This window comes from Carcharhinus amblyrhynchos, chromosome 12 (assembly GCF_965287045.1).
Source record: "Carcharhinus amblyrhynchos chromosome 12, sCarAmb.v2.hapA, whole genome shotgun sequence".
Classification (NCBI taxonomy): domain Eukaryota; kingdom Metazoa; phylum Chordata; class Chondrichthyes; order Carcharhiniformes; family Carcharhinidae; genus Carcharhinus; species Carcharhinus amblyrhynchos.
Genome location: NC_137335.1, coordinates 48,625,310 through 48,697,398, shown reverse-complemented (window position 1 = coordinate 48,697,398; position 72,089 = coordinate 48,625,310). Strand labels below are relative to the sequence as shown.

Sequence of the window (72,089 nt, the reverse complement as noted above, 5' to 3'; positions counted from 1 at the left end):
TTAATCACAGTTGTGGACCAGAGAAAAGAGTAAGGGCTCGATATGGATAGGCAGAGACTTTTTCCCAGGGTAGAGGAGTCAGTTACCAGGCGGCACAGGTTTAAGGTGTGAGGGACAAGGTTTAAAGGAGATGTACGAGGCAGGTTTTTTGCACAGAGGGTGGTGGGTGCCTGGAGGTCGTTGCCGGGGGAGGTAATGGAAGCGGATACGGTGGTGACTTTTAAGGGACATCTTGACAAATACATGAATAGGATGGGAATAGAGGGATGTGGTTCCCGGAAGGGTAGGGGGGTTTTAATTCAGGCAGGCAGCATGGTCAGCGCACTCCCATCGATGGGCCTGTTCCTGTGCTGTGATTTTCTTTGTTATTCGTTCTTTGTTCTATATTCCAAAGCGCTGAATCCTGGCACCATAACTGTGCCAGGAGCAGTGCCAAGGGGGTGGGGCCTCAGTGGAGGCAGAGCCAGAATGGTATTGGAACTATGACAGGAGATGAAGAGGGAAGGGGAGCTTCCCACAGGGGTGAGGGTCAGGTGGGAGAGAAGGAAATCTGCAGACAGGGGCGATTTGCAGGGGATTGGAGGAACTCTGCAGACAGGGGCGATCAGTGGGGGATGGTTCAATGTCCACGGGCAGCAGGAAATGATGAAAATGGGAAGAGAATCATACTGGTTTTTTGGATGAGCTGCAAGACACAATTTTATGTCTCTTAGTGCAAATGAAGTGCTAGGATGTGATTCTCGCCATGGTGGGGGGTGGGGGGATGGCGAGGTGGGGAGGGGGGCAGTGAGCATATGGGAAAGCCAGCTGCTGAGCTCTGGGAGTGCTGCTGCGCAGGCACCCCGATCTTTCAGTGTACTGGGTGAATGCTGCCCCCTTTCCACTCACCCCATGGACATTGAACCATCCGCTGCTGATCGCCCCTGTCTGCACAGTTCCTCCATCCCCCTGCAGATCGCTCTTATCTGCAGATTTCCCTCCCTCCCACCTTGATCCTCACCCCTGTGGAGCTCCCCTTCCCTCCTCCCTCCCGTCATAGCTCCAACACCACTCTGGCTCTGCCTCCACTGAGGCTCATCCCCTTGGCACTCTGCCTGGCACAGTTATGATGCCAGGATGCCCAGTGGACACTGCCAGAGTGACAGGCAGGACTGCTAGGCTGTCACTGCCCCATGGGCACTGCCCAGCCCTGCCCCAAACCACCCAGGGGCTTCAACGGCCTCTGATCCCGTCAGCGGGGCCATCACATCCAGTTTCCTGCTGGTGGAGACCAACTGTAATTCTCGCCGGCGAGAGACTTGACCAGCGAGTAGGCAAGTTCAAGTGAGCCTGGACGATAGCATCAGAGACTCACTAATGACATGCAAATCATGTTATTAATATTTGTCCAGAAAGGGTGCAAAGCTGACTTTGCTGGCAAAACAAGGCCGGTACGCTCGGGAAAGGTGAGAAATCAGGTGTGTTGCTCCTTTTTTGCTTCTCACCTGATCGTACCACCTTGTCTCACCAAAGCAAGTCCTCTTCTAAATACACAAGGAATAAGAGCAGGAGTGGGCTGTTCACCCTTTCTAATCTGCTCTGCCATTCATGGCTGATTTACTTCAACATCATTTTCTCACAGAATCCCTATATCCCTCATGTTTTTAATAGGTAGCAATCTATCGCTCTGCGCCTGGAACATATTCAATGGCTGAGCCTCCACAGCCCTCTGGAGCTGAGACTGCCAAAGACTCAGCACCTTCTGAATGAAGAAGCACCTCCTCATCTCAGTCCTAAATGGCTTAGTGTTTATTCTGGGGTTTTGTCTCCTGCTTCTAGGCACAGTGGTTAGCATTGCTGCCTCGCAGCACCAGGGACCTGAGTTTGATTCCCGGCTTGGGTCACTATCTGTGTGGAATTTGCACGTTCTCTCCATGTCTGCTTAGGTTTTGTCTGGTTTCCTCCCACAGTCCAAAGATGGGCGGGTTAGGTGGATTGGCCATGATAAATTGTCTCTTAGTGTCAGGGGGACTAGCGAGGGTAAATGCATGGGGTTATGGAGATAGAACCTGGGTGGGATTGTGGTCGGTACAGACTTGATGGGCCAAATGACCTCCTTCTGTGCTGTAGGATTCTATGATTCTATGACCCCCACCAACCAGGGAACCATCGTTTTGGTATTTACTCTGTCGAGCCCTGTACGAAATGTATATGTTCGAATGAGATCACCTTTGATTCCTGTAAACTCTGGAGAATGAAGGTAAGGTACTTTTAAACCTGCCCATTGTCTCACAGCTATTGTTGATGCCAAGAAATACATTTGCAACATTTGGGGATTAAAGAGAGCTGTTTGGCCAAAGTAACCTCCTGCGGTGAACAGCTATTATGGCTCAGCAAGGGTGCCAGATTGTTACTGAGTTGAGTTCACTGCTTTTAGCCATGCTGATTGTCAGGATTACCTCAATAATTGTGATCTACTTAAGGGAGAAGTCAGCAGAATTCTTGCTTCTAATGTTTTTGTTTTGGATTATGTTCTTGCGAAACACTTTTGACATTTTTCTACATGAAAGGCATTATATAACTGATCTCCATCACCTCAATACTGTTTCCCCTGATGTGGAGTGAGGAGGGGAAAATGCTTTACTACAGTACTCCTACAATTAAATAGTGTGGCAATACTCATTGGCTAGGCTGACCCATGAGGAATTGATACTAGAGATCAACAGTTGGCAGTGGGATTAAACCACAGCATGTGCCATTAACTGTAGGAGATGATGGGAAAAAAACTGGAAGAAAAGGCATATGTTCAGACAAACTGTTGCCGGCGTTTTCAGTGACCTGGTAAATGCAGACAGAGAGGCAGTGACCAGAAGATCTCTGCCACTGCCCGCAATGAACTAATGGCATAATAGTTGTAAGCAGTAGTCAGTTCGGTAATTACATCCATAGTTATTCATGTACTTGTACCGGGCTATAGATTTACGTGTAGAGGCTGACATTTTGGGCCTTCTTTGTAAAACAATATGTGTGAAGCATAGTTCCACACTCGTACGTTCAGAATTTTACCTCGAGGTACTGATTTGTATGGAGGGACTGGGGGGCTGCCCTCATCCTTATTTGATTCTACCACATTTTCCTCTATTCCTTTGGTTTCTCTCCTCTGCTTCCTCTGTCAACATTACATCCAGGCGAATTTCCATTGGCATGATGGTCAGTAATATCCTTTACTGTGAGCATTGTGGGTTGGGGGGGAGAGGGCGGTGGTTGATGGATGTTGATGTTGGTAAGTGTTTAGGCAATCAGACATCCTCATACTCCTTGTTTAAAGTCCATCTTAGTAAATGCACAACAAAAATATTGCTGTGAAATGGCACACATCTAGCAGTTGTGCCTTAACATCAAGACACAATTGGTGAAATTTAATGTCACAATGTGGGCCAGTCCACCCTTCTCCAGGAAACCTGATAGGATTCAATCCCAATTGGGCATCTACCTAGTTAGCATTAGGCTTCCTGGCTCCTGTGAGGAGAATTTCCCCACTAAAATCCTAGTGCAAGGTGGATGTCCCACCTCTCCAATATCGGCTGTGCCACCAGAAGCAAGAGCCATTGCTGATACTGCAGTGTGGCCTATACCATGAACCATTGCTGGAGCCTCAGGAGAAAGCCAGTTTTCTGCGACCAGGCATGGAGGTCCTATTAAGGAGGATGTGCCAGCAGGTTGTAAGTCCAACTGCCAGAGTATTCCTGATAGGCCGCTATCTACTTGCTAGTGTATTCTTGATAGGCTGCAGCCTACCTGTCAGAGTATTCCAGGCAGTAGGCCTGTGAGGCATGATCCCTGCCTGCCACTGGTTAATTATCAGTCACGGTGGGATGAGGCCCTTAAGTAGCTCTTAAGTTCCTCAATTGACATCTGGGTGCGAAGGAAATTCCCGAGCCTTTTCATCCTGAATCAGAGGGGGATGTGAAGGCAGTAGGATCTCCACCCACACCTTCCTTCTAATCACATGGGCACCCTTCCTCTAAATCCACCTCTGGTGGGGGGACATTGAGTTAGACCCAATGTTTCATTTATCTGATTGTAAGTCAACTGGAATATAAAGGAGGCACTACACTGGAAGCAAACATTTATAACATGACACATTATTGCCATCCAACTTAAATATCAGCAGAGGTGGGAGGAGGAGTTGGCCCATGTGAAGCAGAAATTTCATTGGCTCAAAAACAGAATGGAAAATTGTCAGAAACAGGTTCAACCCATGACCGTACAGAATCCCCCACTGTCACTAGACCACAGTACAGATATACAATACGAGGAAATTCTGGGTGATAGTTCTGTGAGGAATATATGAAAGATATAATTGGGTTATACAGTGCTGCTGCACTGAGGGAGAAGAACTGAAGGAAAGAATGTTGCTCTGAATTTGGACAGCGTCACTGATCTGGAACTAATGGATGTAATCCCCCAGAAGCAAAGTGGAAAAAAACAGCTTCATTAAGAGGCACACAGAAATGAAGTCCTCTGTATACCTAGCAAAGAAAACTAGTGTTGAATGTATTATACTCGTCTATGTGTTATAATGCTGCATAATAGACAAATTAAACTGCACAGTGGCACACAGACTTCAATTTGCAGGCATGGTTAATGTATAAGAGATTATAGACTGATATTTACTGGCACAGGCACTGATAGAATATTGCTACCAATCATTCGCAGAGAATTCCTGTGAAGAATGATCCATCCAGTTAAAACTATTTGGTTGCTAGGAATTAGACTTTGAACTTCAGCTACTTCACTCCTCCATAAAACAAAAACATAATGACCCTTAATTGTTTAATGCTGTGTTATATAATAAAGTAGTATCATGTAACGCACAATCTACTTTAAAGGCAATAGTTTCCTTAGCAGCGTTTGGTACCTTTGATTTACATGTTTTGTTCTTCCATTCTGATTTACTCCGGTTTTGTTTTGGGTTTTCAAATCTGGGGATCTATTTAAGTCATTTACCTTCAGGTTTACACAATGAGTTAATTTAACAAAGTGTGGCATTTGAAATGTGACTGCTGAAGGAAATAAGTGCAATGCTTACACGCAATGCATGCTGTACACAAGGCTTTTGAAGTACAACTGGCTGATCATCTGTGTTTCTCGTAAACTGGAGGTTTTATAAAAGGCTGAGTGCCATTGTCAAGGACACTGATTTATCAGCTTTCAGGAGGGGAGAACCAGAAGGGGGTACAATGAGTGGATGGGATAGGGGACGGGATTTTACAGCCTCGCTCTTCCGAAACCATAGAATCCCAATCAATAGACCTTTCTGTGGTTCGCCCCTCACCCACTCCAATTCCCATGGCGGACGGGGTAGTAAAATTCCAACCAGGGTCTGGAAAGATTGGGCGAAATCTTCTGCTTCCAGCAGCAGGAATCGTGATGGGATGGGCTTTATTTAGCATAAATCAAAAATATTGTTTCCTGAGTGCAGGAAAAATGTTTAGAATTTTATTCCCCCAACTTTGATGCCAAATTAAAGGCAAGTCGAGCTTCCTGGTGAGCAATGTTGGGAACCTCATTAGCATGTCGTGAAGGCTCATTAAAGGGCCTACCCTTCAGAACCAAGTTTCTGCTCCTCCTCAGTGGGTAATTAGAACACTATTTTTCGCACTTGGAGAGCTTAATTTCATGCATGACTTTGGGGCTAGTAGATGCTGCTTTCATCTTCCCTTTACACCTTCATTGTCTGCTAGTAACACAAGCTATGTCAAGGCTGGAAAGGGAATGTGCATCCAGCAAAAATGGTGAGGTGGAAATAGGCCTGGTGGCCTGGGGAGAAGGACTGAAGGGAAAGGGTGAGACAGAGGCAGGACCAGTGGTAGGATGGGGCAAGACCAGCCAGGTGGGGTGAGACAGCAACAGGATTGCAGGGTTGAGGGAGCCCAGAGGACAAGGGTGGAAGACTCTCCAGTGGTATGTTGAAGAGACTGTCTGGGGAATGAGGCCAGGCTATGAAAGACATTAGAGAGCTCTATATAGCATGGATGTTTGGGTCCAAGTCTTGTCCAGGAGTACGCCTCTCTGGGCAGTGATGGTCATGCAGAGAATTGTGTGGAAGGTGTGCTCAGTCAACTGACACATGGGGATTTAATGCATGGCACTGGGATGCAAAGGGCACAATCACATTCAGAGGAGTCAACTCTGGTAGTTCCAGTGTCATCCAGGATAGCGGATGGTCTCATAGGGGGCTCTAAAAATAAGGGTGCGGCTGATCTGAAGAAATGGGAGGGATCAGATTAATTAGGGGCATGGAGGTGTCAGTGGGGAAGAACAGAATGTTAACATAAATTATAATGGCATCAATGGTCTTGACTGACAAGGCATAATGCTTAAACTCTTCCAATTATGCCAAGACTGTGTTCTCTCTATAGAGTGTCTTGGCTCATGGAGAAAGCTGACGGATGACTGACAGAAGGGTTCATGCAAGTCGCAGCAATCACCTTGATCAAGGTGCAGTGTCTACTTACACCATCTTGTAAGAGGAGGAGCAGCCACCTGTGGTCATCCAGGATGTCATCTAACCTAAAGGAGCAGGCTGGAGATGCCATGTCCAGACAGAGACCAGGGCAAGGGCTTGTGCACTCCCGTCACCCTGCCACTTGTTCAATAAGGGACCAACCAGACAGATCACTCTTTCAGGATCACTCTTGATGGATGGCTCACAGGGAGAGTCACATATCAGCACCATACGTCCCCTTGCAGCACTCCTCAACTTAGATTGATGAGGTGTCACCTTGCTAGTGCCCCTGAGTGCCATTCACACTTCATAGAGCCAGAAGCCTTGACATCTTGATCATGCTGTGATGTTTTGAGATTTCTTTATTGTGTCCTCAATGAGAGTGCCCCATCAGGACTACTGTTTGCTGATGTGCGACCATTCAGTCCCTGCAATTGTCAGAAGCCTTCAAAGTGTCTATCCTGAAGGGCGAGGCACTTCCAGCATCAGAGAGGGAAGAAAATCTAGTTTAAAACTGACTCACCTTGAGGCTGCCATCTGCAGCTTCTGGGCCTCTGCCCTCTTGAAGGGCCCTAGAAAGTGCTCATGCATAGGGTGGGTGTCCAGTAAGCACGATCTGAAGGATCCACTAAGATATGGGGGGGCTGCCTGTGAGTTCATGACTGATTGCGACAACTCCATTGGAGAGGCATGACCACAATGAGCATTCCTTTGCAGATGAGATCATTCAGCCACAAATCTTTAACATTCCTTCAGTCTGACAACTAAGATTATTGTGCTCTTTAACTCAGCCCTGATGCGTGCGAGTGACACTGATTATTGATAAGCAGTTAATCCTTTGCATGCTGAGTCTTCCCATTCTGTGAATGCCATGGTTTCCCATCCGCTAAGAGGCCAAGCACGTACACCCACCTTGACAGAAGGTGAGGGCAAACAGACCAAGCAGAGCACATTCACCCATCAACTGTGTGTGCTGTGGCATCCTTACAAGCCCCCCTTCCCTCTGAGAGGGAGCGCACAGGTCCTCTGAGTGAACCAAGGGACAAATACATGGGCCTTACATGGGAACTCCGGAGACTGGAGGATTGCCAAAGCCATGGCCACTTGATCAAACTGAGTGGGGAAAGAGTGGTAGGCTCTTGTCCATTCTGGTAGATGGTGAGGATCGGTCTGGGATGGAAGGGAGCAGCAACTGGGTCGGTTTGGGGGGGCAGTGGTCTACTGGGGGTGCCTGACCCTGGGGGGGGGTCAGTGGGAGGGGGTTCTGCTGGGGTGAAGGGGGTGGGGATCACCACTGCTGGGGGGGCTGGGGAGGGGACGGAGTGGTGAGCTGTGCACTGGGACTCTCTGGGATGAGGAGGCGGGTCAGGGCTGGCCTGGGAATTGCTGTGGAGGGACAGTACTGCCAGGGTCCTGGGCTGGCTAGTGATTGAGCTGGCCGTTAAATGGAGAGTCTAACAGGTAGGAGTTACTGCGTATGTGCAGAGTTCCGAAACTGTAGACTTCGGCACGAATAGGCCCCACCACCCTGGGTTTTTAATGAGATTCACTACTGGGACCTCTGCAGTGCACAGAGCGCGGAGACTCAAGTGTGAAGCTGAACTAACAAAACAATTGGGATTTAGAATCATTTTCCTGTCAATTCAGCAGTTTTGGGAGAATCGCAGCCATGGTGTGAAAATGTGTTGCTGGCAGGCTAAGTGCCAATTTTCCTATCTGCTACCACACTCTGCCAAAATATGGGAAATTCTGATTTATTATTGTCACATGTATTAGTATACAGTGAAAAGTATTGTTTCTTGCACACTATACAGACAAAGCATACTGTACATAGGAAAGGGAAAGAGACGGTGCAGAATAACGTTACAGTCATAGCCAAGCTGTAGAGAAAGATCAACATAATGTGAGGTAGGTCCACTCAAAAGTCTGATGGAAGCAGGGAAGGAGCTGTTTTTGAGTTGGTTGGTACGTGTCCTCAGAGTCTTGTATCCTATTCCCGATGGAAGAAGGTGGAACAGTGTATGTTCGGGGTATATGGGGTCCTTGATTATGCTGGCTTTTTTCCAAGGCAACAGGAAGTGTAGACAGTGTCAATGGATGGGAAGATGGTTTGAGTGATGGATTGGGCTTCGTTCATGACCCTTTGTTGTTTGTTGTGGTCTTGGACAGAACAAAAGCCATACCAAGCTGTGATACGACCAGAAAAATGCTTTCTATAGCGCATCTGTAGAAGTTAGTGGAAGTTATAGTGGGACATGCCAAATTTCCCTGAAGTCTTAGAGCTGCAGTGATGTTACTCAATGAAAATGAAAAACATGATGGACACATTTCTGGATTTTTATGCAGCACCATTTATTTATACTCATAAATGTAGATGTATTACTATCAATGAATGAAGACATTTGATTATCAACAACATTTCAAAAACTTTGACTCAAAGTTACTGATGGAAAAATGCCATCTCAGGTGCAATATTAATTAAAATTTAAAACAAGAAAACAAGCTTAATGCGGCACGTTGGCACAGTGGATAGCACTGTTACAGCACCAGAGACCTGGGTTCAATTCTGGCCTCGGGTCACTGTCTGGTTGGAGTTTGTACATTCTCCCTGTGTCTGCATGAGTTTCCTCTGGGTGCTCCGGTTTCCTCCCACAGTTCAAAGATGTGCAGGTTAGGTTGATTGGCCATGATAAATTGCCCGTTAGTGTCAGGGGGACTAACAGGGTAAATATGTGGGGTTATGGGAATAGGGCCTGGGTGGGATTGTTGTCAGTGCAGACTCGATGGGCCGAATGGCCTGCTTCTGACTGTAGGGGTTCAATGATTCTATTTTATGATTCTAAGCTATTTAACTCCTTCCTTCAATGAATAAAATCTCTTTAATGCAGCTGGATTTCTCGGGAAAGTTTTTTGATATCTGTCAGTGTGCTTCCATTTCTATTCTCAAGCAGGGCTGTAAACTTGAAGTGTTCATCTAGTTTCTCAATTTGTTTATGAAATTGATTTTGAAAACCCTTGCTCACACCGGAGCTGAGTACAGACTGGGTCTGTACTCGTTGGAGTTTAGAAGGATGAGGGGGGATCTTATGGAGACGTATAAGATAATGAAAGGGATGGATAAGGTAGAGGTAGAGAGATTTTTCCCGCTTAAAAAGGATAGCAGGACTAGAGGGCACAGCCTCAAGATAAGAGGGGGGGCAGTTTAGATCAGAGTTGAGGGGGAACTTCTTCACTCAAAGGGTGGTGAATCTCTGGAATTCTCTGCCTGTTGAAGTGGTGGAGGCTACCTCGCTAAATATATTTAAGACACAGGTAGATGGGTTTTTGGTAGGCAAGGGAATTAAGGGTTATGGGGAGAAAGCAGGAAAGTGGAACTGAGCCACTTCAGATCAGCGATGATCTTATTGAATGGCGGGGCAGGATCGAAGGGCTAGATGGCCCACTCCTGCTCCTATTTCTTATGTTCTTATGAATTTATATCCTCGGGGGTGACTGAAGATATCTGTGGCTATTTCCATTTCTCAGAGCCTTTGCAGAAAAAGCTTACCTTGAATGATTGAATAATTTCATTTTAGTTTTTAAAATCTGCATAGTGTTTTGAGGTGTTGATAAAGCACACTTTTATATATTCACTATCTGTGAATACTTTTCCTCATTTTGCGATGTCTTGAGCTGCCTCATACCTAGCAGCAGCTTAGGTGAGGATTTGACCTACGTAGTCAGTGTATTCCTTGTTCTTGCACATTTAGGGTTTCTGCAGCTGGTTAATTCCCAACTAAAGTGCTGTGCTTCTTAGTGAAATGCGTCCCAGGATTTGATCATTTGTTTGGGTGGATTTTTCATTGCCAATGAGATGCACATGGAGGCCACCCAAATGTGTGGGATGAATGTGAATGAATCTGTCCATTCATCGAGAAATTCTTGATTTTCTCTCCTCAATTCTTCTCCTTTCTGCTGCCATTCCCAAGAGACAGCTTCAAAACAAGGACCAGGGTATGTTTGCCCCTTCAAAGATTGATCTGCCAGCTTGCATGTATATCCTGTGCCCACCCACATCAACACCACAGTCAGAGTGAGCGCTCTCTTTTATTAACAGATGAGGCTGCTTGCACATAGAGGGTTAGAAAAGTCCAGATGCTCTAGTTGCACAGCGTGGACACAAGTATTAGGGACTTGAAGATAATGTCCACCTATGCAAATAAGCACCCATCTCTGTAAATAAACTCGAATTTATTCAATCTCTCTCTGGCTCCTTGTTCTGATGACGTGTCTTCCTGTAGTGTCACTCAGACAACTGCATTCTCATTCCACAGAAAGTTTGGGTACTCAGTCCAGAGCCTCCTCCCTCTGCTCTCTGCAAGGTTGTCAGCACACTGGTGGCGTCCCCTTAGTCACGTCAGTTGTGTATATATCTTGTTGGTGATTAGGACATCCTCCCTAATGCTCAGGGTGAAATTCACTCAACCGAGTCATTGTCAATGTTCTGTCTCTGCACTTGTAGCCCAGCAGCTGGACCCTAATGAAAAGTGAGCCTCAGCCTCTGTGACACTGACCCTCAATGGCACAGATCACTAGGAGGAGCTTTTGTTTCTGAGTTTATAAATGTTTGTTTCCATGCAGGCACATGCTTCCCGCAGCAAGCTCTTTAGCTAAGAATTCCTGCTCTATACTCCTATTTAGGCAAATTTCCGTGCCCAGGATGTGAATTAGTAAAATTATCCCTTTGCTCTTCAGGTTCCTGTCTGAGGAATTGATATTTTAGCGAGCAGCAGCGCAGCCATAGTTGTGAGTCACTCAGGGAGAGATGAGAAAAATAAAGAGCAGAAAGGTTTGCAAGGGGAATAGTTAAATCATTTTTTTCTCTCCTGTCTGATTGGTTTGCAACAATTTAAAGTTTATTTAGTAGTCACAAGTAAGGCTTACATTAACATTGCAGTGAAGTCACTATGAAACTCCCCTAGTCGCTACATTCTGGCGCCTGTTCGGGTCAATGTCTTCCTGTAGTGTCGCTCAGACAACTGCATTCCCATTTCACAGAAAGTCTGGGTGCTGAGTCCACAGCCTCCTCCCTCTGCTCTCTGCAAGGTTACCAGCAAGCCTTTCAGACTGTGGGAAGAAACTGGAGCACTCAGAGGAAAACCATGCAGACACAGGAGAACGTGCAGCCTCCACATAGACAGTGACCCAAGCTGGGATTCGAACCCAGGTCCCTGGTAATGTGAAGCACTGTGCCACCATGCAGCCCCAATTTATATCTTTATATACATTCATTAGACATTACCTCCTAGACCTGCCTTTCAGAAATGGAAAGGTAACTCCTGGGAGACTGTAAAATCAGAAAATAAAGTAATAGCATCTGATCTAAAAATGTAAAAACTAATTAAGCCGATAGCAGTCTTATTAAAACATGTTCAGACAAGTACAAGTGAAACTCCATACCCATCATTATATCCAACACCTTAGTAATTCACTTTCACTTTGATTATGTCTATCTATCAATTATTGCTGAGAAAATAATGCTTAGCTAAATATTTTCACTCAACAATTGTGCTGCAAAATTGTAAAACTGAGGATACGTTATGAAATAGGATGGTGTTAAAGTTAATGGAAGGAGATAGAGTTGATCGATGGCAGCATCAAGAGACCAAATGGGGAGCACAGTTTCAGGCAGAGTTGAACAGGCAGCCCATTCACCGTTGCCACGGTACCACCCAAGACCAATCTTATTTGTGGTGAATGCAATTAATTTTATCTTCTGTGTACATTACCTTCTTTTTCCTAATTATTGTGTGTTTGTCACTCAGTTTTCACAGTTGGCAGGAGTTTTATGTAATGTGCAGAAAATGTTATGAATTTTTCGCTCTATCAGCAAATATCGTGTCTGTACAGACCAAAGGAATAGCTAGAGTTGTTGATGATAGTTAATAGTTACCTATTACACAATCTGATGAATTAGGGAACACATTGTTTTGAAGCTGAAGTGAACTTTATGATGCTGTCTCCAAAAGAGAAAATGCTGGAAAATCTCAGCTGGTCTGGCAGCATCAGTAAGGAGAGAAAAGACCTGATGTTTGTCAAATGACCCAAGGTCATCTGGATTTGAAACATCAGCTCTTTTCTCTCCTTACCGATGCTGCCAAACCTACTAAGATTTTCCAGCATTTTCTCTTTTGGCTTTATTTATGATGATGCCTTCCTGATGTGAAACAGGACTTTTAGTTTGCAGAATGAGGCAGAGAGAGTGACATGGCTAATTTGTGGGGCTATTGATTTTCCTGTAATTCATACTGACATTTGAATAATATTGCAGGCTGGAGCCTCAGCCCTAACCTGTATAGCTTTTGCTACTCTTACACAACGTGTTAAGAATAGATAGGAAGTCTATTTATTTGTAAAGCTGATGTCAACAGCAAGTGGCTGTTCTGGTAATGAAATCACTGAAAGTGGACATTCACTAGGTACCTATTCAATCCCAATTCACTCTAATTAGGACGCTGGTAGTTTATAAGGAAAATTTATTATATTACAGTTGTTACTAAGATCTTCAAGTTGAGTTGTTGAGGGGGAGCTGAAATGCACTTGACAATGATTTTGTTCTAAATTATTGCCTGCATTGATAAAGTGTTCATTATTTCATGCTTTGTCAAAATAAATAGACACTCAGGAGGAATTTGATGAGTTTTTAATGCTGATTTTTGATTCTGGTTTCGGGTAGGTAATAGCACAATCAGGCTGAAAGGAGCACAGAAGGCTGGTGGGCGAGAGCCAGTATAACAGCAACACATAGTAATGGGAATCAACGTGAGTTGGCTACAAGCCACTGGTCAATTAAGAATATAGAGTGTGACAGAAGGTTTTGAGATAGCAGAAGTCTCGTTTATCAATGTACATGTGCTATATTGCTTACATGCTGTTTTATAAAACAGCAAAAACAGACCAAGACAGGTTCATGAGATTGATCCCAAAGATGAAGGGTTTGTCATATGAAGAGAGATTGAACAGGTTAGGCCTACGCTTGCTGGAATTTAGAAGAATGAGGGGAGATCAAATTGAGTTATACAAGATGATAAAAGGTATGGATAAAGTAGACATGGAGCGGATGCTTCCTCTTGTGGGGCATTCTAGGACTAGAGGTCATTGTCTTAGGGTAAGGGGTAGCAAATTTAAAACAGAGTTGAGGAGAAACTACTTCTCCTAAAAGGTTATGAATCTGTGGAATTCGCTAGCCCAAAGTGTGGTGGGTGCTGGGGCAGTGAGTAATTTTAAGGAGGACTTACACAGATTTTTAATTGGTAATGGGTTGAAGGGTTATGGGAGAAGGCAGGAAAATAGGGATGAGGAGCCTATCAGCCATGATCGAATGGCAGAGTGGACTCGATGGGCTCAATGGCCTAATTCTGCTCCTATGTCTTATGAACTTATGAAATTATAAAAGCTGACATGGCCCGCCAGAGGCTGTCAACTCAAAAATAACCCCTGCAGATGAGGTATTTTATCTCACGGAGTACCTGAAGTTGGTGTGGCTGGAAGTGGATGCAAAACCTGTTCTCAGCCAAGATCACATTGTTGACTGTGCGATGAGTTGAAAATCATATTGGCAGCATAAAATTGCTGTTCAGTGGTTTGTTAATGGCCTTAATTGGCCCTTTAATTGTGTGTGCATCCGATTCGCACACGCCTCCCACCAACCTCAAATTTACACATGTGTGCCCACTGGTGTTGAGAAGCGGCCAAATATCATTCGATGATTGGTCGGGTTGATCATTTGCTCCACCCAAGCATAAAATTTTGACCTTGGGAATGATCACTCTCATTACATCAAGCTTTCTAATTAACCTGTAGATACAAACAAGGCGGCAGCCATTCTGGTGTTAGCTGGAAGGCAGTGATGTGTTTGTGGTCAACACTCAAGGCAGAAGGCTTGTGTTGCGGACACCTGCCCCATCCCTACAAGCAACTTTTCCCAGGCTGGGAATGGAGAGGCAAGTTCTATACTCTGATCCAGAGTTCGATCCCATCCCAATCCTGGCTAAGTGTGTGGATGAACACTTTAGGCACTTTTCTCTTTGTGAAGATATTGAACTCGGTTAATATCTATATAAAGATAGCACAAAACATACTGATCCGAATATTTAACCTTGTACTCATCACAATGTGTTACCAAAGGTACATAGATCTCTTCTGCTCAGTTAAGTTGTTCCACCAGAAGACATTGTGTGTTTAATAGATCCGGAACTTGGTTAGCTGACCTTCAATGTTAATCAGCAAAACAGACATTTAGGTGCTGGGTTGGGTCATTTGAATGTCATAAATTTCAAGGTTATGTGTTTATAGTTTGAAACCATTGAACATATTTTAATCTTGATGTTGATTAAGGTCTCAGTTCAAGTCGTTTACATGAGTATTTTAAGACGAGTGATTTACTTTAATTGCCTTGAGGTAAAATGACAAGTGAGGTCAGTGCAAGACAATTGCAATCATGCCAACTCAAACAAGAAAAAGCTAAGGAACACCTTCAAACAAACTGGCAAAACCCGGAAAGGAGCTGACAACTCAAAAACAGTCTTGAATATTGACCTATGGCGTGTTAAAACCAGTAATTATGCTCAAAGTGCAGTGGGTAATGGCTTTGTCATAGTGTAAACTTTGGCATAGTTTACACTCCAGCTACACCCAATGTTTCATTATTTGTCCTGCAGGGGGAAAAGTTGAAAATTAGTGCTGGTTTTGCAACAGTAGCTGACTTAGAAGTTTTGTGAGGGAGCTTACGGATAGCAGAATATGAAGGATTTATTTCTTTGCGGGGGAGGAGGTAGGGATCTTAAGAGTGCTGTGATTTAAGAAATGGTTCCTCCTACTTAGAACATTTCAATTTTTAAACCCTATGCAAATTCAGATTGGAGGTCAGTGGACCTCTTACAACGAGAATCATAGAATCCCTGTAGTATAGAAGGAGGCCATTCGGCCCATCAGATCAGCACTGACATCAATCCCAGCCTATCCCCATAACCCCACATATTTACCCTGCTAATCTCCCTGAAACTGGAGTCAATTTAACATGGCCAATTAACCTAACCCACACATCTTTGGACTAATGTTTGAGCTAAAAGCTCTGATTATAACCCAATCCTTCATAGAGACAACAGGATGAGTTCAGGTCAGGTGCACAAATGTTATTTCACCGTGCGAATTGGGTAAGATCTGGGCTAAGCTGCTGACACCATGAGCTAAGTTTTCACATTCGGGTCAGGGAATAGATTTGGGACTGCGCCCAGGTGTTGAACCTGTCCCCCTCAGGGGACAATTTTAAGGCGGACAACCGCTTTTTTTGGTTTGGTTTGGAGTCAGGTTTGGCAGTCAGTTAGCAGCCACAGGGCTGAGAATGCATGTAGGCCAGATGAAACGTGGGCCTGATTTTAAACTCTTCACAGCAGCCATGACTGTGGCGGCCACGTGAGGTTAGAAAAGCATGCAGAAGGTTGCCACTGAGCCTTGAACTGAATTTCAAAGTCTAATGATGTCTCTGGGAAACCGAAGGCCTGGGACCCAGAGCAGGGCAGCCCCTCACCTCTTAGTCAATGGCCTTGAAGTGATGCTGAGGGCCGTGAGGAGAGAAGGGAGGTCCTCTTCCCAGAGGGTGATGTGTAGAAGCCACCATAAAGAAAAAGCTGGCCTGGGTTGAGGTAGCTGCCCCTCTTAGCTGAAGACAATTTTCAATTTAGTGGCGGAGATGCATTAACTTTCATACGCTCTGGAATAGTCAGCGCCAGGCTCAATGAACATTTGGAAATTGAAATTTATATATATTTGTATAAATTATTTAGCTTCTCGCCCACTTTTGGTGAGATACTGACCTCGCTAGAAATTTGGCTCTCGTAAAATCACAAGAGCTGAGAAATCACGTGTGATCCTGATTTCTCGGCTCTCGGGCGATTTTACTGGCTCGCTCCTCCCATCGATGGGCAGGATGAGCCGGTAAAATTTCGCCCTTTATGTCTGGACTTGCTCTCTGCTACAGCAATCCAAAACGATCTCACTTTTCAACTCTTTCACAATGACCCCTAGCCTCCGTGACAGCTCCACAACTCCTAAAGATGGACCAGAAGACAACAGTGACTAGCAGACACAGAGTCCAAAACCTCACTTAGCTCTGTACGCTGTGATGTCAGCCGCAAGTTATGAATTTGTCCACTTTGCGTTTGAACATTTGCTACAGAAGCTATTAAATCTGAAGCACAGGATACTTTTGTACCCTATTCTACCATACTTCTGTTGATGCTAGTTCTTTACCTGGAATGTCTCCTGTAATCCCATTCCTTGCCTTTGCCCAGTATCCTTTTCTAATTTTTCCTTCCAAATACTTATTCAATTCCCTTTTAAATTACCTTACGTCTCTCAATGTGCAGAACCTAAGTTACTTGCATTTGCAAATGCATAGAAAATGCATTTAAATATGGACTCAGTCATTGTAATCTGGTATGTAAAGGACAAGTACAAGTCATTAGTTAATTGATTTAAATGGATGGGCTGTGATCCAGTGCCTCAATTAATTACATTGCATTTCTTAATCCAGCCTGCAGCCTTGCTCTGTGTAGTATATTGTGTTAAGTAGCTACCTACCCAGGAATAGTTAGAATTCTACATCGATTCATTTGGTAATTGATTTTTCAGAGTGTCACAAGAATCAATGTAAGCAGCTAATGTTACTTGTTGCATCCAGTATATCTGGTCTTTGTAAATTATTAAACTAATCTGATCCACGGATTTCAGCTGTACCTAATAATTTTAATAATAATTCCAAAAGCAGTGATTTCAAAGCAAACAAATATAAACTGAACAAAAACCATATTCCTAGTTTTTATTAGTATTAATATTTCATGCATTTTCAACAATAAAACACTTGATTTTTTAAAAAAAGCTAAAGTTTAAAAACTTAGTTCTCCTGCTTTTAAAAGGGCATGAAGTATATAATGATATCTTCACTTGAACAGGGTGTTTGTGAATGACAACATCTCACAAATAAATAATAAACTTTCATTTAAAAAGCAGTTTAGCACATTCTCAGAATGACTCAAGGCGCTTCATGAACAGTGACTTCAGATCAGCTAAATGTAAAATATAACAATCGATATGCACACAATAGGGTCTCAGGAACAGCAAAACAATACTCAGTTTTAGCTTAATGGAATAATGTAGAACAGAATATTAGGGCCAGGACTCCCCCCAAAAAAATTCTAAGTCCCCAGTTTGCAGGAATATGGGAGTAAATCCCGTTAGTTAGTTTAGTGGGATTTTCAAAATGAATCTTTGACATTGTGCAACACAGAATGCCTTACTGTGATTCACTTGAGAAATTAAGGGTGGGGCCTATTCCCGCCCGAGAGGCCAGCAGCATAGTGCTGAGCAGGTCATTGCGCGTGCGCCAATCTGTCACAGTGGAGATCGGTGCATGCGTAGTGACCCCATACTGCCAGCCTTCAGTTTGTTGGCCAGCCGGATTGCTGGCCTGCCCCGCAAACCCTCATCACTGTCCTTCCGACCCCCTCACCCCTGGACTGCTGGCCTCCTGGACCTCCCCGTGCTAGCCCCCAAATGTCCCCTGCTCCAACCAACCCCGACCACCCCCCTCCACCTGCCTCGCCAACCTGCTGCTTGACATTGAATGGAATTACTATCAGTGAATCTGCCACAAGCAACATCAGTTCAGAAACTGAACTGGACTAGCCATATAATTACTGTGGCTACTAGAGCAGGTCAGAGGCTAGTCCTGTGGTAAGTAACTCATCTCCTGACTCTCCAAAAGCTGCCATCTACAAGGCACAAGTCAGGAGTGTCATGGAATACTCTCCACTTGCCTGGGTAAGTGCAACTCCAAAAATACTGAAGAAATTCAACATCATCCAAGACAAAGCAGCCTGTTTGATTGGTACCTCTTCCACAAGCATTCAATTCCTCCACCATTGATGGATAGTGGCAGCCATGTGTACCAACTACAAGATGACTACAGGAACTTACCAAGGTTCCTTTGACATTACCTTCTAAAGCCACTACCATGTAGAAGGTAAGACCAGCAGATACATGAGAATACCACCACCTGCAAGTTCCCCTTCAAGTCATTCACCATCTCGATTTGGAAACATATTGCCGTTCCTTCACTGTTACTGGGACAAAACCCTGGAATTCCCTCCGTAACAGCACTGGTGGGTGTACCTACACTTCAGGGACGTAGTGATAGCCCACTTGAGAAGGCAACTCATTGCTGCTTTCTCAAGGGCAAGGTTTCGAAAAGGCAGCTCAGCTCTACCTTCTCAAAGGCAACGAGGGATGGGCAATAAATGCTGGCCAGCCAGTGAATTTCATATTCCATTTTCTGTGTAACTGTTGATATACCACATCTGAAGTTTTAGATTTGAATAGCATTTTTGCATGGTTCCCAGTGCAGGGCAATTGCCCAGCAGAAGTTTCCACTTCCTGGGAAACTGTGGTATAAACCTTATCTGGGAATGTCTATGGAGGAGGAGGGTTCTTCCCCTGCACATCTCTTTAGGGTAATTCCCTTCCCTCGTGCCCCAGTTACACTGTCCTGGAGCTCAGAAGGTGCAACCCATTGTCTTCAGCCCTCCATTCTCTTGCTTGGAGATATATTTGTGACCAAGCACAAACCATCCTGGGTACAGGTTGGTTGAAACAAGGCAAACGGATTTATTTAGATAGTTCACAGTAAGGACAAAATGTGTTCCTGAAGAAAAGCAGTGGTGTATAATCAGTTCACTTGAACATTGATCCATAGGCACCTATCAACCACAAATTCTGTATCTAGTTGGCTGGGGTTTTCTCAGAGCTGGGACCCCAGCTAATCACAATACACATTAATGATTTGGATGAAGGAATTGAATGCAATATCTCCAAATCTGCAGATGACAGCAAGCTGGGTGGCAGTATGTGCTGTCAGGAGGATGCTAAGAGACTGCAGGGTGATTTGGACAGGCTGGCTGAATGGGCAAATACTTGACAAATGCAATATAATGTGGATAAATGTGAAATTATCCACTTTGGTGGCAAAATCAGGAAGGAAGATTATTATCTGAATGATGGCAATTTAGGGAAAAGGGAAGTGCAACATGACCTGGGTGTCAAAGTGGAACAGTCACTGAAGATTAGCATGCAAGTTCAGTAGGCAATGAGGAAAGCTAACAGCACGCTAGCCTTCATAGCAAGAGGATTTGAGTATAGGGACAAGGATGTTTTGCTGCAGTTATACAGGGCCTTGGTGAGGCCACACCTTGAGTATTGTGTGCAGTTTTAGCCTCCTTGTCTGAGGAAGGACATTCTTGCTATTGAGGGAATCCAGCCAAGGTTCACCAGACTGATCCCTGGAACGGCAGGACGGACGTATGAAGAGCGATTAGATTGATTGGGCTTGTACTCACTGGAATTTAGAAGAATGAGAAGGGATCGCATAGAAACATATAAAATCCTGTTGGGACTGGACAGGCTAGATGAAAAATGTTCTCGATGTTGGGGAAGTGCAGAACTAGGGGTCACAGTCTAAGAATAAGGGATAAGCCATTCAGGTCTTCTTCACGCAGAGAGCTGTGAACCTGTGGAATTCTCTATCACAGAAAGCTGTTGGAGCCAGTTCATTAGATATGTTCAAGAGAGAGCTGGACGTGGCCCTTATAGCTAAAGGGATCAAGGGGTATGGAGAGAAAGTGGGAGTGGGATACGAAAGTGCGTGATCAGCCGTGATCATATTGAATGATGGTGCAGGCTCAAAGGGCCAAGTGACGTACTCCTCCACCTATTTTCTATGTTTTTATGTTTCTTGAACTCTCTCAGCTGTGTACCTTGGCATCTAACAAGTTTTGCCTTTATACTCTTTTAGGCTCTGGCCTTGTGTCAAATTAGGTGGAACCCATCTTAAGTCCACTTGATTGACTAACAATTTCTTTATCATTCATCTATATCTTTTCACCCATAAACATACAACAATGTATACTCCTCGTAGCTCTCAAAAGGGTATTTCTTCTCTTTGTGACAGACTCAGAGTTCACACTTTAGCTGAAGTAATCAACTTTGCTTCACTTCTGCCATTGTTCTTCATACAAAATCAACCTAAGAAAAGTCATGTTTTTTTCCAAGGCTGAACATTTTTAGGCACAGCTAACTGTCATGCCTTGCTTACGGAATTAACAATCATGTATTGCTTCTTGGTATTTTGTAAACATATAAAAATTCATCTAAACCTACACAATTCCCTACAAATTGATTTTGCCTCCACCACGCCCCCAGGCAGTGCAATCCAGATTCTAACCATTCCCTGAATCACCAAACTTTTCCTTTGTATCACCATTTCTTTTGCCAATTACCTTACATCTGTGCTCTCTGAACCTTGATCCTACCACCACTAAGAATCATTTTGATTCTTCCACAATAGGAATCATTTCTCCCCACCTACTCTGTCCAGACCGTCCATGATTTTGTAAAGATCGATCAAATCTCCTCTCAACTTTTACTTCTCCAAAAAGAATAGCTGCAGCTTCTCCAGTCTAAGTAATTAAAATTCCTTACCCCTGGAACCATTCTCATGAACATTTTCTACACCCTCTCTAATGTCTTCACATCCGTCTAAAATGTGATGATCAAAATTGGACACAATGCTCCAAGTGAGGCCAAACCATTGTGTTATACAGATTTATCATAACTCCCTTGCTTTTGTACTGTTATATTCCTATTTATAAAGCCCAAGGATCCTGTATACTTTCTTAACCACTTCCTCAACCCATCCTGACTCCTTCAATGATTTGTGTACATATATTTTACTGATGTATTTTCTTTTACTTCACAGGTGATTCGGTCCGCCTTGTTGTCCAACAAGGGGCATACATGCGATGGGTCATGCGAGGGCTGCTCTTGGATGTTGCTTTGAGAGTTGCCTAGTGCTTCACGTCGTTAGTGTACGCTTAAACTGGACCATCTGACGGGCAACACGACAGCTCAGTGACTATCACTGATTGCTATGCAGATACGTGGATTTGGGCCAGTGTCTGTGGGAGTTTGCACATCCTCCCCGTGGTTGCACGGGTTTTCTCCGGGTGCTCCGGTTTCCTCCCACGTCCCAAAAACATGCTGTTAGGCTGATTGATGTAACAAATTGTCCCTAAATTAGTCTTCCCTCAATCTTCCCCAGTAGGCGTAGACAAAGGTCACAGGTAGAGGAGGGCACTCATAATGTTAAAATGGTGGTGCAGGCTCGTTGGGCTGAAGGGCCTGTTTCCCACGCTGTGTTGTTCTTTGTTCTTTTGTTCATCTCCAGGTCTCTCTGTTCCTGCACTGTAATGGTGCACTTTCAGAGACTTCATTAGTGAACGCAAAAAGCTATTTATTAATAAGAATTGTACAACGGTCTCATGGCTGTAACTAGCTTGCAAACTGTCTCTTTGCCTAAGAGGACTCCACTCCCTGGGATGGTTCTCTACTCTGAATCCCCATTGGTCACCCAGGGCAAGTGACCCTTACTCTGCTGTATTGCCCTTAAAGGGACGATCACCACATACAGTCTCTTCGGAACTGTATCCCCTATTTTATATTGCTAATGGTATAAAAGGAGATTTCTGGAGACAGTGTTTGTCAGGGGAGGAGACAGACAAATGTAATGTTGCATTCTTTAAATTAAGTAAAACGATTGGAGTCTGATTTTCTACTTCATCATTTGGATCAGAAGCGATTAACAACATTGCCACTTCCCATTCTGTCTATGAAAATGAGTCACTTCACACTTCTCTGCATTAAATTTCATCTGCCAATTGTGTGTTCATTCCACCCACATATCCATGGCCTTTCAGAAGCTTAGAGCTATCCTCCTCACAGTTCACAATATTTCCACGTTTCACATTATTAGCAAATTTTGAAATTGTGCCCTGCACACCAAAGTCTAGGTCATTATTATATATCAAAATGAACAGGGGTCCTAACAGCAACCCTTGGATACGCTTATTTCCCACTCACCGTGCCAAAATTACATTGCATTTACAATACAATATCTGATGCTATTCTTCCATTTCACATCCAGGTAAGCACTGGATCCCGGAGGACAAAATATGCCTATTGTTGCCTTGTCCCATCACTCCACCTAGAGAAAGCAAGCATAGATGAAGCTACCCATGGACCAGCAATAAGAATATGATTAGAGTGCAGAACATCTTGTGCCAGGTGAAGTTAGGGGATGTTGCACAATAGCCAGCCAAAGTATCCTGGATCATTGCATTTGTTACATTTTATATATTGAGAAAGAGGCATATATCTGGAGGAGCAGCAGGAAGAAGCCTTGGAGGCGGAACTGCAGGAGGAGGCTCAGGAGCAGGAGAAGTAGAGGACACCATCCAGCAGAAACTATTTCCCAGCTTTTATTCCATTGGCTGGGAGTCATGCATTTTTAAAGCCTTACAGAAAGGGATTCTAAGGATGTAGCAGGGTGGGAATGAGGTGGAGTCTTAGAAGGAGAAATGGTGGGTGGGAAGATTCAGGATAGGAGGAACATTGATGCCAATGACATTTGCACATTGCATTGAGATCATTGAACCCATTTGAATATCTTACAGAGGTGGCCATTCCTTTCTAATACCATTGACAATGGCTGCAGGTGGTTTGGCAGTTGTAAGTAGCACATTGTAGTTTTCCAGCATTACCACCTCATTCCTGTCCCAAACCAAGGATGAAAATCAGTCTTTAACTTCCTTGACAATAAATGAGAAACCCTGACCCTCTTTCCTGTCCTCAGTCATACTTCTAACAACAAAATACTTTCCCTAGAGCTGGAATCAATGGAATGAAATTGGGCAGGCGGGCTATCTTTTCCAGAAAATTCTACACAGCCGGTTATGATTAAAATCAATCCCAATTTATTGCTGTGCATTTCAGATCTCAGTCTCTGCAATGAAACTCTGCAAGTGCTATTCCCAAAGTATTTATTAAGGAAATAATTAAGCGTTTGAAAATCTAGTGCCTGTTACCATGGCACTTTCCTTTCTGAGTTGGTGTGTGCTGTTTATGACTAACTATCTGGTGCTTATTTGTATTTGAATCCCTGTAGTTAGAGCCTTGAAATGTCACCATGAAGCCTATGTTTGAGGAAAGCGTCCCTGGGGCTGATCTTGCCCTCTCAGCATTTCCTCATAATGGGCCTGCTTTGGTCTGTGACAATCTGCTATTGTGGGAGCAGCCTGGCACTGCCTCTTTCTGGCTTGTCCATAGTCATAGGGGGTTTGTGTGGATGTGTTGGCATCAAGAGAACAGCAAACAACCCACTGACAGTTCTGTCCTGTCAGTGCCAGGAGATTCTAAGAAATACATTCTTCTCTTCTGTTTGTAATCCCACATCCACCATCCCTGACCTATTTACCAAAACTTAAGAAAAGCTTCTGGCTGGATTTTCCCACTGGGTCAGGAAATGTGAGACTGGGCAATAGTTCAGTGGAAAAAATAGATGCAATCCTTGTAAGTAGTCATATGTTTTGAATATAGAACTATAAAGACAGATAATCATGCTAAAATCTGATAGAGCTGTCAATTACACAAAGCTCTCAGTCCCCTGGGCAGCTGTGTAATCAACCACATGCAGTTTTCAGATCATTATTAGTCCCTGAAGCCCAGCCAAGCATTCATAACAGCCCAAACTGTGGAGCAGCATGGTGGCACAGTGATTAGCACTGGGACTTGGGTTTGATTCCAACCTTAGCTGGCCGTCTGTGTGGAGGTTGGACATTTTCCCGATGTCTGCATGGATTTCCTCCAGGTAAATCATAGAAACCCTACAGTGTAGAAAGGGGCCATCTGGCCCATTGAGTCTGCACCGACCACAATCCCACCCAGGCCCTACCTCAAATCCCTTCATATTTACCCACTAATCTCTCTAACCTACACATCTCAGGACACTAAAGGGCAATTTTAGCATGGCCAATCAACCTAACCCGCCAATCTTTGGACTGTGGGAGGAAACCAGAGTACCCGGAGGAAACCCACGCAGACACGAGGAGAATGTGCAAACTCCACACAGGCAGTGACCCAATCTGGGAATCGAGTGTGAAGCAGCAGTGCTACTTGCTGTGCTACTGTGCTGCCCACACTACTGTGCTACCATGTCACCCAAAGTCCAAAAATGTGTGGGCGGAATGGTGGAATGGCCATGATCAATGTATTGTGCTATGGGAAATTAGGTAAAGTGGGCTCAGGTAGAGTGCTCTTTCAGACAGTCAGTGCAGACTCGATGGGCTGAATGGCCTCCTTCTACCCTGTAGTGATTTTATGGATTAAAGCATTGCAACTCAATACAATAAGGCCTTTTTGAAGTTAAAGTTGGCCATATTTTTCTAAGCAACAGCATAGGGCCTCTCATTCAAAGGATTCTAGCAAGAGTTAGTCTTTTTTCTCAGTTAAAGAAGTTTAAACATTAAAAGTTGCTCAGATCAATGGTTCCCTATCACTCTTTTCCACATTTTGAATGCAGAAGAGCATTTTTTCAACTGGTTTCTCATTATTCCAGAAGTGATTTAATGAATTGAACTTCAGTTGCTCACCGCAGTGATGGGATTTAAACTCGAGTCTCTAGATCATTAGTCTAGGCTTGCAGAATACTTGTCCAGTAGAATACCATCATGCTACCAGACATGCCATTAAGTTATATAGTAATTTATGTTAAAGCAGCTCACCACCACCTTCTCAAGAGCAATTAGGAATGGGCAATAAATGCTGGCATAGTCAACAATGCCCACGTCCTATGAATGAATTTTTAAAAATGATAATGAAATGAAAATCAGACAAGTTCCACAATGAGTGGGCAATTCTCTCAGCCAGATACATGCCTAGGGCTGAGGATAAAGATTTAAGTTTCTGCCTATTAGTTTCTTTAATGGGGAAATGAAGATTACGGGGAAATGAAAGCATAAATGTGTTTTTGATTGACTTTTGCTAATTCTAGTCAGTATTTTTTTATCGGAAGTGAAATGGCCAAAAGGAATGTTCTGGTTTTGCAACCTATCTCTTCCCGGTTTCATCCCACAAAAACAGCAAAAGATAAATGAGGCTTAATTTGGGCAACATTTGGGCTGATGTGCAGAGTTGACTGACATTCCTCTCGAGCTGGCTGATTGTCTTGACACCGAGTGTTTCATACAGCTCTTCATTCAACTTAATTTAGTCCATCAAGTCAGTTAGCATTAAATTGCTGATGGTGCACTCACCCTGATTAATGATTACCAACAGCATTGTGCTTCCTTCATGGATAGCATGGAAAATGCTTCAGTTTTAACTGGAAAACAGCCCCGATTCAGCCAAAATGGAACTTGTTGTTTTTCATTCGCCATTGTCTTTTTATTAGTTTCTTTAGAGAAAACATAATTGCTGCAACCTCAGTAGCTACAGGGTAAAACAAAGTTGCACCGAAAAAAGGAAGAAAAAAAGGCCCAAAATAATAAACTAGAACATAGGTCATTGTACATGGAATTTACTTAATATGAGATCGGTGGATTAAGTGCTTAGTGGAAAATCATTTGAATTTTCCCATTGAAACTTTGTACCTCAGTCCAAGCAAATGAAGTGAGGAGATCTCATGATGTCTGAACAAAGTAATTTTATGTTTATAGGAAACTTGGCATGTACGCTACGACTCTCACCAAATTTTACTGATGCACCATAGGAAGCGTTCTTTCTGGTTTATCACAACTGGGTACAGCTCCTGCGCTGCCCTAGTCCGCAAGAAACGACAAAGGGTCGTGAACAAAGTTCAGTCCATCATGCAACCAGCCTCCCATCAATATGGTGAACCATTATGTATTTAGAATAAGACACATTAGCTGGTAATGATGCTCCATGGATAGATAAAAAAGTGAGGGCAGATTGTAACAATTGTAAGAGACAGACATACACTAAGTACATGGACGTTCAAAGAGGATGACAAAATACAGTATGAAAAGGCTAAGAAAGAAATCAACAAAATTATTTGTACAGCACAGAGAAACTACAAAATTAAAATATCAAGAAATATGAATAGCAATAGCGAAGCACCCATACTACAGACACGTTTACAGATTCTATGATTCTACAAAAATCAAGCTGTGGCATGACTGGAAAGGAGTATAGAAAAAAGGACCTCATGGTTTCATGGAGCTACTGGCTAACATCAATGACACCCATTTCACATTGAAATTACCCTGAGAGCATCTCCTCAGCTGTGTGAACAGAAAGGGATTTCATATTATTAATGTCCTGATGCCTTCATCTTCTGGCATTTAGCCCTCCCTGCTGTCCCTCCCTGTTATCTTCAAGAGAGAAAACCAGACCAATGGCTGGTTATGGAGTAACTGCTGCCATTGCTGGCAACTCCAATCCAATGACTCCAAACTGAAGCAAAGGAATGGTTCAATCAAACACACATGCAGCCGCCAGGCTGGTGATTGAAATCACAGGTAGGTTGGGTAGGACTCTGCACTATTTTGGCAGGTAGAATCTCCAGAATTATCAATGGCTTTTATACCATTCATTACTTTTCCATTGAGAAAGTGTTGAAGGATCCTGAAGTAGGCACAAACAAAAGGGATGATTTCATTCACCGGCCAGGCAGCTGAACTCCCAGAAGCAGAGTATTAGGACAACATCCGTATGAAGGAGTCTTCATTGGCAATTTCATAAACTCCACAGTCTTACCTATTAATCCATTTAACCCGGATGCCACAACCTGACTTCCTTCTCCATCATTGACCCAGATATTCAGCAAAATGCTCATGTCCAAAAAGCTGGCGTATAGGAAGAGAACATAGATTTCTATCTGAAAGTGGGCTGCCTACCATAACAGATAAGCCAAACGTTGGCAGGAGTGAACATTGGGAATATTTGAAGGATAGGATCATTTTTTCAAACTAAGGTTCTGCGAATCATGCAGCACCCACTTTGAGCACTATATGTTCTTCCCTCAGCACGCATTTAACTTGGCACTAACCATGGAAGGCTTCCCACGCTTGTCTAAATGTGAAGTCATTTAGCTTGTCTAAATGAATACTCTGGTGTTAAAAGAACAGGTCAATCCTTCTACCACTGATCACACCCACATGCCCCTGCCCTCCCCATCACCCAAAAACACTGTGATCACTACTCTAGTCACCACACCTTCCCCAGGCAGGACTACATCCCAACTCAATCACCTACCTTTAAGACCCAAGGCCCAATTGCTCATCTTCCCTCAGTTACCTGAGGGTCATCACACTGCCAGCAGTAGCTCAATCTTTTCATTGATTGCTCTGTGCAGCTTTGGGTGCTGCCAAAATGAGACTTGATATCCATTATTGGGATTGCAACCTTCTCCCTCATGCCCAAAATTAAGGCATGCCTGAATTTTTAAGTCACTCTTTCAAGATGTACCAACCCTGCCACATAAAAACACATCAGCCCTCTTTGCTCTAAAATAACCTTGCTAAAAATCATCACCTGAGGCCATGATCTTGATATAAGCAAGCATGGGAGAGGGTAAGATTGTGGTTCAGATCTCCTTTTGCTAGGCTTCTGTACTGGATTTCAATGCAACAGGTACTTGCTGCATTGATGCTTACAAGAAGTCAAAAGTTCCAAGATGTAGCAACAAGGGAGATCTGTAAACTGATACCTGCCAACTGCAGCACATCCTGACAGCTCTGGGTCCCACAATCTAAAGCCCACAGACAGTCTTCTCCTCTGTCCCCACTGGGAAGGAAACACATTTTCCTCATTTCCCACTGTTCCAGTTCCACTTCATGATTCATCCGGTGTTAATTTCTCATCAATGCATTTAATTCCCCAGGTGAATGTCTCTGAATTTTGCTTGGGAGACCAAGCACAGGGGCTTAATAAGGTGGATGGAATTCTCCCATTTTGAGGCTAAGGGTCCTATTTTACCATTTTGATTCTAAGTGCTGGGCAAACTTGAAACTGGGAGTGTTTCAGATCAGACTTTTAGACCTGTTCTGAGGCGCTTCCATACGCACTGTGCCTGCAAAAATATCAGTGATTCCAAATCCTGCTGCAGAGGCCTGTGGGCGGGCCTTAATGGCCCAAAATCCTGCCGCTCCAATCGGCACTTCCAACTACACATGCACAGAAAAAACCATGATGGAATGCCGGTCCTCTGCCACATCCCTCCTAGGCCAGATAATGCCTCCCCTGACCCCCACAAACATTGCCCCATCCTCACAACATTACTGACCCCCTTCCCCTCCACAACCCCCCCTCCCGCCCTGCACCCTCCTCTGCCACCCACACTGATCATGGCCCCCTCCCCTCTTCCCCTCCACTGATATCAGGCAGAATGCCGTTGGACCCACCTTTCCCCTCCACTGATCTCAAGCAGAGCGCCATCGGACGCTCAGCACTTACCTCCTCACTAACTGGAGTGCTCGAATTGGACTTATATGGAGCATGTCTGTTTTGCGCCCATTCTGGATGGGCGAATGCAGCGATAAAGGAGGAACTGCCAGTAAAGTTAGCCATGCAGCCCATTAAATCCATTTAAATGTATGCGCCTGTCCTGATTTTGTCCATTTTCTGGCCTTGGCAAAGGGGGAACCGGCGCGGAGGTGGGCACGGATCGCGCTACTTGCCTCATGCCCAACTTTACCAAGTTTTTGTGCCTCAAAGTAGGCAGAACGCAATGAGAAAATCGGGCCCTCAATGTTGTGTCAGCCTGTCCTGCTGACCTCATTTACTAAACCTCGTTTATTAAGCACAATGAATTCCCCTCCGAATCTCCCAATGGGATGACAGCTGATCTGTTTCCCCATCCAAGGCTGACAGGTTTGAAGGTCCAAGAGCCATATTTAAAACACCATTCCAGCTCACTCATATCATTCCCTCCAGTCCAGCTGTGTTCACCAGACAGTGCAGGGTGTCAGCAGCCCAGAGGAAAAAGGCTAGCAGCCTGAAGAGAAAGACTGCTCTTTGGTTCAATCAGCCTTCCCCTGAGACCATTACCTGCAAGCCACCCATGCCCCACTTGGACCTCTGCCCACTGCCTCTGTCGTCTTCATCCATTCCCTTCCAGTAAACGATGCAAGATTTCTTTGAAACCCTTGTTCATGAATTCATGCAGCCTTGTCAGGGCCTATCTTTCCTCCCTTCAGTCTTCCCTCTGCCTTCTATCCACCTACTTGCCCCTCTGCCTGCCATCCTGAGTCCCCACACCCACTCCCCTTCCCTGCTCAACCCTCCTTCCACACACTCCCTTCATCAAGCCAAACCCCTCACCATTGGCACTCCACCCCTGATCAAAACCTCAGACCTTAGTTGTAGTGGCTGCTTGAGTCCTGCCACACACTGCTGTCCAGATAGACACTGGTGTGTGGCACCAGTGGCAAGAAGACCCCTGTTCCCTCCAACACCCGTTGTCCTCGGTGAGATAGGAGGGTCCATGAGGCCAGCAGCACAGCGCTGTCCCTGAAGCCCATTTCAGCATGGGGATGGAGGGTGGGAACTGGGCTGCCCTGGCCAAATGGTGTGCAGCGTGTCAGGGACAGTGCAGCACTGTGGCAGAAAGGCTTTGTTGCACTCACCTCCAAGTCTCTGGCTAACTGAGGACTGTCTAGTACATGCCATTCATTAGCAATTGGGCTTTTAGACCAACATGATTTCCCCCTGGCGAGATGCAAAATTGGAAGGGCTGATGGGAAAAGTGGTCAGCTTTTTAATCAGCATTCAAGGGATGCAAATAGCATTCACACCACCAGCCAGTGGAAAACCAACCTGCCATTAACACCTCCGCTGGGAGAATTGCAGTGTGATTTTACGCCGGGTTTCTGAGATTTTGGCTCCTGTGAATTTCTCTGTTCTAGCCCTGCAGGGTGAGGGTGGGAGAATTACAGCCAGTAAGTGGGAGGACAGTGAAAGATTGGCCTAAGGATGAAGCAGCTCAAAATAGGGAGTGAACTACTCCTACCCCTCCTCATCATCATTATCTCCATGGTCAATGAGGGAAAAAATATGATCCACTTCTTCCTACTCTATTGTCAACTTTTTCATCATTATCTACATCCCCCATTGCCGTCATGCTACTGCAGAAAGGATGGTGGAAAGTAAGAATGGGCGAGTGTTATTGTCTTGGAATTAGTAAGACACAGGGAAGGGTTTGAATGTTTCGTTTGTGTGCTGCCTGGAAAACAGGGTAGGTGGCGTCCAAGATGCCAAGAGATTGTCAGGAATTGCTGGTGTTGTTCTCAAAGGAGGAACAGGGTGCCCCCTCTGGTGGCCTGATTTTGCAGTGCAACATATACTGTCAATAGATAAATGAATTACAGTCAGGATTCCACCGACACGCCCACCCTGAGGCTCACATTCTCTGTTGGCCTCAGGAGTGCTGGAAAAATTCCAACCGAGAAGTATGCGCCAAGTGACATGTGAGAAGTGAAGTTACAAATGTGGAGGCAAGGGCATGTTAAAGTGGAAAAAGAGGTTTCTGGATTCTACAAGATACTTGCCTTGAATTAAGGGAGTTTTAAAGACACGGTGGAGGATGGGGTGTTCAAAACCTGTAGTGGGAAGGTTTATTGTGAGTGTTGCTTTAAATGGGTGAAGAATGTACTTATGCTCAGAGAAGGCATCATCTTGTCAACACTGATCAAGTCATGAATTGCTTGTTGCGCTGCTTTGCAGTCCAGGGATGACTCATAGAATTCCTACAGTGCAGAAGGAGGCCATTCAGCCCACTGACTTCACACTGACTCTAACAGAGCATCTTACTCAGCTCCACTCCCTGCCCTATCCCCATAATCTCATATACTTATTCTGCTAATTCCCCTAACCTACACGAAGGGGCAATTTAGCATGATCAATCCACCTAATCTGCACATCTTTGGACTGTGGGAGGAAACAGGAGCACCTGGAGGAAACCCACACAGACACTGGGAGAATGTGCAAATTCCATGCAAACAGTTGCCCAAGAAATCAAACCTGGGTCCCTGGAGCTGTAAGGCCGCAGTGTTAACCACTGTGACACTGTGCCATCCCTAAGATTAATCCTCTATAACAAAGAACAAATGAAAATAACAGTTAGAAATTAAGCCACAGATCTATTAAGGTTGTCTCATCCAGTTACGTTACAAATGATCGTCATGACCCAGCCATCAACAGCCATGTAATTGTTCAGGAGAACAGTGGTACAGTGGATTAGCACTGCTGCCTCACAGTGCTAGGGACCTGGGTTCAATTCCCGGCTTAGATCACTGTCTGTGCAGAGTGGGCACTGTTTCCCTGCGTCTGTGTGGGTTTCCCCTGGATTCTCTGTTTCCCTCCCACAGTCCGAAAGATGTGTGGGTTAGGTGCATTGGCCATGCTGAATTCTCCCTCAGCGTACCCGAACAGGTGCCAGAGAGTGGTGACTAGGGGATTTTCACAGTAACTTCATTGCAGTGTTAATGTAAGCCTACTAGTGACAATAATAAAATTTAAAAAGAATTAAAAAAGAAGCCCACTTAAAAACCCGAAACCAATTTGGGGGAAACAAAATAATTCTCTCTGACTTCTGAATGCAGCAAATTGGGTTCTAAAAGGCCACAGTCACCTTGAGGCAAATTAGATGTGTTTCTCCAGGCTCGACAATGGAACACTGAATCACCCCTGTCATGAACGTACTGTGGAGAATTTTCAGAAATGAATGTTTCTATTTTTTAACCAGAACCTACGCTACATTGATTATGATATAAAGTTACTGAAATACTTATCCATAGCTAATGATTTCTCTGTCATGGTACCTGTATTGTTGCGATCTCAGCAATATTACAGGTGACCAGGTCCTTGTCTTAATAGCTGAGAAAAGACAGGCTTGCGCTCCAAAACTCTTTGTAAGTGAATGATGGATTTTATTAAACTGTTGAGGTTCAGATCCTATTAAAAACAGAAAACATGGCGTACTAATAAGACGAATATTACAAGCTATCACCAGCCCATATGAAGAAAATGGCTACTTGTATGACTGAACAGCCAATTATAATTCATGTACTTTGGAGATAATTAGAAGCTTTGAATTGAATTAATGAATGGAATTTTTTCCACTAATAATTGTGTAAGGGTGAGAGGGCTGTATTAGATTGTTAGAAGCTTTATTTCCCTTCCCAACTCCACATGGCTCTTGATAGTGGATGAGTGGCAATGGAGAGTAGGTGATGTGCCTGAGTTTTCATTGAGGGTGGGGTGGGAAATGTGAGGTGGGGGTGGCGGGGGGGGAGCGCGGTGAGAGCTATATGACCTAACAACTTCTAAAACAACTATAATTAAATGCCAGAGAACTGAGGTGGACTTTCTAACAATCCCACTCCTGTGGCCATCTACACTCTGCTTTCTGGACTAGGGGGGCCAGAATCACACATTTTGCAGTACTTTTTACTGAGACTGACTTACCAACTTGGATCCATGCAGCTGCAGGCTTAGGGACCCCATTTAGTTCTGACATCAGGGTGACGTAGCTTGCATGAAAATTTGCCCCATTAATCAAAATCAGTTAGCACAAACTGACCTGAACCAAAGCTAGAGATCATACAAGGGCTGTGGGCTGATGTTCCTACAGGGTGCACTGTCCTAAAGTCAATTCATCACTAACAATTCTAAACTATTGCTGAACCCCAAAGTGTGTACACAAAATGATAAACAACCATACAAAATGGGGGCAGAAGTACGCCATTCAGCCCCTCAAATCTGCTCAACTATTTAGCAAGATCACGGCTAATCTGTTTGCTTTTCGAGTTCCACACTCTCATCTACCCCTGATAACCTTTGATTCCCTTGCCTAACAAGAATCCATCTATCTCTGCCTTAAAAATATTTTGTGATCCCACCTCCACCTCCTTCAGAGGCAGTACCTTCCAAAGTCACACAACCCTCTGAGAAATAAATTCTCCTCATCACTGTCCTAAAATATTAAAATGGCTGCCTCTAGTTCTGCACTCACCCACACGAGGAAACTTCATGTCCACCCTGTCAAGACCATTCAGGACCTTCTGCGCTTCAATCAAGTCACCCCTCACTCTTCTAAACTCCAGTGGAAACAAACCTAACCTGTCCAACCTATCCTCACATGAAAACCTGCCCATTCCTGATATCAAATAAACCTTCTCGGACCTGCCTCCAATGAACTTACATCCTCCCTTAACAAGGAGACCAAAACTGCACACTATATTCAAAACCTCGCTGATCCCTTTATAACAGAAGCATAACACTCTTACTTTAATGTTCAATTCTCTAATAATAAAGACCAGCATTCAATTAGCCTACTTGATTCTGTGTTGTACCTGCATTGTAGCTTTTTGTGACTGGTGAACCACAGCACCTAGATCGCTCTGCATCTCAGAATTCTGCAGTTGTTCTCCAATTAAGTAATACTCTTATTTTTTAATCTTCTTGCCAAGGTAAGCAATTTCACATTTTTCCACTCTATACTCCATTTGGCAGATTTTTGCCCACTTACTCAACCTATCTATATCTGTCTTCAAACTCCTCATGTCTTTTTCACAACATACTTTCCTAAATACCTGTGTGATATCTGCACATTTTGCCACCATACCATTGTTCCCCTCATCTAAATCATTGGTGTAAATTGTAAAATGCTGAGGCCCCAGCACAGACCCCAGTGGCACTCCACTTATCACATCCTGCCAACCTGACAAGCACCAATTTACGCAGACTCTGTTTTCTGCCAGTCAGGCAGTATTCTATCGAAACAAAGAACAAAGAAATTTACAGCGCAAGAACAGGCCCTTCGGCCCTCCAAGCCTGCACTGACCATGCTACCTGACCTAACTAAAACCCCCTACTTTCCCGTGGACCATATCGCTCTATTCCCATCCTATTCCTGTATTTGTCAACATGCCCCTTAAAAGTCACTATCGTATCTGCTTCCACTACCTCCCCCGGCAATGAGTTCCAGGCACCCAACGTCTGCCTCGTACATCTCCTTTAAACTTTGTTCCTCACACTGTAAACTTGGGTCCCCTACTAATTGACTCTTCCACCCTGGGAAAAAGCTTCTGACTATCCACTCTCTCCGTGCCTCTCATAATCTAGTAGACTTCTAATCCCTGCTAAAATCTTACTGCTACACCATGAGCTTTTATTTTCTGCAACAGGCATTGTTGTGGCATCTTATCAAATGTCTCTGAAAATTTAAGTACAGTATATCTGCAGGTTTCCCTTTATCCACGGCACATGTTACTCCTTCAAAGAACTTTAATACATTGGTTAAACTGATTTCCCATTCACAAAACACATGCTAACTCTTCTCAGCTATAACCTTTTTAATGATTGATTCTCCCACCTTCCCTGTGACAGACATCATGTTAACTGGCCTATAGTATCATGTTTTCTGCCTCCCTATCTTCTTAAATAGAAGGGTTATATTTACTATGTTCTAATCTGATGGAGATTTTGCAGAATTGAGGGAATTTTGCAAAATTGACACCACTGTATTTACTACCTCATTAGCTACCTCTGGGATGAGATCCATCAGGACACAAAGACTTGTCAGCCCATGTGCCCCATCAGTTTGCTCAGTACCACGTCCCTAGTGATTGTAATTTCACCAAGCACCTGTCCCCCCATGTCAACCTGAATCATGGACTGATCCCCAGATTCTGATACCACTCCATTCTCTGAAGACAGTTTATTCTGGTTCCTTACGTAAAATGTAATTCTGTTAATTTAATATAATTTCTAACCCAACATTACTTCACACTGACATTGCAACATCTGATTTCCTTTGCTCTGGACAATCATCTTTCTGTTTGATTAATGTGTATTACTTTGGCTATTATCTGTTATGTTTGCTTATGACGGAACCAATTCTTGCCATCCCATGTTCTATTGAATATCTAATCTTAAACTATGCAACAATTTGCTTTCTCCAAATTTTAGTATTATTAACCAAAAAATGGATGCAAGCAAGACAAAGTTAGTGTTACAGAATTAGTGAAACAGAATGAGGGTTTAACAGTAATTGCATTGCATATTGAAATCTACGGATGCTTAGACGATAAAACTTTCAGCTTGATAGTGTCTTCTACAGAAGTGACTTCCAAACAAATAAAACAATTACAGCTAAGATTTTTTAATTTTGTAATTTTTTGGGTAGCCCTTTAGAAGAAGCATACCAGATTTGGATTTGTTTTTATTTTCCAGATTACTCCAGTTAGTTCAACTGCTTGAAAGGCTACTAAAGCTGAGCATATCCATGACATTCACACATTGAATGGAAGAACTAAAGGACATGGAGAAAACAAATGTTAGAGGAAAAGATGATTAAACAAGAACATAAGACAGGAGGAGATCACCATAAAAGTGGGTGCCAGGCCATGGGGGGATTTGAACATTTTGAAGCCAACCTGTTGGGACTTATAGATTCAGTGAAGGCTGTAAAGGACTGTTTAGATGACAGAGCTGGACCTTGTGTAGGTGAGGTTGGTGACTTATTGCATTTTGGATGCATTCAAGTAAATAGATTGGCTAGAATTCCATTAGAGAAATGAAGCCTCAAGGTGATGAAGGCAAGGACAAGGGCAAAGTGAAGTAGTTCATACTGGGCAAAGATAATGTTTAACAGTACAATAATCTTTCTACTCAGACTGACAGTGAGGATAAACTACCAGAAGCTGGCTGCTATGTATAGATTCACCTACCTAACCACATAAACTCTCTCATGCTGTGTTCATAATGATGATGAGACCGATGCCAGAATTGCCAAGGTCAGTATGTCCTTCGGAAGTCTTGGCTATTTAGTTTGGGAACATAGAGGGGTGAGCCTAAAAGCCAAGCTCAAGGTGTAGCGAGCAGTCATGCTCTCCACTCTTCCCTATGGGACTGGGACCTGAACTGTGTATCAGCGACATGCAAAGGGAATCAATCACTTCTACTTTTGCTGCCTCTGCAAGCTCCTCAACATCAAGTGGCTAGACAAAGTTCCAGACACAGAGGTTTTCAGAAGAGTCAGTATGGTCAGCACCTTTACAGTGTTATGACAAAAATTGCTCTGATGGCCTGCACATGTTACTAGAATGTCTAACACTCCCCGAGTGAATCCTCTACACTGAACTGGAGAATGGAACACACTCACATAGCAGCTGGAAGAAATCCTGAAAGCCTCCTTCAAGGATTTTAAGATTGACGCTGCATCATGGGAGACCCTTGCCTGGGATCCCTCAGCCTGGAGGAGTGCAATTGCCAAAGCAGCATCAGAAAATAAGGAGCAATGGATAGTGTCAGCCCAAAACAAGCGCAATGCACGTAAAATCCATGAGAACACTGTCCCCAGCTACCTACCAGCCTCACTGTCCTGTCATAGAAACAGAGAAGATAGGAGCAGGAAGAGGCCATTTGGCCGTTTGAGCCTACTCCTGCTCCTATTTCTTATGTTCTTATGTTCATCAAGATCATGGCTGATCATCCAACTCAATAGTCTAATCCTGCTTTCTCTCCATAACGTTTGATCCCATTCACCCCAAGTGCTATATCTAGCCGCCTCTTGAATTCACAAAGTTTTGGCATCAACTACTTCCTGTGGTAATGAATTCCACAGGCGCACAACTCTTTGGGTAAAGAAATTTCTCCTCATCTCTGTTCTAAATGGTCTACTCCGAATCCTCAGACTGTGACTTCTGGTTCTGGACTCCCCCACCATCAGGAACATCCTCCCTGCGTCTACCCTGTCTAGTCCTGTTGGAATTTTATAAGTCTCTATGAGACCCCCCCCTCATTTGTCTGAACTCCAGTGAAAACAATCCTAACCTAGTCAATCTCTGTTCATATATCAGTCCCGACATTGCTGGAATCAGCCTGGTAAACCTTCGCTGCACTCTCTCCAGAGCAAGAATATCCTTCCTCAGAAAAGGAGACCAAAACTGCACATTACATTCTAGGTGTGGCCTCACCCAAGGCCCCATATAATTGCAACAACACATCGCTGCTCCTGTACTTGAAACCTCTTGCAGTAAGGGCCAGAATACAATTTACTTGCTTTACCTCACTGCACCAGAACTTTTTATATTAAAATAGAACTTAAAGGCCACCTTCACGCCCACACAGCCCAATGTCTGGATGACAAATGAAGATGGTCTTCTTCAATGATGAAGGATGAGCAATGATGACTCAGACTGAGCTGGCAGCTGGGAAACTAATGGTGTATAGATATTAGTAGCTGTCAAAAAATTATAGCTTTTTTTGACAATATTAAGCAGGAGAACATTTTGGCTTATTCAGGTTTGCATGTGCATGAGAAGTGTAAGAGGTAGCACCATCTTTTCAATCAATGGAGGAAGCTATCTGCTTATACTTCCAAATTGCCAAGGCATAACTTGTTGTGGGTGGGGGGTTGGGGGGCGGGGGGCGTGGTGGGCAGGTGGCGACCAGCAGTGGGCCACAAACTGGCCTTCGGGGCAGGCAAGGCAAAGCTTTAGAAGGTAATGTAATGCCTCCTTGAGACTGACATGAGCAGAACCAGGAGAAAGCACTAACAAGAAGAGGGTTGAATGGTCATTTTACAGTCTTTTCTGCATTTATTTTAGATTTCCAGTGCTAATGGTGTCTTAACTCATATCTTACACATTTCCCCCAATATTTGCTCTGGTCTATGATTAATATGTGCAATACATTTAATTCAATCTTTAATTTAGCACACAACATTTAGAAGTGCTTTGCACACAATATAGCTGAAAAATCCCTCCTCTTTGTTCTAATTAGAAAACTAAAGACAAGTAAATAAATTAAATAAGGAAATTGAGGTGAGAAAAAGGAAATTAGGTGTAGAAAACTAAATGATCAAATATTAGAACAGACAAGCTTACAGAAATCCTCTTGTACTTATTAGAGAGGATTATTCCAAGCTCTCTGACTTCATCAACCTACTTTTTGATGCTTTACGTAACAATTTACATTAAGCCGGTTAAAAGCTGAAGGAAAACTCAATATATTGAAACAATTCAACCTCTTCATCAACTCGATTCTAGAAAACCAAAAACTCTTCACCTTCTGATCTCGGAAGCAACTGGTGACTTCTGCTTAATGAATCATGTCCCAAATGCATTCTGATCCAACCAGATAAAGATGATTAATTCCGTTTGTATCAATGTGTATTAATACTTGTGTTGTTACCTACCACACCACACCATGCCTGCAACTCCTTCCACCCAAGGTTGCGCAACATTGTTCGCTACAGACAAAGCTTATTTGTGGAAATCGGCTTATTAGACAGTCTCTATGGCAACCGCAACTCATAATAGGAAGAGTGAGGGCTTCACCAGTGAATCATCTTCGTGATGGTAAAACGGAGGCAACAGGTCCTGAGCAAGAGGTTTGTTACCGTACACCCCCCGCCCCGGACCTGGTCCTTCCATCACGCTCACACCGACCATTAAAACTCCGGGGTCAGCTACACGGGCTCAGGCTGGATGTCGCTGCGTCTCAGCACTTCCAGGAGTGAAGGACTGCACCTATTCTAACTAGGGTAAGTGATGCACTTTGTTATTGCCTGTAATGTTAGTGCTTGTGGATGCATCTGATCTGTCTGCTGAAATAACTGTCCGATGTCAATGATTTAACCTTTTATTTTATTTGGTTCCATTTAAGATTGAGGTCTATCTTTTGGTGTTAATACTGAAGGGAAAAGAGGAAAAATAAGAAAAAAAGCATTAAATAACGATTCTTATAAAGCAATATTTATTATCCATAATGGAATAGTTTATTTTTGTCTAATAATGAGTGTACATTAGCTAATATCTTCATAACGTTAGCGAATTTATTGTGTCTTCAGGCTAATTTTCTGCAACAATGCCCCCAATCTGGGGGCAGATTTCATTTCGTTCGTCGCCTGGTAGTATAATTTTATTCAATTTTTAAAGTTACAAAACCAATGCTTAGAATGGACCCGGCAACCTCAAATCCATTCCTTGCTTGCTCCAAAAACCCTATCCAATAGCAAACGGTCAAGTTCCACATAGTTCTTGAGAGAAAGTGAAACAGCTATTGAGATTCTAGATTTAAATAAGACAATGGGAAGAGGCAGAAACAGTTCACAGTTTTTTAAAGAAATAAAAGAAATACAGCAGGGAAAGCAAAATATAATTTATTTTCAAAAATATTGTTTCCTTGAATACATGGTCCATCGTTTTCTTTAAGATGCTCCACCAATGGTTGAAAGTTCAAAAATGAATCTAAAATTCAGAGACATGCCAAAGCTCTGCCATAGACAGTTCACAGTGAACTGGGCAAATCTGTTAAAGGGCAAAATGACAGAGGGAAGATGGGAGCTAAAAACAGAATTTAACCTGGTGCAGACCAATTTTAACTCCGTTAGAGGTAAGAATTCTGCAAAACAGCCATGGATGATTAAAGTAGTAACATCAAATTGAAAAGAAAAAATGTGCAAATGCATAACGTTGGAAAAATTCAAAGGATAAAGCTGAAAAGAGCTACAAAAGAAAATTGCAAGTGGTAACCAAATAAATGCAACATTTTTCACAATTGAGTTAAGAAAAAAGAGGGTAGTCGGGAACACTGTGGGTCCCTTGAAAAGTGCTAAGTGTTATTGATAATGGAAATAAGGAAATGGTGGGTGTGCTGAATAATTACTTGCATCGCTATTTACAGTAGAGGGAAGGGATGGCATTCCAAGGATACTGAGATTGAATCAGGGTCAGGGATTCACCAAAATTATATAAGCAAAGTAACAGCACTGAAGAAAACAATGACACAAAGGAATAGTAAATCCACTAGAGCAAATGGTTTCTATCACATGGTTTTAAAGGAAGTAGATGAGAACATTGTAGATGCCCTAACTACAATTTTCTAAACTTCTTGCTTTTGGGAAGTTTCCTTTAGATTGTAATATTCTACTTTACTACTGAAGAAAGCTCGGAAAGAGCTGGCGCAGTGGTTAGCACTGCTGCCTAACAGCGCCAGGGACCTGAGTTTGATTCCAGGCTTGGGTCACTGTCTGTGTGAAGTTTGCACATTCTCCCTGTATCTGCATGGGTTTCCTCCTGGTGTGCCGGTTTCCTCCCAAAGTCTGAAAGATGTGCTGATTAGGTGCATTGATCTGAACAAGCGTTGGAGTGTGGCGACTAAGGGATTTTCATAGTTACTTCATTGCAGTGTTAGTGTAAGCCTTACTTGTGACCAATAAATAAACTTTAATAAATAAACTTTTAACTGTAGCTAGTTATAGACAATTTAGTCTCTCATCTGCTTTTGGGAAATTACTAGAATTAAGAATAAAATTACTTTAATTAATAGCATTATGTTAACCTCTGATTTACTGGATTCAAGACCCACTCTAGGGCTTGAGTACAAAAATCAATACAGATACTCCAGTGCAGTATGAGTGAATGCTGCTCTGTTGGAGGTTCCAGCTTTTCGGTGAGATGTTAAATTAAAGTTCAACTGCCCGTTTGGGTGGATGTAGAAAGTCCCATGGCACTATTACCAAGAAGAGTGGGGGAATAATTCCAATATCCTGGCCAATATTTATCCCTCAATTGACATCACAGAAACAGATTATCTGGTTATTATCATATTGCTGTTCGTGTGACAAATTGGCTGCCATGTTTCTGACATTATAACATTGATGATCCTATAAAATTATTTCATTGCTGTGAAGCTCTTTGAAACATCCAATGGTCAATGCTATATAAATGCAAGTTCTTTTGTTCCTGATCAGAGAGAACCGGCATAAACTTCACAAGGGTAAAACATCCTGATTGATCTACTTGAATTTTTGAAGGAGAAATTGAAATAGTGCACTGGTTAATGTCAATGGAATTTATTTATATGGATTTCCAGAAGACATTTGATAAAATCCCCCAAAAGACAGTTATAACTGAAGATGAAGTGTGTGCAACTGAATGCAAATTATTGATCTGGTTAGGAAATTAACTGAACGACAGGGGTTAGAATAGAGATAACGGGCAAGCACTTTAATTCACAGGATGAATTGTGTCCGCAACATCATATTTACTAATGACTAAGGTAATGGAATAGAAAATCACATATCTCCAAATTTTCTGATGAGTCAAAGATAATTAGGATTGTGTGCGATGCAGATGGGAGCATAAATTTACAAGGAAGTGTTAATAGATTAAATGATTGGGAAATCCTGTGACAAATGAATTTCAATGTAGGCAAGTGTGAAGTTGTCTACTTTGGACCTAGAGATGATAGAAGAGAGTGCTTTTTAAATAGTGAAAAGCTAGAAACAGTGTGGGTCCAAAGAAAGCTGGGGGTCAATGCATGTAAATGATTCCAATGCCCTGAACAGCTACTGAAAATATCTAATGGAAAACTGGTCTTCACATGAGAATCAGGGCCAATTCTCCACATGTTGGCGGCATAGCTAGCACAAAGGAAATGGCTGTTGGCGGCCAATCATCTCAATTTCAGGAGCTCACTGCAGATATTCATCAGGGTAATGTCCTAGGTCCAACCATCTTCAGCTGCTTCCCTCCATCGTGGGTTCAGAAGTGAGGATGTTTGCTGAATATCATTGGTACCATCCTTCTGCATCCTAGTCTTTGTTCTCACTTGATGTTCTGTTTACTGAAAGCACTTCTAATGCAGGAGCTACTTTTCCCCAAGTTGCTGCCTTTGTACTGGTGCTTGAACAATTGAGTGCACTGATGCCATGGGCGAGGAAATGTTAATCGTGCTTCAGACAGTTAATTCTTCAGAAAAAATAGTTGGGATGATCAGCAGCTTAGCCCTGGGCATCTACTCCTCAATCATGGGTTAAGAAATATGTTTTTTTTTATTCATTCTTGGGATGCAGCTGAAGATGGTTGCTAGATGCTAGGCCAGCATTTATTGCCCATTCCTAATTGCCCTTGAAAAGGTGATGGTGAACCACTTCCTTGAAGCACCGCCATCATGTGGCACAGATACACCCAAAATGCTTTTAGGGAGTATGTTCCAGAATTTGTGTGGATATTGGCCAACAGGCACTGCTATTCACTATCGAGATTTACATGAGAGGAGTAAGCATTTAGAAGAATGATTATTAGACCATTGGTGTAATCCTGTTACATGAGTTAATTACTGCCTACAGGAAAAGGAAAACTGGAAGAATAAAAATTAAATTAATTTAAAAGCTTAATCTTCTTTTAAATTGTGATGTAATTTCATTAAGGGTAAAGTCTTCACTCAATATAATGATACATACATATTTTATAATTGTGAAGTTAACAAAATCATACATTAACCAAACCAATTATTAGAGAGGCAAATAACCAACTAGTTAGTTTCTTTTCAAGTCTTCATGAACTTCTCAAGAGACGTCTTTGAAATACAATAAATCCATTAACCAGATTCTATTAATATCAGTCAATGGTGTTTTCTGAGAGGATGAAGATTTGAGTCTATACTCTGATTAAAATAATATCAAAATAACTTTTTATTCTGGCCATCGCTAATGTTTTTACTCAATGACATTTTACTGTTCTGCACTCATACACATATCTATGTTTACCATATTTACACTTTAAACACCAAAGGAAAGATTCCTGATCTTATTAATAGCTAATATTACTAAAACTCTTTTATCTGGAAGAATGATCAAGCTCTTCAAACATAATTTCAAAATCAGCTTTGCTTGACCTATAGAATGATAGAATTTTAGAAGAATACAAAACAGAAGGAATCCCTCTAGTCTATCATGGCGCATTAGTTCTTTGCAAAATCTATCCAGCTGCTCTCACATCCCAGTTTTTTCTCTGTCGCTCTGTGTTTTTCCTTTCCAATAAGATTCCTCTCCCTTTCGAAAGTTACAAATGAATTTGCTTTCACACACTGAATTCCAGATCATCATAATCACTGCGTAATTTCTTTATTCTCGAGTTGCCTCTGATTAATTTTCTGATGAACGTAAATCGGTCTCCTCTGTTTGCCGATCATTCTCTGACAGGAAATGACTTCCCCTTACTAACTCTTCTCCAAGTAATGGAAGTCTTTCATTGCTGGTACCATTCAAGTTTACCCTAGCCAAGTCATCGAAACAAAATCATTATAAAAGCATAGTGCTTAGTATTGGCTACAATACTCCAGCTGTTGCCTGACTGTTATTCGATAAAGGTTTAGCAGGAATTTTGTGCTTAAATACTTTCTGGTTATAAAGTCAAAAATCCCATATGTTTGTTAACAGTCTTCTCGAATTGTATTGCCACTTTCAAAGACTACATTCCCAGGTCTCTTTGTTTCTGCACTCCCTTATAGTACCTCAACTCATTCAACTTATCAAAATGAATCAGTTCACATTATTCTATGTGAAATTTCATCCACCATTTGTTTGGCCGTTAATTTCACCAATGGCATCACAAAGTCTGATTTTTATCCTCCTCACTGCTTACTATATTTTCCAGTTTTATGTTATCGGTAAACTTTCAAAATATGTTCTGTAGACCCAAATCCAGGTAAAGATCAATAGTCTGAGCATCAAAGCATGGAGAATACCAGGAGTACTGATTCATCAGTTGATGAAGGGCAGAAGATGATAATCAGCAGGATATTTCTTAGCCCGAGTTTGACCCAATGCCATGAGATTCCATAAGATCCGAGGTCACTCTCAAGGACTTTCAGGGCTTCCAGCTGTACACCACTCTTTCTGCCAGGTCTTATTGTGTGGCAATGAAGGAGTCTGAGATCTTTTGTTGTTGGTAGAATTCTGTTATTATGACCATTTCAGGCTGTTGCCTAGTAGGTGGGATACTTATCCAAATATTGGCACAGGTCCCCAGATGTTAGTGAAGACAACATTGTAGGAATGGCTGGGCAGGGTGTGACTTTGTTATTTCCAGTCCCTAAGTCGATGCTGGGTGGTCTGTCTAATTTGAACTCTTGTTCAACTTTTGTGCAGTGGTTTGATACAACTGAGTGGCTAGCTGCCATGGTGAGTTTTGAACTCATATTTCTACAGCATTAGTCCGGTTGCCTGGATTACCCATGCAGTAACATTACTGTTATGCTACCTTCCTATGCATTCACATAGAAGAGTACTTCACTCAGAGAACAGTTACTGAATGTTTATTATCACAGTTGGCTTCAGTGGTTATGCTAGAAAAGGTAAAGAATTCTAATATGTCTTAAAGCAGAATTGTTTAGATCACTACATTTCCTTTATATATTTTCAGAAAACAGCATCATCAGTGAACAATGTCAATAGCTTCCTGGTTTAAATGGAATGAATCTTATCAAAGATACTCCCAGAGGAACCCCACAGATGTGATCATCGAGACCCTCATGATGGAGCTTAACTGGCAGATTAAACAAGCGGAGAGGATGCAGAGAGAGCGTGAAGATGAGTACAGGAGAATAAAAACAGGTGTAGACTACAACTGGCTTATCAGTCATCCCAAACATAGCTATGAGCTATCCCCAGTGGAAAGGTTAGAACTTGAAGAAGCTTGTTCCAAAATCCACCCTTCTTACTGTGGACCTGTGATACTCAGGTAATGTCACTGCAATGTGATATTTAGTTTGTATATGAATAGCATGAATCTTTCTAATAATCAACAAATTTGCACAAACCAAACTGATAAAAGGTCTTAAAAAGAACTAATATTTGGACAATTGGGTTTAATGGGGAAAAGAAACTGTCAAACAGTCAATATTTCAGTATATGAAGTTACACTGAATATTATTGCCTCATAAATACATGGCTCACTGTAATGTTTTGTTGCTTGGAGCTCCAATAACATGTTTCTGCTCAATACAGAGCTGAAGTTATCTTTACTTCAATGTCTATTGGATTCTCTCTCCTAAGTTTCAAGGGCCTTTGTGGCAGTGAACCTTGCCTACGTCCAGCTTTCCACTTGCAAGCTGTGAGTATAGTGTCCAGCATTCAGAATGAAGTGTAACAGCTTGACTGGGAAGCTGCTGTGTCCAATCACTTCTAGCAATGTGCAGCATTGGTCGAAAGAGGTAGCATCTTGGAGTATGTGCAAATGCAACCAGATGGACCTAAACAGACCAAGCTGCAAGGAAGCCCACCATAGTGGATATGATCCTTCTTTACATATTGTGAAGATCTGCCAGCCTTTGACCCAGTGTAAATGCTGAAATCTATTCATCAAGAATTGGATTCCCTAGGGTATTTATCATGTATTATGTACACATCTCCATAGGCCACTTAATTACTTCACCCACCACCACTTCCAAGTATGGGTTGCTTGTGCTTAAAACCACAGATCCTCAGGCTTACTTTCCCATGTCCACCCCAATGCATGGACTTTGGATATCTGGCTATCCATTTATCTTTGACAATGTTTTGCCATCCTTGAGGTATTATCCCTGTAGACAACTGATAATTCCATGTGTTTGCGATCTCCAATTTGTAACCTCATGTTAATTCTTTAATGGTTTCACAACAATACTGCTGGATCTGGCAATTTGTTTCTCAATACATTTACGATGTTATAGACTGCTTAATGTGCTTATTGGTTCCCCAGCTTGTGATGGAAAATGACTGCTACCAGTTTGATGGAGAAGAATGGAGGCTGTAAAGAGGTAGAGAACACATATTAGGATAATTCTTTTACCCTTTTTCAGATTTGAAAAGATAGAGTTAGTATTATGTCTGACAACTAACTTAATTTATTGTTTCAAAATATTTATCTTAAGAGTACACATATTTCTAGACCTAGGTTAGCATGTGACACTCTGGATGTAAAGACCTTCCTGGAAGTTGTGAATGGTGTTTCTCCAAAACTGTTCATTGTTGATTGGTGGCACAGTGATTAGCACTGCTGCCTTGTAGTACAGGGACATTGGTTCAATTTCGGCCTTAGGTGACTGTCTTTGTGAAGTTTGCATGTTCTCCCCATACCTCTGTAAGTTTCCTCCAGTTGCTCTGGTTTCTTCCTACAGTCCAAAGTTGTGCAGGTTAGGTGGATTGGCCATGCTAAATTGCCCCCTAATGTCCCAAGACATGTAGATTGGATGGATAAGCCATGATAAATGCGCAGGGTTATGGCCATAGGTCGGGGTGGTGGGCCTGGGTAAGATGTTCTTTCGGAGAGTTTGGTGCAGATGCAATGGACTGAAATGGCCTCCTTCTGCACTGAAAGGATTATAGCTCCATGGAGCCAAAATCCTAACTGAGCTTTGTATCTCTTATGCCACTTAAAGAACTGGAGCATTTATTGTTTAATTCTTGCTAAGGTGAACTTTGTTTGGAGTTTTTATTCCCCATCTGTTATTGGATGGATTATGATAGAATCCTTAAAGAACATGTCAGTTACACCTGATACTAACATCATCCCCTTAACACAGACATTTTCCACATCAAAGTCTGAGGCCATTTCAGGGCTCAACAAAATTCAAGAATTAAGTGCAGTTTCTTTCCAGAAAGTGTTTCATGCAGCCTTCACCAAAAGAGTCAAGAGATTTAACAAGTTGATAAGGTTTAACAAGGTTCAACATGATTTAAGTAAACAACAACTATCTTCAAAGACAACAAACTCTTCTAATAGGACTGTTGTCAAACTTAGTCAGTGGTAGCTTACATTGACTGAAAAGTAGGTACCAGTCCTAGGCTTAAACTTTACAGTGGCTCCTAAGTAAAAATTTCTACGAAGGAGATTATCCTACAGACTGAAACAAACCTTAGGATACTTAACTGAGAGGCAGCAGATAACATACAATTCTGAAATACCGAGCTCTTTCCTCAGCAAAACCACTCAAATTCACCATCAACAAGGTAGAGAAAGTAGCATCTAATGACCTTTCTTCAGATGCTTCAGTTCTTTTACTTAATGCTGACAAGGGTCAGTCAATCATCATGGACCAAGGAGAGTATATAAAAAAGTGACAATACCTTCTCAACACAGATACTGACAAAAAACTCCCCAGAGATCCTACTCCAGCTATGGAGAGAAAAATCAATAGCAAGTTGCTCCCTGCGTACAGGGATAATTTTCTATCCAAGCCTTCATACAGTAAACTTTATACCACATCTTCCTGTCTGATTACATTCAGACAACCCAAGACACACAAACCAAATGCTCCATTAAAACCTATGGGGCCTGATTTTCATCTCCCAATAAAAGCGCAAATCAGATCATGAAATGCTAAACTTAGTTTTTTTCCCACAACATGGTCGTGTGGCCCTTTTGTAGGTAGGAAGGCCTTGATTGCAAAATGCACATGCATCACTGGGTCCCCATTGTAAGGACCACAGGAAAATTGTATTTCCTCCTGCAAGCAATTTTGATGTGTTGGTGTGAATCTTGGAAAATCTAGCAAAGTGAACCTTGTTGAAGAGCTTATGACCATTAGGGAAAGCTTGTTGAGGAATCAGGAATACACTGAAAGGTAAGTGTACAATGTCACTAATAGATACAATATTGTAAAGTGGAAGTATTTTTAATGTTGTGATTCATTATGGTGAAATGTCCTGTGAAGGTGAGTTGACCCTTATTTTAACCGCCATTATATAAGTGTTGGCATGCATTACAGTGCTTCTTCCATTGGAGAAATGTAATAATGCATTAAATTAATGTAAAAAAAAGTTCTGTCAGCTTCCACTGTCATGAGTGCATGGAGATGGCATGGGAGATCTGAGGGGGCATGGGTGACCTGAGGGGCTTTGAGGTGGCTTAAAGATAGATGAGGGGTGAGGTTTGTGGGGCCTTTTAAATGATGTTGATGATTGGGCCACTGTGTGGGAGAACTGAGGTGGGCCTTTTAAATGGCCTGCCCCTACACCCAAACTCCTCAGAAAACTCCATCGTGGCTCACAAAATTGACTGCAAACCTGACCCCTGTGTGAAAAGACAAAAATCCCAGCCAAAATCATACATGACTCAGGCCTGCATTTTGGAAGGTGTAACATTGTGCAGGTAAGGATTTCTCAAGCCTGCAGGAAAATCCAGCCCATCATCTCCAATAAATGTGCTTCATATATAATCAGAATTCTCCAGCACTAATGATGGAATCCACATACCAGATAAATTAACTCTAAACATTTCATTAAGAAGATACAGCAAACATCAAATCCAATGGTCAGTTTCAATGTTGAGACACTGTTCAGCAATGTACCCATTTCAAGGGTTTGTTGTATCATCAAACAATGTTTTGAAGAAGACTTCTTCTTACTCAACAGAATTGTTATATTCACCAGAGTAAAATTGTGGACGGGGTGGGGGGGGGGGGGGGGGGGTGTGTGTGTGTGTGTGTGTGTGTGTGTGTGTGTGTGTGTGTGTGTGTGTGTGTGTGTGTGGGAGGGGGGGGAGAGTGGGGGCAGTTGGGGGGGTGGCGGTGGTGGTGGTGATTCTCTCAGGTCAGGCTGGGAGACATCAGTGGAGGCCATTTTGCAGCCTTCCTGCTGGGCACCACAGCCTCCATGCATCTCCCAGACGAAGATTTTTCACGTAACTGGAGCGGAGTTCATTTCCATATTTAAATTCCAATTTACATTTGATTAGCAGGCCTTCGCCTAAAGTCTCCGCCCTCGCTAGAGTCTCTCCGCAGCCCCCCACCCCCTACTAGGAATGGTTCGCTCCAGTGGGGTTTACAACAGCTGCCCTCGAATGGGGATCTGGTGGCTGAGCCCGCTGGAGGGAACAGAGGCCACTGAGGCCCCCCAGGAGGTCAGGTGTAGGGGAGTTGCTCCCTGGGCAGTGTCAACCTGACCTCCTGGTACTGCCCAAGGGTCAAACTGGCAATGCCCAATAGGCACCTTGGCACTACCCACTGGGCATCGGGCAGTGACAAGGGGGTGGGGCCAGAGAGGGCGGGGCCTAGTGGGGCCCTATAGGGGGCAATCAGAGGGTGGTGGGGGCCCCGCTGTCATGCTGCAAATGGATTACAGTCAGAGAGAAGGAAGGGGGTGATCATGGCTGGCCATCCAGCTTGTGGGGGGGAGGTGGGGAGATCGGGGCTGGTGAGGGAAAACATTGGGGCTGGCCTGCGATTGGGAGATTGGGGGTGTCAGAGGGACTCGCCAATGATCGGACTAGCCAACAATTGAGAGGCCAGCAGTGCGGAGCTACTGGGAATGCATCGATTTTGGCATTGACAGATTGTTGAATGCGCAGTGGCCTGTTCAGCGCTATGCTGATGGCCTCTCCAGTGGGAATAGACCCTGCCCACTGATCTTCAATGTGAATCTCACTAGGACACTCTGCAGTGCCCAGAGTGTGCGAGATTCATTTTGAAAATTCTGCTAAAGGAATCTGTGAGAGTTACTTCAGTTTTCACACAAATTCAGCATTTCAAATTTTTTTGGGAGAATCACCCCCATGATCTTCTACTGATTTGCCTAAACTCAACATCATTCCAATGGTAGGGTTTGAATTTCAAACAAATAGTTGGTGCTGCAATGGGATCTCCATTGTCACCAATTGTCACTAAACCTAATTATGGGAGAGTTTGAACAAGTAGCACTTTGATCAGCTAGACTTCACCCTGAACCCTGGCTTTGAATGCTCGGGACAGATTTGTTGAATGGCAATACGATAGGAGGGAAGTTCATAGTATGTTATAATCAAAATCTGAGTATTAAATTTTCTATGGAGTTGGAAATCAAATTTCCATATAATTTTCTGATGTTTTCATCATGTCTCACAACAGCATACCAATACATCAAGTCTTCCCTAAACCCACTCACTGTGACAGAGACCTGAGCTACTGATCTTTCCATCATCCCTCCACCTTCCAATCAGTTTCAAACATCCTCATTAGAACAGTTTGCTCCATAAGTGACGGGAAACATTTACAACAAGAAGTTGTACCCTGTCTCCACTCTAACTCAATGTATTCCTTTGATATAAGACTAACACTCCTTCACCTCTTACTTGTTCCTTGACAACTACTTCCATTAAGACCAGAGTCAGCCTCCTGTACATTAGTTCCACCTCACACAGACTACAATTTATACTCAAGTCAATATTTGTAGAAGCCTGACTAAACTCATTTAAGAAGCTCCACTCCATCTTTATAAACCAAAAAATTACAGCACATCATGCTATTGCCCACTTGCCTACAATGGGAGCAAAGGTGCCCAGTTGTGCTAGCCTGCACATTAGACTCATGGAACATTCAGCATGCTTCAAACATAATGAATGGGGCAAGTCAGCTATTTACATTCAGTGATCCAATTCTTGACTTATCTCACCCATCATTCACTGGTATAAATGATGTGTCTGGGAGGTCATAAAGATCTACCAACCCCACACTATACCCTAACCCAATCACCTTCTCACCAGTGACATCTGGCTACCCTTACTCAAGAGGAACATTGCTATCCATTCATTCATTCTGCTCAGCTACCCTATGAGCGGCAAGAATGCAGACATGTACCAGCATATTACAAACACAATAGCTTGACCAATCAGCAGCAATATGACAACTTCTTTACATTCTCCAACATATAAGACCACATCTTTCACCTGGTCCAGTCATTCCTGCAGACAATGGGCCGAGCACTCTGCCCGAAATGCAAAGCCTTCCAGTTCTTCAAAGGATCTTTCATGATAACACTTGATCTTTTTGGAGAAAATGTTTGCATGGTGTAATTATAAAATTCTCTTACCGGAAATGAAGTATATTATAAATCCCTCACTGAGTAGTATGCTAATTTACTCTTCTGAATAGGGAGCATTTTCAGAAATGTGGCACATGGTGTATAGTAAAATAAAGCGTTACGATACAATCACACAGCACAGTTTTCCATTCTTCTGCAAAACACAATCTTTATCTTGAGTAGTATCGCCCTCCCTGATAACTCAAAGCATTTGAAAGACTAACATGAGAAGTAACAAATGCAAAATCTTTAATTTACATGATTGGTGTAACTGGCTTACCTGATGGTTCTGTATTATCAGAACAATTGAATCACAATTTCAAAGATCAGAACAATTGAATCACAATTTAAAAGAATCATAATGCATTGTAAGTTCGGGAACAATTCTGTTGTGGCTTTGTTGTACATGCAACCATGCTTCATTGTGTATTTGACTGAGTGAAACAGAATGTATGTTGCCATGGAGTAACATCAATGACAACAGATTAATTGTTCTATGTACAAATATAGGCATATGCCTTCAAAAGCTCTATCTTTGAAAGCACAAGCAATTTGTTTTCCCAAAGCTTTTATGATTAAGTGTAATTTTTAAAAAATACTGACAGATCTTTCATGATGTTATCCACAGAGAATACAGCGTCCTGTAAGGAGAGTTAAACCATATGAAGACTCAATGGCACACTGCCCCTTTTTCAGGCACAAACCAGGCACCTAAATATTCAATATGGCAGGCGGGCTATGTGCACTCATTATGTGCCTGAAGTGTGTTGACTATCACATTAAACCAGATTGTCCTGCAAGTACTCAGGGTGCATGGCAGAAATAGATTACCTGCTAAGTAAAATGATTAATAAAGCATTATACATCTTGGACTTTTTTTTGCGATATTGTGCTGACTTCTCAGATTTGTCATGTGTTAAACTTACCCAATAATCATAGACCACCAGGCATGAAGAGCCATTTAGCTGTGCTATTCCCAGGGCTCAACCCATAAGGTCTGATTAGTTGGTTTGACAGTGAAGGAGACTGTTTGCAAACTTCTGGATGCTTGTTTGGACGGTTTATTTGACTGTGGAAACGTAATTCTGGCGACTGACAGGAAGATTTTGTGTGCCTTTAAAGAAGTTTCACTGGAGTCCTGGATACTCTGGCAGGACTGACTTTGGGGCTGGAAGATGAAGGGAAGCAATGAGGAGAGAGAATTAACAGTAGGGGAAAGGAGTACACTGAATGGAAGGCAGGTGTTCAGGGAGCACTTCTCCCAACTCAACTCCTTAGGCAAGAAGATCTTGGCCTTCTCAGGCCTTAGATCTCTAAATTTCAGAAAGGAGACTCTTGTTGAGCTACACTACTTACTGCAGCCATTTGAGTCTCAAATCAAGGTATGAACATCACTAACCATGGCTGTCAAGTTTACTGTAGTGCTTAGTTTTTATGCAACAGGTTCCTTCAAGTGTGCAGCAAGAAAAATCAGCAAATCTCACAGTTTACAGCAGACCCTTGTAACAGAGAGATCAAGGCATCCTCTGTGCAGAGAAGGTAAATGCTTATAATCGCCACTTTGGATCACATTGGACTATTAAGGGATAGGGTATGATCATGTAATTTAAATAGAAGCAGCAACAAGGGTGGATGAGCACTCCTGGTACGAAGACTAATCTGAGAAGGCTTTGAAGTACTTCTGGGGTCGAGCAAGAAAATAAATTGCTTAGTTACCAGATTGGACTGTTCCATTTATTAATAATCTCGCTGTTAACTGGTAGTGAAGCTGAGACTGAGGAAGGCTTTGGTCCTGCATCATATTAGATAATAGTTTCTGTTTAGGTGCTCCTCTTGCCCTAGGTTCAGTTGAAAATTTGCAAACTGAGATGGGACAGGATGTACCTGTGTCCTGTCCAATTCCCTTGAGGGGGTGCTGCACTCCCAAGTAGGAATGTATCTCTGACGCAATGGAAAATTGGACAATTATTTCTCAACAAACTTTGCTGATATCCATATCATTACGAAACAGCGATCCTTTGACTTGGTTGATCAATGCCATGAAATATTCCATTAAATGTAATGGAAGTGCTACTTCAGTTGTTAACAAGCCTCACAAGGAGCAACAAAATAGTGGCAACAGCAAATGCATGCAGTCGTAGGAAATTTAAGAACTTTAGCATTGTTAAAGGATCATCCATGGTATTGACATTTGTTTGTCAGTTACAGCTGAATGCAGAATGAGGTAGTCTGAACACAACACTGTAACAGGTTGCTATGATGTCCCCTGATTTATATATAACTGTTTTTGCTATGTGGTTCAATATTCAACTGGCTTTGTTGATTGTGCTTTGTACTGGTTTAGTGTCAAGTCTACAAAGATGTTTTTTTCTGATATTTCCTGATGTTTCAACATCATTTGTTGCATACATTTCCTTTTCCATCTTGTGTGCAGTACTTAACATTTGCTTGCTTCAAGTTTCAATGATTTGAGCACATACTTTTATCCAACACACTCTGGAGCATCTGGCTGATTTTTCTAATTCAGTTGCTCCAATAGGATTGGGAAACAGGGCACAAAGTTCTTTCTTTAATGATCTTTAGTTAGAAATACCAGCTATAGCATCTCACAAAACAATTTAGCTCTTTTTCATTTTTTTCTTTTCCACTATGTTCTTCCCTATTCTCATGGCTGATTTTTTTGCTTTGTAATTCAATGTTGGAGTGCCAAGTTTACTTCTATTTGTCAATTGCAAATATATTAAACCAAGGCAAATTCTAATGTCTTTAGTAGTGTAGCCTTGGTTTAATATATTTGCAATTGTCAAATAGAAGTAAACTTGGCACTCCCAGTGGGGAACTATGGGTGAACGTACGAATGTTAACTCTCCAACCTGCATTGCACAAGTAGCATGGATCCTACGCATGATCACTTAATTCCACATTTTAATTCAGATTTCCAATTGTTATCCAGGTTTCGCCAGGCGATCACTGAATATGAGCCAGAGGTGCAGGAAGTATCGCAATTATTCCGATCTGTTCTTCAGGATGCTTTTGAGCAAATGAAGGAAGATCAAGATACAAAGAAGCTGACCAGGCAATGGAACAAGAAACGGACTTTGAGTCTCTCCACGTTGATATTTAAATCCCGAGTGAGGATCTATCCTTTCAGCAGTAACATCAAGACAGTTTCAGAGAATGTGGAACAAGGCTTTGTGTCAGCCAGAAGAATATGGAGTATGCCAGAGTTCAAAACTGCTAAAGAATTCTGATGGAATGCAGGGTTAATCATTTTCTAACCAAAACAATTGTATAGAGGTGATTAGATCATACCTAATTATTAAATTTTAGATTGATATTTACTTTACAGAAATGTGACTGCTGTGAATATGTATGGCTTGCCCATGAATGTTATTAACATTTGCAAATGCGAGCTATTAAGTGAGAATTTGAGTGATTTATTCTTGACACCATGTTGGCGAATTGTGTTACTTGCTAAAGTGTGAAATGGACAATAGTGACATAGCTGCCCGTTTTATACTGCAATAGAATGCCATTGAACGCCAGCTGCACTCCCATTGAACCCCACTGTGAGTAATTGTGATTTATTAGAATATGTTACTGGATACTACGGGAGATTTGTTTTGAGCATTATTAAAAATCCATTAGCACTGTAAGCATTCTCAGCATTCCTTTCCATAGCCTGCATATTCAAGTAAAAAACCCAGAATCAAATGCTGTTCATTTTCAAATGTGTTTTGCATTCTATCATCCAATGCAGCTTAAGTAATTTGGACAGTTAGGAATCAGTTTTTCACTACCGTCAGATATCATAAAATGATAACATTCCAGAGTCAGCAATGACGTGACTTCTACATAGAAGGTTCCTCCAACCTTCCTCAATCATCATAAAGCATTGAAAGCATTAAAGCTAGCACTTCTCCTTGTGTTAATATGTTTATTAATGTCCCTAACTACTTAGTAAATAGAACTTATAAGAGCTCACTCACCCACCATTTATGTTCTTGAAACGTTATCACCAGAAAACCCTTCAAATGGGTGAGGAGGTACGAATAAGGAAGATAAACTGGTTCAACATGCAGCAGACTCAATGGTTATGGTTTGGATGACCAATCTGACATATGCAAGATGTAAAGATGCATTTGGTTCATGTCTTTAATTTTCCCAATCTTGGGTGCACTGCACAGAAATCAGGTGCCAAGTGCATGTCAAACATCCCTGCACAAAGGAGGAAAATTATCTAGGAAATCTATTCTAGACCACACCTGTGCATCTTGTGACCTGTTATTGAGTGGTATTGATGGTGAAGTGATACACCACATCACAAAGAATCAAATGCAGCAAGAAAAGTAAAAAATCTATGAGAGATTGCAAGACTACACAAATAAGATACACGTTGCTAATCATGTTGTTTTCTGAGTTCATTACATAGTATAGAACCATAATACCAGCATGGGGGGTGGTAGGGTAGCACACTGGTTAGCACTGTTGCTTCACAGCTCCAGGGACCTGGGTTTGATTCCTGCCTTGTGTCACTGTCTGTGTGGAAGTTGCACATTCTCCTCATGTCTGCATGGATTTCCTCTGGGTGCTCCGGTTTCATCCCACAGTCCAAAGGTGTGCGGGTTAGGTTGATTGCCCATACTAAAATTGTCCCTCAGTGTCCTGAGATGTGTAGCTTAGAGGGATTAGTGAGTAAATACGTAGGGACATGGGAGTAGGACCTCGGTGGGCTTGTGGTACATGCAGACTCGATGGGCCAGATAGCCTCTTTCTGAACTGTAGGGTTTCTATGAATACCAGATCTTGTGACATAACTTATAGTGAATTAGAACATAATTTTTAATTCATTCGTGGGACATGGGCATCATTGACTGGCCAGCATTTATTACCCATCCCTAGGAGGGCAGTTGAGAATCAACCATATTGATCTGGAGTCACATGTAGGCCAGACCATGTAAGGACGGCAGATTTCCTTCCCTAAAGGACATTTGTGAGCCAGATGGGTTTTTCCGACAATGATTTCACAGTCATCAGTTGGTTCTTAATTCCAGATTTTTTTTATTGAATTCAATAATCTCATCCTTTATTCTGCCATTTGCCTGTGCCATGCATCACTTCCCCTCAACAGATTAGGAATTGTAAACTTGAATCCGCATCTTCACATTCATGGTACTGAGAATGTTGACATGCTTTATCACTGATCCTTATAATAAAGTACCTTGTGCCTATTGTGTATATCAAGTTTGTTGACATGACTTGAATTAAACAGCCATCTTCCTTTTAGACTGGTTAGGTTTTGGCCTTGGTGTCTTTCACCATTTTAATTGATTATTTTCCATTTTCATTATTCATATCATATCATGTAAAACCTCTCTCTTCAATCATATTCTGCCATGATGCATAGTGGTTAGCACTGCTGCCTCACAGTGTCAGGGACCAAGGTTTGATTTTGGCCTCAGGTAACTGTCTGTGTAGCATTTGCACATTCTCCCTGTGTCTGTATGGGTTTCCTCTGGGTGCTCCGATTTCCACCCACACTCCAAAGATGTGCGGGTTAAGTTGATTGGTCATGATAAATTGCCCCTTCGTGTTAGAGGTATTAGGAGGGTACATTTGAACGAAATCAGCCTGGGAAACAGGCCCTTCGGCCCAACGAGCCCACGCTGCCATCTCAACACCACCTCTCCACCCATGACCCCTATCTAATGTTTTATAGCCATCCAGATTGAGGGAAAACTGATTTAGGGACAATTTATTCCTGCCAATCAGCCTAACAGCACATCTTTGGGGTGTGGGAGGAAACTGGAGCACCCGGAGAAAACCCACGCAAGCACAGGGAGAATGCACAAACTCCCACAGACACCGGTCCAAATCCATGTATCTGCACAGCAATCAGCGATAGTCACTGAGCTGTCGTCTTGCCCAGTATCTTGTCCAGTTTAGGCACACACTAACGACATGAAGCACTAGGCCAATCTCGAACAACCAAGAGCAGCCCCAGTACGACTCATCGTGTGTATGCCCCTCGTTGCACACGAGGTGGACCGACTTAAAACCTGTGAATGAAAAGAGAAAAACATTATTATCATACTATACCCATTTACATTTCTAGGGACACCCCAATGCTAATGACCCTTAATTAAAGGTTCTCCTATATCCACCCATCTCCAACTCAGTCATGTGCCTGTCTAAGTTACTCTTAAATGATCCTAGCGTGTTTGCCTCCACCACCTTACTTGGCAAAGCATTCCATATCCCCACTACTCTCTGTGTGAAAAACCTCCCTCTAATATCTGTGTTGTAAATATTTGTGGGGTTATGGAGATAGGGCCCGGGTGGGATTGTTGATGGTGCTAGCTTGATAGGCTGAATGGCCTCCTTCTGCACTGTAGGGATTCTATGATTCTAAAACATTTCACACAAATCACATTCCAAGAGATGCAGCTCGGGTGATAGCTGTTCTCTCACCTACTCCCACAAAATATCACAAGAAATGGCAAACTTACCCATATATTCAGATTCAATAACCATTTCCTGTTTGCTTAAAAAGACATTTTGAAAAACTGTTTTAACCACTAAACCCCATGCCATGTATGTGCAGGGGCTCAACTGTTAGAAGATTTTTTTTGTGTATGCTTATTGCACTGAAATCCGGATCAATAAAATTCCTAGCTATGTTCTTCAGAAACTACCAGGAGTTGCTCCAAATTGTTTTATTTGCTTTTCCTATTGACTGCTGCCCCCTGCAAAAGTTGCAGGAAGTGACAAAGAAAATGCTGCAAAAATAAATATGAGAGTTAAGACAGAGAGAATAAGGGAATGTTAAAATGAGTAAGATCAGGGGTAAATGGACAGAGGGCAAGACAGCTACAAAAATTGATCTGTACATGCTAGGGAACCACCAAACTTCAATGAACTAAGATGAAGGAAAGAAAAGATAAAAGAATAAAAGTTATTGTCCAAGTTGGGAGAATGAGATCTATCTTGAAGCTGGAAGGAAGGAAAGACACTACAGCCACAATTGTGTACCCTCACTGGTGGCGAGTTTGGAGGCCAGAAGAGCATTGACTTAGGCACAAAAACAGAAAATGCTAGAAAATCTCAGCAGGTCTGACAGCATCAGTGGAGAGAGAATAGAGCCAACATTTGAGTTTGGATGACTCTTCATCAGAGTTGACAAGTTAAAGGAGAAATTGTTGAGTGAGAGAAACGGTTCAGCCAGACGGATGAGATTGGTGGTGGATGGGAATTATTCAGACCTCTGTTTGAGGAAGAAGTGAAAAGCTTTGAGGCTATCCTGTGGAGAATGGAGGTGTAGAGGGATTGGACATCCATGGTGATGAAGAGACAGTTTGGGCCGGGGAACTGGAAGTTGGAGATATGGCGTAGGACATCGAAGGAATCACAGATGTAGGTGGGAAGGAACTGGGCAAGAGAAGGGAGAATGGAGTCAAGGTAGGAGGAAATGAGTTCGGTGGGACAAGAACAGGCTGACACGATGGGCCAACCGAAGTAGTCCTGTTTGTGGATTTTGGGAAGGAGGGAGAAGCGGGCTAACTGGTTTTGGGAGACTATGAAGTTGGGGGCTGTGCAGGGAAGATTTCCAGAGGAGATGAGGTCACTGACAGTCCTGGAAACAGTGGCTTGATGTAAAGTGATCGGGTGATGGTCCAGGGGGAGATAGGACGAAGTGTTCGAGAATTGGTGCTCAGTCTCTCTAAGATAGATATCTATATGCCAGACAACAACAGCACCACCCTTGTCAGCAGGTTTGATGTAAGGTCAGGTTGGCCCTAAGAGAGTAAAGTGCGGCAAGCTCGGAAGGAGACAAGTCAGAGTTGTTGAGAGGAGCAGAGAAATTTGGGCAGTTGATGTCATGCCAACAGTTCTCGATATAAAGATCAAAAGCAGGTAAGAGGCCTGAGGGAGGGATCCAGCTGGAGGGGGATTGCTGGAGGTGGGTGAAAGGATCTGTTGAGTGGGGGAAGGTCTCCTGCCAAAGAAGTGAGCATAGAGACAAAAGTGGCAGAAGAAGAGTTCAGCATCACGTTCAGCCCAAAATGCATTGAGGTGGAGACATAAGGGTACGAAACCGAGTCCTTTGCTGAGTACAGCACGCTCAGCCTCAGAGAGGGGAAGATCAGGATGTATGGTGAATGAGCAGCAAGGCCTGGGGTTAGGAGGGCTAGGATCCGAGGGACATGGGGAGATGGAGGGGTCCTGAGTAGTTGTTGGTATCGATGAGTTGTTGGAACTTGCATTCTTTAACATCTAAAAAGGAAAGAGAAAGTTTCTTGTTAATGCATCAGATGAGACGAAGAATTAAGTGAAATTTGGGGACCAGGACAGATTTGATAAAGAGTGGGTTGGTGCTGCTGGAGAGAGATATCAAGGGTGTGCTTATAATGGTGCATGGCACTGAGCGTGGATCTCAGGATGTGGTGAGAACAGCATTCCCAGGAGTGTTGTATATCCTGGAGATACCGGTAATTCTGGGTGCATTCGGAAGGTGAGGGATGGAACTTCATTTGGAATCCACATGGGCTGAATCAGAGATGGAGGCAGTCACTGAGGAAGGAAATATTGCTGTGAAAGCGAATTTTGGTAAACACCTTATCGAACACTGGGAAGGAAATGGAAAGCAGTGATGGTGCACAAGGTGAAAGAGACAGATGGAAATTCTGTCAGAGAGAAGAATACTATTTCTTCAGTGCCGGCATTCCTAAAAGAGAAGTGGCAGTGAATTAAATTAATTCTGCGGATGCTGGAATCTGAAACAAAAACAGAAAATGCTGGAAAACCCCTGCAGGTCTGACAGCCTCTATGGGGAGGGAATAGAGCCAACGTTTTGAATCTAGATAACCCTTCATCATTGCCTTGGGCATATTAGTGACATAGTAGAACACTACTGCCTTCTCACCTCACCCAGAATGAAGTTCTGGGCAGGAAGGCCTATGGTCGCCATCACCAATTGAGACTGTTAACTAACCAATTAATGATGACTTAAGGGCCTCATCCTGCCTCCACTGGCATTAAGCTGGTCACAACGTGATGCGCATGGCAAGTAAAACTGTATGGCCAGCTTGTCATCTGTAGGCCGGGAGAGGTGGAGGTTGGGAGGGCTGGGCCAGGAGAGGGGTAAGGGTGTCGATCCAAGGCACTCAGTACTGGGATATTAAGAAATAGGAGGGCCCACTGAGAGCCTCTTGCCTTTGCTGCCACTCCTTGCACACTTCTTCCTGCAACCCCATCCCACAAAATCCTCCCTACTCACATTACTTTCTGGGGTTTGTTTCATTCCACAATCCTGGGATTCTGGTGCCTGTCCTTCTGGCAGCAGCCATGGCCTGTCCAGTGATGCTGCCAAACACAAGGGCTGCCTGCCCTCTGATTTGCTGGCACTTCTTGGTAAATGAGGCTGACTTTCTACCGCCATGGTTGACTACTGGGGAAGATCTGCTGCCAGGCATTGGCATTGCTTGATTGGTGTGAAGCCACGTGCGGTCTCTTCTTGGCTCTCCAGCTAGCAGGCAAGACTCCTGACTCCTGATTCCTCCCCAGATTTGGGACCAGCAGTTGATGCAATACAAGAGGTCGGACATTGCAAAAGTTTGGGGGGGTCACTGGAATATTTTATGACTCCCTATTTCAGGGATAGGATTTGGAAAAGTGGGATAGTCCTTTCTGGGACCTGGAGTCTCATAATCACATGCTAGGGAACCACCAAGCAAGCGTGGGAATGTCCAGGACTATTAGAAGCCGAGGGACAGACACCATATTTTCTCCAAATGTGTAACACTAAACACAACACTAACATAAAAGAGAATTCCAGAAAGCTACAACAGTAATTCAGTTAAGCTGATAAACTTTAAAGTTCCTTTATTAGAAAAAAGAACAAAGAACAACACAGCATGGGAAACAGGCCCTTCGGCCCAACGAGCCCACGCTGCCATTTCAACATTGTGAGTCCCCTCTCCACCCATGACCCTTGTCTATGCTTGTCTATTAGTGTCACAAATAGGCTTACATTAACACTGTAATGAATTTACTGTGAAAATCCCTGAGTCGCCATACTCTGGCGCCTCTTTGGGCCAGAGAATTTAGTGCGGCCAATACACCTGCACCTCTTTCAGATTGTGGGAGAAAACATGAGCACCCAGAGGAAACCTACATTAACATGGGGAGAACGTGCAGACTCCGCACCGATGGGAACCAAACCTGGGTCCCTGGCGCTGTGTGGGAGCGGCGCTAACTACTGTGCCGTTGTACCACCCCCTGCCTTAATTATGCAGTTGGCTGACATATGGAAATGTAATTTCTTTAAACATTTTGAGACAACAGGAAATAGCTCACATAAAAAAGTTGTATTGTATCTAAGTTGAATTAAGTTCTGGAATTTGATTCTATTGTAAAACAGCAACTTTTGCAATTTCCTTCTGGTGAAGACAATGAATTTTCTTCTATAATTTGTGTTAGTTCAGCCAATAGAAACTTCCTTCATGTTCTCAGGAAGTTCCTGTTGTTGGAAAATAAGCAGGATCAGATTATATTTGACTTTGATAAGTGAACATTACAGCTGAAGCCTGAAATGGGTAATTATAAACTCTTCCAGTCTATAAAAGTCCGCATGAATCTAAGCAAAGTCTAACCTCTTGTATCAAACAAGATGTGTTGTCAGTTGTAATTTTAGAGTTGATTGTAATAGAGGCTGGAAAGGCTTCCAAAGATATATAGAACACAAAGGTCATTCTCCACATTCCATAAAGTTTTATTTGCAAATATACAGCTCAGCTGTCAACATCAGGCATAAATAAGTAACTCTTCCACAATTACAACAATGATTCATTGACTTGGCAAATGCAATTTATTTCTCACAAATGAGACTGTTATCATGTGTGAGGGGGGTGAGGGGAAGCGATGGGGAAAATAAAGGGACGTACACTACTCGCAGTATAACATGCAATCCAATACTCAAGCATAACAAAGTCATTAAGATGAGAAGCCTTCTAAGCATTGCAAAACTGATTAAGTGGCTCAATATGGGCAGAAAACATAAGGGACTCCTTTCATAGCTGCCCCATAAATTCACTCCTTGCAACCCCACACTTTGGACACGGAACCTTTTTGAGGATTTGGATTGTAAAAGCAAAGAACTTGCATTTATATGGCACCTTACGTGCCTTGAGATTTTCCAAAGCACTTTATTGCTGATGAAATGCTTTTGAAGTGTTGGAGCTATTCATAATGTAGGCAAACTCAGCAGCCAATTTATGCAAAGCGAAATCTCGCAAATTGCAACAATATAAATGACCAATAATGTGCTTTAGCTCTGTTGGTTCAGGACTAAATATTAACCAGGGCACCGGCATAAATCACTTGCACTTACATGGATTGTACAGATGTGACCTTGGTTTGATGTCTCATTTGAAATGCAACACCTCCAACAGTTCAGCACTCCCTCAGTGCTGCACTGAAGAGTCAGTCAGTCGAGATCACAAATGCTGAAGTCTCTGCATTGGGGTGTGAAACTACAGCCTTCTAATTCAGAGCTCATGGTGAGCATAGGCTGATAACCATCAAATATTTGACATTATACAAACTTGCTTTAACCATCTGTACAAGTACATTTTGTTTTCAAACCATGTTTTCAAGTTAAAATATGTATTCAATTTCACTGGGCAATGAGCCAAGTAGGTTGACTTTTTTCTATGCAGCTGTGGATATTATCAGTTAGATCTCAGTGCATCCGCAGTATTTTGGTTTTGTTACAAAAAAACACCCTGTGAGAGAAACTAAGTTGAATTCTCATACTTCCTGTAGCTTATTATATCATCCAAATTGTTCAAATTACACCACAAGGTCTATTATTGTCCTACTGATTAGTAATGTTTGAGCTCATTATATTTTTCAGAGGATATATAGATTATTTTACTCATTATTTACTTAAAAAGCTGAATGCATGATCTAATTAACATTGCAAAGGCCACATTACTGAAATTATTGGTGAGGATTTTTCTAGACAGGTTTTACTCCCACTTGGAAATAAGTGGAGGTATTAGTAAGAGGCAACATGGTTTTGTGAAGGGGAGGCCATGTCTCAGTAACTTGATTGAGTTTTTCAAGGAAATGATGAAGATGATTGATGAGGGGATGTTGTTTACATGGACTTCAGTAAGGCCTTTGACAAGGTCCTTCATGGCAGACTGGTGCAGAAGGTGAAATCGCATGGGATCAGAGGTGAGTTGGAAAGGTGGATACAAAACCGGCTTAGCCAAAGAAGACAGAGGGTAGCAGTGGAAGGGTGCATTTCTGAATGGAGGGATGTTACAAGTGGCATACCTCAGGGATCAATGCTGGGACCTTGGTGTTTGTAATATATGTAAATGATTAGATAGTGATGAAGGGTGTCATAGTTTGCAGGAAGACTTAGACAGGTTGCAGAGCTGGGCCGAGAGGTGGCGGATGGAGTTTAATGCGGAGAAGTGTGAGGTAATTCACTTTGGTAGGAATAACAGATGTGTCGAGTATAGGGCTAACGGGAGGACTTTGAATAGTGTGGATGAGCAGAGGGATCTAGGTGTATGTGTACATAGATCCCTGAAAGTTGGGAGTCAAGTAGATAAGGTTGTTAAGAAGGCATACGGTGTCTTGGCGTTTATTGGTAGGGGGATTGAATTTAGGAGTCGCAGCGTCATGTTGCAACTGTACACAACTCTGGTGCGGCCGCACTTGGAGTACTGTGTGCAGTTCTGGTCCCCACATTACAGGAAGGATGTGGAGGCTTTGGAAAGGGTGCAGAGGAGGTTTACCAGGATGTTGCCTGGTATGGAGGAGAGGTCCTATGAGGAGAGGCTGAGGGATTTGGGGTTGTTTTCGCTGGAAAGAAGGCGGCTAAGAGGGGATCTTATTGAAACATATAAGATGATTAGAGGTTTAGATAGGGTGGAGAGTAATAGCCTTTTTCCTCTGATGGAGAAATCTAGCACGAGGGGGCATGGCTTTAAATTAAGGGGTGGTAGTTATAGGACGGATGTCAGGGGTAGGTTCTTTACCCAGAGGGTGTTGAGGGATTGGAATGCCCTGCCTGCTGCAGTTGTAAATGCGCCTAGTTTGGGGGCGTTTAAGAGATCCGTGGATAGGTTTATGGACGAAAAGGGATTGGTTTAGGTTAGTGGGTCATTGTTTTGTAACTGGTCGGTGCAACATCGTGGGCCGAAGGGCCTGTTCTGCGCTGTAATGTTCTATGTTCTATGTTCTATTTGGAGGAAAATGTAACTGGTTTGATGAGTAAGTTTGAGGGTGACACAAAGGTTGGTGGATTTGCGGATAGCGATGAGGACCATCAGATACAGCAAAACATAGATCGGTTGGAGACTTGAGTGGAGAGACGGCAGACGAAGTTTAATCCGGACAAATGTGAGGTAATGCATTTTGGAAGTCTAATACAAATAGGAAATATACAGTAAATGGCAGAATCCTTAAGAGTATTGATAGGCAAAGGGATCTGGGTGCACAGATACACAGATCACTGAAAGTGGCAATGCAGGTGGAGAAGGCAGCCAAGAAGGCATATGGCATGCATTCCTTCATCAGATGGGACATTGAGTTTAAAAATTGGCAAGTCATGTTGCAGCATTTTAGAACCTTAGTTAGGCCAAACTTGGAATATAATGTTCAATTCTGGTCGCCACACTACCAGAAGGATGTGGAGACTTTGGAGAGGATACAGAAAAGATATACCAGGATGTTGCCTGGTATGGAGGGCATTAGCAATGAGGAGAGGTTGGAGAAACTTGCTTTGTCCTCACTGGAATGACAGAGGTTGAGGGGTGACCTGATAGACGTCTACAAGATTATGAGAGGCATGGACAGAGTGGATAATCATAAGCTTTTTCCCAGGGTGGAAGAATCATTTACTAGGGGGCACAGGTTTAAGGTGCGAGGGGCAAAGTTTAAAGGAGATGTATAAGGCAAATCTTTTATACAGAGGGTGGTGGGTGTCTGGAACTTGTTGCTAGGGGAGGTAGTGGAAGCAGATATGGTAGTGACTTTTAAGGGGCATCTTGGCAAATACATGAATAGGATGGGAATAGAGGGATATGATCCTCAAGAGGGTAGCAGGTTTTAGTTAAGTTGGGCAGCATGGTCGGTGCAGCCTTGGAGGGCTGAAGGGCCTGTTCCTGTGCTGTAATTTTCTTTGTTCTTTTGTTCTGTTCCAGTCTGAGATCCTTTTGTTACCTTGATTCAATACAATTTATTGGGTCAAATGGAAAAAGCTGAACATTTCCCTACATGATACTCATTATATTGAAAAAAAAGTAATGCTAAACAGAAAGCACCTTGAGCTTGGATTTCAAAAGAGTATCGATTGCAAGAAGATGAAAAGGCTGAGGGAGATAATGAGTTTCAGTGTTAATGTACAGGGAAAGAATTAGAGTAGGAGACTGTGAGTATTCATCATAGCATAGAGGGAATGTAGGGAGTAAGATGTGCATGTAGGGTTGGCATAAGTGTTTCTGCTGCCCTAGGTAAACCTTCAGCCTGGCGCAACACCCCTCCCAAAAAAAATACTTTAAAATAGTTCCACTCACAACTGCTAAAACAATAAATTGCTCAAACTCGTGCAGTTCTGCAACCTGATCTGCCCTCAACCCTTGCTCCAGTCTCAATACCTCCAGTCCCATTGCTGATTGCTGAGACTGCTTCTCGCAGATTCATACTTGCTTCAACCCACTCCCACACCTCTTGTGAGGCCTCCTCACTCACCAGGAAACGATTACCATGAGCTTGTCCAGTCTCTGAGATCAACTTGCACTTCAGAATAAGTGCAGAACTCTCAGGTTCCATAACCAGTGATGCTTTTTTAACCTGTGGTACCATTCCTGGCACATGATTTTTTAAAAATTCATTCATGGGACATGGGCATCACTGGCTGGCCAGCATTTATTGCCCATTCCTAGTTTCCCTTGAACTGAGTGGCTTGTAGGTTATTTCAGAGGGCAGTTGAGAGCAACTACATAGCTGTGGATCTGGAGTCACATGTAGGCCAGACCAGGTGAGGATGGCAGATTTCCTTCCCAAAAGCACATTAGTGAACCAGATGGGTTTTTCTGACAATTGACAATGGTTTCATGGTCATCAGTAGATTCTTAATTCCAGATATTTTTTATTGAATCCAAATTCTACCATCTGCCGTAGTAGGATTCAAATCTGGGTTCCCACAACATTAACTGAGTTTCTGGATTAAAAGTCTAATGATAATACCACTAGGTCATTGCCTAGATGTGGGATGACTGGGAGGAAAAGAACTGAGTATCGGTATTATTGTGCATGTAAGTCCCACAACCACTATTAACTGTTTGAAAAGAATTGTCAATTAACTCACAGCGGCTAGTTGAGCTATCCACAGGCTGGCATTTTTGGAAACTACTCTCATAGTAATCCAAAGGTGTATTGCCGTCCAACATGATGTTCCCTCAGCTTAGTGCTGCTTAGATTTGCCCGGGTCCCCTCCCAACCTTGCATCTCTTGCGAGACTTCAACCCGTAACACAAGCTTATGAAATCCAGCCAGGAGACTAGAGCTGGGTGTCACCCAGTCCCTTCCCTACACATGCTGGATAGAAATTAACTATTAATTCTTTCAATCTGAATTAGTCTATATATGAGAATGAAGAATAAATTTTCTGCATTTGTAAATAAACTACAGGTTTATTTGACAAGAAAAAAAATATTGCTGGAACTGATCTGCACGTAACAATTTCAATGTTCCACTTGACTTTCATGTTTCAAATAGGGGAGGGACGACTAGGTTGGGTTGGGGAGGAGGAATAAAATGGCGAAGGAGGGATTGGGATGAGTTGGGTGGATGGGATAGGATGGGTCAGGAGGATTCAGATGGTCAGTAGGATGGATCGGGTGGTGGTCAAGTCAGGGTGGGGAGCAGTTGGGGTGTTGTTGGTTGTTAGTCGGGGTTGATGGGGGTCAGAAGGGTGGTGGGGGGGGGCGTGGAGATATTAATGAGGGGTGGTCAGGAGGTCCACTGGGGAGTCAGGAGGTCAGTACTGTAGTCACTAAGGAGTTAGAACTTGTTTAAATTCTTCAAACCTTTCCTGGGTAACAATTCTGCTAAGAGACAGTGCCATTTAACTCAAGATGTGGGGATTTCATGGGGCTTGGGCGGAGTGGTGGGGGGTGGGGTGGGGGGCTAGTTGGGGGTCCTCCGGTGCATTTCCTGGAATACTTCAGGCTATGGTGTCCTGGAAATCCAAGGTTCAGTGCCAATGTTCTCCAGTGTACCAGAAAAGCCCAGCTTTATATTCATTTTGGGAAGACTGTGACTTCTCTTTTAAAAGTTAGAATTCGCAAGAAATGAGGCATCTTTGAGGACAATGTTTGGCCTTTTACAAAAACAACATTACAAGGCATATTTTGTGCATTTGTTTTCATATACCGTTAAAAGAATTAAACAAGTGCACAAACCCCTTGAAGCAGAAATAAATGTATTGATGTAGTTGCTGCAAAACTGAACAAAGAAATAAAAGGCCACATGTGCTGAATAAATTAAGTATTCACTCATACATTACAAGGGAAAATTTATGTCACAAAACACTGCAACCTTCAGTCGAGCACATACACACTCTAACACAAAGGTGAAGTGTCATCATTGAGATAAAAGATTCCCCAGTCACCCTCTAAAACTCACTTAAGATCTTTATAACTATTTTGTGTCAACATGAGATAACCTACTATCATCATCAACTCTCCCTTGCTCCCAGACATAACTCCCATCCTATCCAGGATAGCTTTCACAAACAGGAAAAAATGCTGTGGAAAACTACAATTCTCAATAGTCGAGCTTCCAGTTACAAAATGCTCAAATCTCAATCTAATAATACGGAAAGAATTTGGACAGCATGCAACTGTGCTATAACAAAAATTAGACACTAACAAATTTTAAAAGTACTTCTGGTTGGAGGAGTTTAATCATGATCCAATTTGCCCATTCTCTCATCATGGCACAGTATAATGGCCGAATGTAACATTATGTGCTCGCGTGGTCGTGTAATTCAAAATGCTGCACTCAGTCTGGTGATAATCAAGCATAAGAAATGTGGAGGTTTGCTTTTGCTTAAAAGGATAATAATTTCTCCTGCCCTAAAAGTACTTGGAAGTCTCATCTCCATTTTCAAATAAAGAGTTTTTTTAATGCTAATTTTCATTTCTTTCCTGATGGTCTATGGTTACTTTGGCACTAACTGCCCTCTAACATTTCACCCAAGTGGCTGTTCTTGAGTTGTGAACCTGGACATAAATGTTGGCAGGTAGCTTACCCTTCGATGGCAAGAGAGGTGAGTCCAATTCTGATCTCACTCAACATCCAGACGTACATATGATATAAAAGCAAAATACTGTGGCTGCTGTAATCTGAAACAAAAACAGAAAATGCTGGAAAATCTCAGAAGGTCTGACAACATCTGTGGGGAGAGAATAAACATGATGTGGAGATGCCGACGTTGGACTGGGGTAAATAGAGTAAGAAGTCTCACAACACCAGGTTAAAGTCCAACAGGTTTAGTTGGTAGCAAACGCCACTAACTTCCGGAGTGCTGCTCCTTCATTGAGTGGGAGTTCTGAACTCCCACTCAACTGACAAAGAAGGAATGCTCCAAAAGCTAGTGGCGTTTGCTACCAAATAAACCTGTTGGACTTTAACCTGGTGTTGTGAAACTTCTTACTGGGAAAGAATAGAGCCAATGTTTCGAGTCTAGATGACCCTTTGTCAGCATTGAGCTCTGATGAAGGGTCATCTAGACTCGAACCGATGACTCTATTCTGTCCAGACATAGATGCCTGTAAAGATCACTAAATTGTGGTCATCATCCCCACCACCAGCAGTTTTACTATCATGTTGTGGAACTGAAAGCTGTCATAAATTTGTCATGATGACGCCTTCATTTAATTTTTTTCTGACTGTAAAGCTAAATTAGTGGAGATAGTGAGGGAACAGGTTAACAAAGATATCAGGTTAGCTGCAGCGCTATTTTCATGCTCGTGTTATTGGTGGTCAAGGGAGAGTTGCTAAGTTTTGCTCATGGTACACTTTTATAGCTAGAGCAAAATAAGCCTGTGTTCCTTTGTGCAATGTAAATAGTCCCACAACACTAGGCTGAAGTCCAACAGATTTATTTGGTAGATAGACACAAACTCAATTACAAGATAATGGTTGGAATGCTAGTATTAACAGGTAATCAAGTCTTTACAGGTGCAGACAATGTGAATGGAGAGAGGGGTAAGCATAGGTTAAAGAGATGTGAATTGTTCCCAGCCAGAATAGTTAGTGAGATTTTGCAAGCCCAGGCAAGCCATGGGGCTTACGGATAGTGTGACATGAACCCAAGATCCTGATTGAGGCTGTCCTCATGTGTGTGAAACTTGGCTATCAGTTTCTGCTCAGCGATGCTGTATTGTCATGTGTCGTGAAGGCCACCTTGGAGAATGTACCAAAGATCAGAGGCTGAATGCCTTTGACTGTTGAAGTTTCCCCGACAGGAAGGGAACACTCCTGCCTGGTGATTGTCTAGTAGTGTCCATTCATCTGTTGTCATAGTGTCTGCATGGTCTTGCCAATGGACCATGCCCCGGGACATCCTTTCATGCAGCGTATCAGGTAGACAATGTTGGCCAAGTCACAAGAGCATGTACTGTGTGCCTGGTGAATGGCATTCTTACGTGAAATGATGGCATCCATGTTGATGATCCAGCATGTATTGCAGAGGTTGCTGTGTTAGGGTTGTGTGGTGTTGTGGTCACTGTTCTCCTGAAGACTGGGTAGTTTGCTGTGTACTATGACCTGTTTGAGGTTGTGCAGTTCTTTGAAGGCAGGTAATGGAGGTGTGGGGATGGTCTTGGCGAGATGTTCATCTTTATGAATGACATGTTGAAGGCTCTGGAGAAGATGTTGTAACTTCTCTGCACCAGGGAAATACTGGACGGTGATCTGTCTAGAGAGGATGCTGGTGTGAAGTGGGAGAATTGGAGAAGACAGTGTCTCACTGATTTGATTTGATTTATTGTCACATATATTAATATACAGTGAAAAGTATATTGCACATTATACAGACAAAGCATATCATTCATAGAGAAGGAAAGAGTGCAGAATGTAGTGTTGTAGGCAAAGCTAGGATGTAGAGAAAGATTAATTTAATGTGAGGTAAGTGCATTCAAAAGTCTGACAACAGCAGGGAAGAAGCTGTTCTTGAGTCACTTGGTACACGTCCTCAGACTTTTGTATCTTTTTCCCTACAGAAGAAGGTGGGAGAGAGTATGTCTGGGCTGCATGGGGTCCTTAATTATGCTGGCTACTTTAACGAGGCAGCAGGAAGTGTAGACAGAGTCAATGGGTGGGAACAAACAAAGAACAAAATCAGCCTGGGAAACAGGCCTTTCGGCCCAACGAGCCTGCGCCGCCATCTCAACACCACCAGTCCCCCTCTCCCCCCACGACCCCTGTCTAATGTTTTATGGCCATCCAGATTGAGGGAAACTGATTTAGGGACAATTTATTCCTGCCAATCAGCCTAACAGCACATCTTTGGGGTGTGAGAGGAAACCGGAGCACCCGGAGAAAACCCACGCAAGCACGGGGAGAATGCTCAAACTCCCACAGACACCGGCCCAAATCCATATGTCTGAACAGCAATCAGCGATAGTCACTGAGCTGTCGTCTTGCCCAGTATCTTGTCCAGTTTAGGCACACACTAACGACATGAAGCACTAGGCCAATCCTGAACAACCAAGAGCAGCCCCAGTACGACCCATCGCGTGTATGCCCCTCATTGGACACAGAGGGTAGTGGGGGTATGGAATGCTCTGCCAAGTAAGGTGGTGGAGGCAAACACGCTAGAGTCATTTAAGAGTAACTTAGACAGGCACATGACTGGGTTGGAGATGGGTGGATATAGGAGATTGTTTTAAATAAGGGTCATTAGCATTGGGGTGAATTGAACTGAGCAGCGACAGATCAGCCATGATCTTGTTGAGTGGCGGGGCAGGCTCGAAGGGCTGGATGGCCTGCTCCTGCTTCTATTTCTTATGTTCTTATGACACGAGGTGGACCAACTTAAAACCTGTGAATGAAAAGAGAAAAACATTATTATCATACCATACCCATTTACATTACCAGGGACACCCCAATGCTAATGACCCTTATTTAAAACAATCTCCTATATCCACCCATCTCCAACCCAGTCATGTGCCTGTCTAAGTTACTCTTAAATGACTCTAGCGTGTTTGCCTCCACCACCATACTTGGCAGAGCATTCCATACCCCCACTACCCTCTGTGTGAAAAACCTCCCTCTAATATCTGTGTTGTACCTCTCCCCCCTCACCTTAAGTCCATGGCCCCTTGTCCTATGTGTCTCTATCATAGGAAATAGAGTAAACAGAGGTAAGCTATCTATACCCTTCATAATCTTATATACCTCTGTTAGATCCCCCCTCAGTCGGCGTCTTTCAAGGGAAAAGAGCCCCAATTTCTTCAATCTTTCCTCATACCCCAGTCCTTCCATACCAGGCAACATCCTGGTAAACCTCCTCTGCACTCTCTCCAGAGTCTCCACGTCCTTCCGGTAGTAAGGCGACCAGAACTGGACGCAGTACTCCAAATGCGGCCTAACCAACGTTCTGTACAACTGCAACATTAGACTCCAGCTCTTATATTCTATACCCCTTCCTATAAAGGCTAACATACCATAGGCTTTCTTCACCACACTCTCCACTTGCACTGCCACCTTCAAAGACTTGTGCACTTGCACCCCCAGGTCTCGCTGCGATTCTATACTCCTTACGGGCTTACCCTTTACCATATAACTCCCCCCTACATTATTCCGGCCAAAATGCAACACTTCACATTTATCCGGATTAAACTCCATTTGCCATGTATCTGCCCAATCAACCAGCCTATCAATATCCCGCTGTATTGCCAGACACTGCTCCTCACTGCCCGCCAATCCAGCCATCTTGGTGTCATCAGCAAATTT

The 72,089-nt window shown here is 42.9% G+C and overlaps 1 protein-coding gene across 2 annotated transcripts; it reads left to right on the top strand.

The window, feature by feature from the left end:
- The first annotated feature begins 38,572 nt into the window (after positions 1–38,572).
- Positions 38,573–55,754, top strand: rd3 (retinal degeneration 3, GUCY2D regulator). 2 transcript variants are annotated; one of them, XM_080199799.1, is made up of 3 exons: positions 38,573–38,984; positions 44,660–44,970; positions 53,998–55,754. In XM_080199799.1, the coding sequence occupies exons 2-3, from the start codon at positions 44,675–44,677 to the stop codon at positions 54,293–54,295; spliced, it is 594 nt and encodes a 197-aa protein (XP_080055925.1). In that variant the 5' UTR covers positions 38,573–38,984; positions 44,660–44,674; the 3' UTR covers positions 54,296–55,754. The 2 variants fall into 2 exon arrangements, with proteins under 2 accessions (XP_080055925.1, XP_080055924.1); XM_080199798.1 differs by having other exon boundaries at positions 44,653–44,970.
- The last annotated feature ends 16,335 nt before the right edge of the window (positions 55,755–72,089 follow it).

Coding starts and splice junctions, on each gene's coding strand:
- rd3 (XM_080199799.1), top strand. CDS start 44,675: ATGTCAATAGCTTCCTGGTTTAAATGGAATGAATCTTATCAAAGATAC. Junction 44,971..53,997: donor TGTGGACCTGTGATACTCAG/GTAATGTCACTG, acceptor ATTGTTATCCAG/GTTTCGCCAGGCGATCACTG.